Source organism: Talpa europaea (genome assembly GCF_964194135.1).
Source record: "Talpa europaea genome assembly, chromosome: 2".
Classification (NCBI taxonomy): Eukaryota; Metazoa; Chordata; class Mammalia; order Eulipotyphla; family Talpidae; genus Talpa; species Talpa europaea.
Window position 1 is genome coordinate 8,340,989 of NC_140068.1, and position 72,089 is coordinate 8,413,077.

General features: G+C 40.4%; 1 protein-coding gene across 1 annotated transcript; it reads right to left on the bottom strand.

Moving 5' to 3' along the window:
* Positions 1–1,725: 1,725 nt before the first annotated feature.
* NOX3 (NADPH oxidase 3) lies at positions 1,726–55,219 on the bottom strand (the record flags this gene model as incomplete). Its single annotated transcript, XM_084227779.1, has 13 exons — positions 1,726–1,852; positions 11,221–11,345; positions 15,701–15,847; positions 24,732–24,891; positions 29,868–30,121; positions 32,979–33,071; positions 38,512–38,641; positions 41,965–42,146; positions 44,876–45,021; positions 52,920–53,004; positions 54,218–54,328; positions 54,445–54,540; positions 55,172–55,219. The coding sequence occupies 13 exons, from the start codon at positions 55,217–55,219 to the stop codon at positions 1,726–1,728; spliced, it is 1,704 nt and encodes a 567-aa protein (XP_084083905.1).
* Positions 55,220–72,089: the final 16,870 nt, after the last annotated feature.

A 72,089-nucleotide genomic window follows, 5' to 3' on the forward strand; every position in this document is an offset into this window, starting at 1 on the left:
GCTCTATAGGAGTGTATAAATATATAAATTTATATATAATTTATATATTTAAAAATATATCTTTATATAATTTATAAATATAATTCATATTTATAATTTATATAATATATATATACAAATTCCCAATGTGTTTGTGGAATAAAGTTGAGGTGGTGTATGAGTGTTGAGATGATCATAGATTAATATGTGAAAGCAATAACCAGTGTTAAAAGAGCGGGAAAAGGGCCTCCCCTGGTGGGGCAGCGGTTGAGCGCTGGGTTGCGAAGCTGCCCGCAGCCTCTGCAGCGCTGGTTCGTTCCCTGGCCGCCTGCGAGGGGCCCACAAAAAAAAAAAAAATTAAATAAAATAAAAGAGCGGGAAAAGAACTATGGAAAGAAGGACAGAGGAGGTATAAAGGAGGGAAGGAAAGAAGGATGGGAAGAAAAAAGAAAAAAAAAAGACACAAAGAAAGAAAGAAAGATGGCAAACAGAATTTAGTTATATTGAAAAACATGGCATACAAGGACCAAAACTTGACTCTTCTACAGAGTAGTAGATTTTCTCCTACTGGAATATTATGTCTCATTTTAGTCAGCACATTTTGAAAGGATGTGAGGAAATGGAAATGGATTTGAAGAAGAGCAATAAAAATGATTGAAGGGCTAGAATAAATATCCTAGGCTGAAGGGTTAAGAATCCAGTATTGTTTGGACTAGAAAAGGGACAGGTAAGGGATGATTTTTAGATCATTTCCAAGTATATAAAGGATTTTTGTGAAAGATAACTCCTATTGCTGATTTCTTAGGTATATAGAGGATGAATAAAAAAGCACAAAAGAGCTTTAGGTTAAGCAGAAAAGATCAGGTTTGGATACAGGCAAATATCTTTGTTATCAAGGTGACAGAAATTTGAAATGACTTCTAAAGGAGATTGGAGCCAGCAGCCACACCAGTCTCCATGTTGAGCGGAAAGTTAAGCAAGAAAACAAGTTTGGTGCCCCCTAGAAATCTGACTGCAGAATTGAGGTTGCAAGAAGGAGAGGAAAAGGATAGAATATATAAATGGAGCTCTGGTGGTGGCTGTAGTGTGATAGCATTTTATACACCTGAAGAAGTGGGACCCTATGCCTCTGAATCAGGCCCAGTGTTGTAAACCAATGTTGTCTCAATTAAAAAAAAAACACAACAAAATAATAACAGACGATGACCTTTATCCTGGTTCCACAAGCTACCTGTTGGCCCAATGTTTTGGATAACCTATGAACTAAGATTCACTTTTTAAAAATTAATTTTATTTGAAATTATGTTTATTGAGATGTTGACCTACCACAATGTATATGTTACAAATGTATGTTATCATACCACACCCACTATCAATGCTCCATTAATCCTTTACTACAGTCCATTGGGCTCTTCCCCCACCCCTTAAATTAAGAAGGATTTGCAATTTTAAATCACTGAAAAAAAAAGAAAAAGAATATGTTATTACATGAGAAAATTATATGAAATTGTATTTCAGTATCCTTAATAAAGTTTTATGGGAACATTTATTGGAACCCATTCATTTGGTGTATTTTTGGTGGTGACTTTAGTGCACTGCAATGACAGAATTGATCAGTTGTGACTGAGACCATAAGGCTCACAGAGTCTAAAATAATTACTATTTGACCCTTACGGGAAAAGTTTCCCAACTTCTGACCTCTACAATGGTAGACACTTACACAATTGGTGAATTTTATCCCTAAGTCTAGAAGCTTTCTCTGTTGTAGTAAAAATGGACGCCCCTGGGGTCAGCAGATGAATATAGGCGGCACATACTTTGAAGCGTCTTTGAGAGAGTTTTGGGCCCACAGAAGAACACACCAATGTTGCTGCTGCAGGAGAGGGAGAAGGGAAGATACGTGTTAGACGAAGCAAAGCCGGCCAGGACAGATGACACAATCAGCGACATGTTTGTGGTTTGGACTTGTTTTGTTTATCTTTCCCTACCCACTTCCATTTTCCTTAGAGTCTCTTTTCCTGCTTTGAGCTCCACACCCTCTCACAGGTTCCCAGGACCTTACACACCTGAGTCACACAGGTAGGGAGACCCGAGAAAGCGGAGGCTGGAGGGGGCCTTGCTAACTGGAGAGGGGGTTTTGATGTTGAGGTGATCTTGCTCGGATTTTTTGTCAGGTCACCTTGATTAGTGTCCTCTTGGGTTGGTGATCCGATGTAGAGTCCCTGTGAGCAGGAACTTGGACGGGGTACCCCCCTTTTCCTTATCATAAAATGGGAGGATTGTCATTGTAATACTGATGCCCTGGATAGTACCCACCGCCCACAGACAGTACATGTTTGTTGAATGAACAAATGATTGCTGATTACTACCTGTGAGTCTTGGTCAAGACGTTGGCTCTCAGTCTCCACACGTGAAAAACAAAGATCAGGACTATATAATCTTTGAAAGGAAAATTCTTATTTGAAAGTGAAATGAGATATTTCATTCAAAAAGTTTTTCAGAGTGTCAGTGGTTACTAGTATTCTATTCAACTCTGTCTCTGTGCTGACAATGAAATTCATACTAAATAATAACAGCTTAGTTTATCTCTCTTGTTGGGATTTTCAAAGATGGTCAAGGAAAAGAGTTGGAAAGGAAAAAGCTATTGCTGAGAATGAAGTCACCCAAAAGTTTCATCTACAATGTGTGACATTTCAGGAGACTGTGTTGGGGGAGTTTTGTACATAGTGACTGTCCCAGGGCCACTCAGATCCCTTGTACATGTGGCTGCTGGCTCTACTGACTCAGAAACAATGTCTGGGGGTAAAGATTCAGGTCGTCTCTGGAAGTTAGGAGGAGCCAGTCTCTAGAGGGTGTACAGAGACCATGTTTCCCCTCACTTTGTATGGAATTGGTTCCTGTAGCATTTTTCCAACCTCCAGCACAAGCTGAATCAGTTACTCTAGATCAAAATTTCTCATAGTTTCTGCACATAAAGTCATCTAGGCAGATTGTTAAAACATAGGTTTCCAGACTTAAAATCCAGGTAAGCATTTTTAGCGAGACCCCAGGTAACACAGCAGAGTGTGGTTATGTCAACCGTTGTCTTAGAGAAATTCCTGGACTCGAGGGCGAGCCCACTAAACCACTGGACTTTACACCTGGTTTCTGTTGGGAAGTGCTTGTATCGCCTCGCTCTTATTAACTGATATATTAACACGGTTCTCTGTCGTGTACCCACATTTAATGATTGTACCCACATTTTAATGATGTGTTCCAGGCCCATAATATCATGGTAGAAATTGATGGTTCAATTACATTTCAAACTCTAGCTTCAAAGCAACTTACTGAGTGGAATCATTTGTAAATGACAATATGTTTAAAATGTATAAGTAGTATTTTTAACGATATCATTCCCATGGCTAAATTCAAGAAAGTGCTTTTTTAGAAAATAGTTCCCACTGAAAAATGAGTTTATGACTGAATGAAGCAATTTTTAGGCACTTATGAAAAAGATGGTGAAGAGAGTGGTTGGTTCCACTACTTCGTTGCTGGGTAACTTTGGGCATGTTAATTACCTCCTCAAAAGCCCTATTTCTTTACCTGTAAAATGGGGAGACTTATAGCAAGCACCTCGCTCCCAGAACCTTTGCGTGAGCTGGGGGAGATACCGCAGCCCACCGTCCCCTCCATGTGGGTACAAGACTCGCTCTGTCAGGACCCTCAGGATGCCAACCTGCCCCATGAAGCCAAGGAGAAAATTCCAGGTGGCAGTTAACCCAGCAATGATGGCAGATTTCCTGGATCAGCACTCTAGCTCTTGTTTTTTTGAGTCCTGGACTGAAACATTTTGAATGGGGCAGACAAAACCCTCCCCAGAGAGGCATCACAGCGTGGCGTGGCGTCTGATGCCCAGAGGTACCTTGCATCTAGGTTCAAAGGCGCTGTTGTGGGCGGTCATATTTCTCTATTAGTGTAGGCGTCACAAAGAGACGGCCCACTGGCCCCTTCCCAACAGGCTGAGATGCCCTTTCGCCTGCAGCCACCGTGACTGCTTGCAGACCCAAGGAGGCTCTTCGATGCTGACCTTGAAGACTCCATTTCAAAGGATTCTGATTGCTAGCTGCCAGGTGCACCTCTGGCGTCCCCAGCAGGTCGCACTACCCGGCATCTTTTGAAGCCAAAGCTATTGCACCGTGCAGCTCAGTACATGCTTTTCTGTATTCATGTCACTGTCCTGCTAATGCAGTCACCAAAAGGTCTCACAAAGATCATCCATTCTCTACTTTCTGCTAAGGCAGAGGGGCCGGATCGCTCCAGCTCCCAGTGCTGTCCCTTGTCCCCAGGCACGGCTTTCTTCACTTGCCTTGCTCAGCCCTCTCGGCATTTGATTTCAAGCCTGGAGATTGCTTGTTCTAAAAGCAGATTGTGAGTCACGGAGCAGAGACTGCACAAGGCAATGGAGGCGCAGATGCAGCAGCATTTTTTTTCCCTTTTATGAGGCCATGGATAAGGGTAACAGAACCCTAATGGGGTTGGTAAAGAAAAAAAATTCTTCTATAAAGTTTAATTACCCACAATTGCTTAGAATTAAAAAAAAAAAAAAGATTCCCTGTAAAAGACGTATAAAAACACGAGGCATCATTCTCCAGTTTATAGCCTGCAGGCTGCTGAGCTGCACCCGCGTGAGGACTTGGCTCAGGGACAACATCAGCGGCATTGATCGTCTGAGCTGCTGACTTTGATGAGAAAAGGACGAATTTTACACAGACCACAAAGATGGCTAACCTTCACAGCATTACTCTCCTCTCCGCTAAGTGATAAAGAAAATTCTCCTTTCCTCCCTCTTCTTTGCTAAATAACTTCTGGTTCTTCTCTGTGGGGTTGATGCATTTTGCAAAACAGGTCAGTGAAGCCTTGAATGAAAGGCATCCAAATGTCGCTCCCCGGGAGGTCTCTGTGCATAGCGAGAGGAGAGCTTGCTTGGGCCTGGAGTACTCCCACCCTCTTGCTGGACTCCCAGCTTCTCCTGCCTCGTGCCCTCTTCTCTTTAAATTGTATGTTTGTTTTTATGTGTTGACTTTTATGCTTGGTAAGTTATAACCCTGTAGGGGCAGACCCTAAACCCCATTAAAAAAAATCAAATTACTTTATACCCTGAGTGCATTCAGCAAATAAAATCGATAAACAGAAGCTTCCTGTGGATTTATGGGGGCTTAGAAGGAAGAGAATGAGAATCTACTAACTGGGTATCAGACAATGGACACCACTTTTGGTTAATCTCTCCTAGAGAATGTTTTTCATTAGAAATGCCTCCCAATGATTCATGGCATAATTATATTCTGCACAACACCTTCTTTTTCATAACCACAGATAGTTGCGTTGGCCATTTTTAACCCCATCTCCCAATGGATTTGTGGCAGCCTGCCCCGGTACTTCTCTCTGCGTCTTAATAACTCAGCTATTCATTAAGGACTACAATGCCCCGTCCCTTGCTCGTTGCTGTGACACTCACCCTGCTCCTTTCCCACCAACTCCATCTTCTTTGACAAGAGTTCAGGCCCTTGTCCCAGCTTCCATGTCCATGTCACTATTCCTACACTTGCTGATGCTGGCCACCTGCTCGGCTGAGAAGCATAGACTAGCTGCTGCCCATGAGGACTTTAGGGTCAAATAAGGGAAGGAAATAAAAGTAGTAGACTGTAGAGTGGGTTCCCAGAAAAGGGAGAGCCATTTTTCTGCCAATTCTCTCCTTCCTCCTTGCTGATAAAGCACTAAAATATATGTATGTTCATATGGAAAAATCCCAGTATTTTTTGCCATATCTTGGAGGATGTCCCATCATCTAAGAAACTGCAGAGTAATGATGATCCACCTTGTGCTCACCCACATTCCTAGTCCCCTCATGCAAGTAATTTCCATGGAATCTTCTTTTGATTAAAACTGGAGAGCTGACTGTCCTCAGGTAGGAAAGCTCTAAGTAACTACGCTGACAATATCCCAGTGATAAGTTTATGGTGGCTTTATTTTTCTCTTGCAGCTATAATTTATCATATGTGGGACTTCCATTTAAGTCTATTTGAGAATTCTAAACATGTTAGTCATAAAATGAACATTGAGGATATCCTGTTAGGTAGGAGGCCCGGATGCTATAAGCAGAGTGTTAATTTTGAAAGATATCATTTGAAAACACTCTGCCCATATGCACGCACAAACGGGAACTGGGGGGTGTGCACACAAGCAAATGTGGCTCCAGATGGACACATTGGCTCAATTTAACACACAGGTATTTTTGCATTTCTGAAAACAATAGGCTGTGTCAAATACAGCCCTGTGAAATGGACTAGACACTCCGAGTCACGTGGTAAGTTGACATCTGCCTTTATGATCAGGTTGGGTTGCACTGACCCAACGAAAGGTAGTACTCTGCTCATCTTCATTTCCCCCTGCAAGACCAAAGAAACACTTCTACTGAAGTTATGAAAAAATGGCTACATCTTCAAAGCTTTTTATGGTAATTAATTACATAGTTTTATGCCTACCAGGCACAGAGAAGTTGTTAGTAGATAAGTCAGAAGTAGCAAACTCTAAATGTTAGTGAAGTGCAAGATCAAAGATGGAAGTTCTATGGAAAGTCATTTTATTCAATTAATTCAAAACAACGGATCCATAAATCCAGAAGGTTGAGGATATGCACAATGTGTGTTTATCAAAAAAGTAGCTAAGATGTGACAAAGACAAATTTATTTTCATTCTGTCTACCTTTTGGGAAACGATGCACGGAGGTTCTGAACATTTGTCTGATGCTTGGGAACATATTGAGAACATTCACGAAAACACGCAATGCCGCTTCCATTTTTGTATACGTGAACAATTCTATAGATTAGCAAGACAGATCGCAAGGCATGCATTTAATTAACCTACTGTACTTTAATTAGGAGAACAGTTTCCATTGTTTTTATGTTTAGAGCACTTTCTGTGCTTGTCTAAGTTAAGCAATATACAACAGTTGCCATGCACGTGGGTTAGCAATAAAAGACTTACTTTTTATATATCCACTTGGTATTTGTTGATCTTCTTTTAAAACTATCCTTGTGTTTTTGCAATACAGCTGATATACTTATGAAAATTAATTGCAAATAAAAACAATAGGACACACTTTCCCACTTTCTACTTTCAGCCTTTGATTGCTTTTTAATTTTTTTCTCCCCCTTTCCTTATTTGTATTCATTTCGATGCCCATCAATTTGTTTCTCTATTACTGTTATTTCTGCAATTTTCTGGTTCCTTCAGAGCTTGCACTATTCTCTTTGATCTGCTTCCCTTCGAGCTTTATTTTTGGTGCTGTTTTTCATGTTCTATAAAAAATGTTTTTGCCCTTCTTTCCCTTTATTCTTTTGATTTAACTCCTTCTTAGAACAAGAGCAAACTCCAGCTTTGAGTGAACAGGTAAATGTTTTTAAAAGAGTAAGCCCTAAGAATCCTTGGCTTCGCGCTGATGAATAGAAATGGTTGAGAGCCTACTTCAAAGGCCCTCAAGAACAAAGAAGCTTTTCTGAGGCCATGGACAAATCCACCAATTCTTTCTGACTCATCTTTGCCAAAAGATATGAGCTAATGACGAGCCAGACCTGTCTTAGAAGAGTAGCCAAGTGAGCCTGGGAACAAACATATCCTTGACATAATAAGGGGAAAACATACTGTTTATCTCCTTAATAACCATCTTGAGGAAAATTAATGTTACTTTGTCCTTTGTGCAAAGCAATAATTGGATTGTGTGTTTCATTTATATCTGGACAAAGGCCAGGATATTGAAATACTTCTCAATATTAGATTTTCTTGTTTAAAAATTAGATTTTATTGGCATTCTCTTTCCGAGATTTCTTCATTAAAAGCTTCATTAAACATAAATCTTCCTTCTTTTTTTTTTTTACACAGCAGAAAATAAGATTATTTTAAGGAGGTCATTTAAAAATCTTTTGGAAGGGTGGTGCTAAGTTCTTTATGGGTGACTTGTTTTTTCTCAGGGATCTGGCATACCAAGGATGAAATAATAATCGATCTTTGCCTACATGTGTCTGATATTAATTACACTGATCATTGGAGCTAAGTTACAAGTCACAGAGTTCTAGAGTATAAGGCTATTACAAATATGGGATTTATGAAATTTTAGGCTAGAAAGTAAGTAGAGAGGATTGGGTCAGTGACATCCAAATCTTGGGGTCTTTTCTATTCTGCAAGAGATGAAATCATCCTTCAGAAGAGATTGTTACACAGCTACTCTGCTGAAAAATTCAACCAGATGATGGCTTCTGAAGAGGAATTACCCCCTTCTCACAGGGCAAGGAGAAAAGTGACAGGTTTTCAAGTTCCCTCCTTCAAACTATTCTCTGATCTTCATTCCCTGCAAAACCAGACAGACTACCATGCCAGTGCTACACAACACAATTTTGGGGATTGAGTTTGTCCAAACTCGGTTCCACTCTCAAGTTCTTCATGCTGTGTTTCTAGTTCACACCTTTCTGAGGGAAAGGAGCTAATGCAATGGTCTGTATTGAAAGGGTTGCCCCACTAGGCTGCTAAACCTGCATGTTAACAAAAACACACACATGTGATGTGAGATGTCATTATAGAGTTTTCTGTCCCAAGATGCACGCTTGTGTCAGAGCCTGCTGAGTGGCAACATTCACTCCATGATGATTGGAAATGTAGTGTTCAACATTTATCAGAAGAATAGATTTTTTTTTCCCGAAAAGAGAAAATTGTGATTAAAAAACCCGGTTGCAGCTGTAATATAGGAGTTTGTAACATTCACTCTGTTTTCTACTGATAATCTTTATTATGAGACCACAGGGAAAATGAACCACTCATTCTCTGCCTCTGCACAAGCACCTGAAGGGTGGGATGTGAAAACAGTGATTTCATGAATTTAGAGAAGTCTGGGGTTCCAGAAGCAGGACAAGATGTTGAAGAGGGAATCACAGGACAACCAGATTCTGAGATTCCCAGAAGCTGGGATGGTTTTGAAGAAGCCACATTTGAAGAGAATAGACAAAATTTAAGAACGGGTTCTAGCTCACGTCAGTGAGAAATACAAGAAGATAGTAGAATAAGTACCAAAACTGTTAAGAAGAATATTCACCAGAAAAATATTCCATAAGGCAGAAAAAATATTAAATAACTACAAAAAGTTTAATGAAGCAAAAGCCTCCATGAAGGAAGACAAACTGACAATACCTGAACTAAGAGAGATGACAAGAACACAGGGAATTCACAGAAATTAGGGAATTAATCAAAAATACCCTCATAGTTTTAATTTGCTCTTAGTGGTTCAATACTGAAAAAATGGACAGAAAACAAAGGGTCAGGGGATAGAAAACCTAAACGACAAGGTTAATACAATAGCTAAAAGTGGGATGTGTTAAACTCTATAACCTGAAAGAAGAGACTATTTCCCTACCCTCCGAATATCATGGTTTCCAAAACTCCTGTTGATTTACATTTGATTCTTTGTCCACATCACCCATTGTTGTGGCTCCAAACACAGTTTATATGCTGTCACCTGCCAAGTGTGTAACTTCAACTTCTCCCCCGAGTCCCTAAGGCATTCACCTGCCTACTCAACTTTTCCACTTGGACGTAATGGGCATCTTACACTGAAAATGTAAAAGAAAATCACAACTCTTATTACCCCACTTCTTACCCTGTTCCTCTTAAGGTATCCCAATGTTAGTAAGTGGTAGCTCCTTTCAAGCTTGGTATAGGCTTCCCATCCAATCCATCAGTAAGACCTTCACATCAGCTCTCTTTCCACAGGAGGTCCCAAGTGAAACTGCTTGTCACCATATTCACTTTCTGCCCCTGCTAATTCCACCACTGTGTACTTCCTTACCAGCCTCTGGACTTCTGCCTCTTACGAGCTACACTCTCATAGCCGCAAGATGATCCCATTAAACACAGGATGGGTCACATCACTCCTCTACTCAACCATTAAGTAGTTTCCCCTCAGAATGAAATTCAGGAACCTGTAATATCCACTACAGGTCCCTCTACTAAGTGCCTCCTCCTGACACTCTCTCTATTTCAATGACTCTGGCCTTCTAGTTCAAGCCACGAACAGTATCTGCTGCCTCAGGACCTTGCCATGTGCTGCCCTTCTGCTCTTTCCCAGCTGTTTACATGGCAAAATCCCACAATCCTCCAGGTCTTTCTCAAACATGGAAGCTATTATGTTAGTGAAGACAGTATTAGGGCATGATGATTTTCAAGAGTTGTAGATGATGGGGTTCAAAACAAAGACCGATTCAGAGGTCATGTAATAACAATGATGATTTTGCATTAGGGCTTTGTATTTGACCAAGTCTGGTAAACTACTATGTATTTTTTTATATCAATAAAAACTATGCTGTGAATGTATAATATCATCCATATTTTATAATGGGCCAAAATGCATAAATAAGCTACTCTGTTCAAGGTCACATAGCCAGCAACTTCTAGAACTGAAAATATAGGCTTCACTCTTGCCTTAAGGTCCCAGAACAAATGCTCTTCTCTTCTGCAGAGAAGTTTATCATGACAAAATCATAGCAGTAGTAAGCAACTACTACAGCTAATGTTGATGATGATAATAGCTAACGTTTACTGTATTTGAAATACTGGTTTGGGCACTTTATATGTATTTACTCATTTGATACTCACAGAAGTCAAGAAGGTTAGCATTATTATTTGCAGCTTACAGAAGAAAATCAGTCAGTGCCAACAATAAATCTGTACCAGGTAAATTCACGGTAATGGCAGAGCCAGGATCTACACACAGACCTTTGGACTACAGATACTGGCTCTTTAATCGCCACCCATCATCCTTGCCTGGGCCTCAAACATTTCCTGTCTGCTTTGCTAGACATGCCACAGTTTACAGTGGACAGAAATGAGCTTTCCATGTGGGTAATTAGAAGTCATCTCTGTTCACCAAAGACATCTTGAAAAGATGGGAAACTCAGCTTATTTCATTGCATTTCAGTGTGAAATTTTTCAACTTAACTGATAATTGTCTGTTATTCTGAGCCAGTTACAGGATATTTGTATCCTGAAATATCCTATGACTGCCTTAGCTAAGGTCCATGTTTTCTCTCTCAATGAACGAGATGCCCATGACTATAGGTGAACTAGCTCATGGTCCAGAACTTCCCATTTCATCAGCAACTGGCATTTCCCCAGGAGGCTCCCAGTAGGCAGAGGAAAAAGACCATGTCTGTTCCTTACCCAGGGTGATTGCAGGCGATCTGCTGAAACTCCTTATTCCAGTTGGGTCTTCCGAAGAAGGTTTTCTGCTTTAACCCCGTAATCACGTCAGTATTTTCATCCCAGTGTAAAGCTATGTAAATAGCCTAAGGCAAAAATTGTGGTATCAGATGACAGGAAGAAAAAAAAAAAAAGAGCTGTCTACTAAATAAAAGATGAAGTAATTATGCTCATTTATAGATTTAATACACAAGACAATTTTTTATGGGGCTGGAACTGCTCCTCATTACCATCAGCCCTCACTGATTGCACACTTTAGGACAGGCATCTGATCTCATTTCTCTTTGTATTCTGCCTTGGGCGTTGTCGAAACAAAATGCTTTACACGTGGTAGATGTACAAGAACATGAGGCTGGAATGAATATTTTTCTTTTAAAGAATGAGTGTAATATAGTAAATAAGGTTATGGGAAAACAAGCACTAAGCTATTTCTCTTTTCTGCCAAACTTCTCAAAAATAATCTTGACTTTTGTCCCCTTTCACTGAATATTAATCCTGGGGATGTGAGAGGGGCACTGCCAGATTAGGCTGATAGGCTACATACACTCAGGAAGAAGCTGGTCCTACCATCAGGTCACAGAGTAGAGATCATTTGAATGTACTGTCTGGGTGGGGCTACTGTAGAGCCTGGCAGACAGGACAGGCAGCCAAAGCATAGCAAGGGTGTGGCTGGAGCTCATGCCCTACCATTTGCTTTCAAATTATGTGACTATATCCAGGAGTCAGGTAACTGGAGAATAAACAAATACTAGGTTCATAAACCAGAGCCTGGGCCTACAAATGCCATTTAATGACGATTTTTTACATTGCTATAAGTTGTATCAGCTCCTGCTGAATTCTGGCTGCCCCCTTCTTACCTGGGATGTAGTGTCCCCTGAGCTCATCTCTTAGACCCCTCTACTATTCTTTGAGCTCACATGTTGTACTCTTGGTGCTCCATTTACTTACATCTTCTGCTGCTTCTTGCTCTTGACCAGTTAGGTAAGACCCTTGCTAGACATAACTCTTACTCCAGGATTTTGCTACTGTCCTGACTTCCCTGACTGTACTTATCAGTCTAGCAAAGCATCCAGAAATGGGGAGGTGGAGCAGAAAATAATGGAAGCACCTTGAAGATGATGGAATATCAGAACTCCAGGCCACAGGAAATCCCTGTGGTAAGTCTAATTTCATGAAGCAAGGCCACTGAAGTAACCAAGTTTGGGAATCAGACTCTAGACAAGGAAAGAGGTAGGCAGGATCTTCTTATGAGGCCGGTTTATCAAGGCAGAAGTATGAGACAAGAGTTTAGGAGTAAGATCTGAGGTGGTATTTGAGGAATGAGCTTTGGAAACTGGCAGACTCTGTTATTAGAGCTGAAATTCCGGGTCAGAGTTGCATTAGCTTCCAGATCAGAGATGTGGCATTGCACTCCCCACAATGCCTTTGCTAAATCATAGAATTGACTGTAGAGTAAACTGTTGGCAGCTGAGGGCCGAAGAATACAGACAGGCAAGGTAATTTTGACCAAGTGCCAAATCTAACAACCAACTGAGACCTAGTTCTCCTTGGTTTCTCCACCAGTGGCTAGACATTGCTCCTTCTTGATTCTAGTTGCACTAAAATCCTAGTTCTTTGACTTCTCTGATTTTTCTTTTGATTAAAGGAAAAAAAAACATTAGATTTTGTTTTCTTATCATATATTCCTGTCTTAAAAATGTCACTACATTTCCATCCTCTATTCTCAGCAATCTTTCCTCTTTTGGACCATGAGTCTCCAAAGAGCTTCCATATTTCATGACCAAATTAGCGTAATCTACAAAGACGAATCCAAATTCTCTCCTAGGCTCTGTCGTCCTTTGTGAGAGGAGTCCTACATCTCGAACTCCCCAAACATATTATGTAGAATTATTTCAAATTGATCATCATAGTTAAAATCATCACTCCAATTCTCAAATAATTTGTGCATCAAGATACTTCTACATGCAGCTCTTGAGTGAGGCCTACAGGCAGGCGGTGAGAGAAGAGAGAGAGAAACAAAATGGTAGAGAGAAGAGAGAAGACCTCTGCTTTGTGAGGAGCTGCTCCTGAAGTAGGGGCAGCCCATGAGGGAAGCTATTATGCTTTGAATCACAGCAAGATTCTTCTTCACTAGAGGCAGAAACAAAGAGCTCTGGAGAAGGAAACCAATTACTTTGGTGATGTCTAAGAAATTTCCGCTAAGAAAACTGGGTAGACTCACAGAGAACTGGACTCTAAGGCAGGTTCCATGCTTTAGGCAGGGGGGAGGGCAAGAGGGAATTAGTGATGGGGAAGCATCCAAGTGTGGGCCTGAGAGGAGAATGAGCTGGGTTTGGTGGCTCCAGTTCCAGTGGAATATGGTGGGAGTGGGCTAGAACAAGTGGGTTGTGTGTCAGGTTGAATACGGTCTTTGCCTCCTTTTTAAAAAAAAAATGATTTATTTTTGCATACAAGAACTGGGGTACAGGCCAGAGGTGTAGGGGGTGAGAGGAAAGAGCTCTCTGTCTCACCAGAGACAGAGTGGGGAGCAGAACAGGCAGATTGACTGAAATACACTGCTGAGGGGAGCAGCGGGTGAGTCCTTAATAAAAATATTGTATGTCATTTAATAGAATAAAAGGGCCTTTCCTAATTTTGTTAGAGGTATTGCTGAGTTGCCGATCACTGATGTTCAAACATTTGGAATATATTTGTTATGTATTTCTCAGCCTGGTGTTCAATTAGTTTCCAAACGCTGTCAATTTGCCCTTTAAAATACCTTTCCCATCTGTCCCTTCTGTTCTTGTCATTCTGCCACTTTGAGGTTGAATTCAGTCTAACAATTGGCTATTTCTAAAACAGTCTCTTGATTCCTTACTGACAGAATGTACCAATTATTTTTTTTCCTGAAATTTGAGTGTCTAAAGAATTTTCAACATGTCATGGCAAAAATTAAAGAACATGTCTATTTTAATTTACTTGTATTTGAGAAAGTATATTGTATTTGCTTATGGAAGTGGCAGAGATGGGAGGCGACAGAGCTGTGTTTCACAAAGTCAGACTGAGCCTTCGCTTCACAGCTACCCAATGAAGACACGCCTGTGTGACGCCAGGGCACTCTCGTTTAGAGCATGAAAGCCAAAGACAAGGTTGGGTTTGTACTTCACCAAATGGATCATTAGTCAAAGATCCCACTTGAGTAAGGAAAATGTTTGTTTGGAAAACATAATTAACACTATTTAATTCATTAAGGTGTTTCAAGTATAGTTCCCAAGAAATCTATATTTCAAATTATCCCAGAGGAATAAATGTTTAAGGATAACTGCAAATAAGAAGCTAAAAATTCATTTAGCTACTGAATTTTAAGCCCAATCTTCCTATTCATTTGCAGAAGCAGAGACCAAATACAGTGATGCTCTATTGGGCCAATGTGGGGTGTGTGTGTGTGTGTCTTTGTGTGTGTGTGTCTTTGTGTGTGTGTGTCTTTGTGTGTGCATGTGTATGTTGACAGAGAAAAAGTGATGGAGAAGAGAGAGAGAGGGGGAGAGAGAGACAACACATAAACACAGGAAAGAGCTCACAGACATGCAGGAGCATTCGTTTGTAAATTTAGTGATTAATACAAATCTCCTTAGCTCAAACATGCTTTCCTTAAAGTAAATATTAATAGTAGCTGCTACAGAAGTGCTGATTACAACATACATTTCATAATCTAGCAATCATTTCATTGTTGTCTTCCATATTTGACGAGTTAAAAAAGATTTAAAATTTAATAGTTATCATTCAGTTTTATCAACACTGAAATACTGTCATGCAGTATTTTGATATACATTATTTCTGATCAACTCTTAATATTTCATTAATATAATACTCTGCAGAACACCTGCCACACCAGAAGATCATTTTGATCTTAGGCAAATAAGTCCACATGCATACAATTTTAAGAAAAGGATCTAGATAAATCATGTATTTGACATAATTATTTTCTGTAGAAGCGCACATACTTTACAATACAAAACATTGAATGTTAACACCTGGGAATCTTTCTGCCTAATGCTGAACAACATAAAGCATAGAATTGGAACCTATTAGGAACTCAACCAGACATAACAGCTAGTCAATAATATTTGCTTGATGTCACTAAAAGGCAAATACAACTTTTAGTGACATCACATTCATTTCTTGGATTCCCAAACTTGGGATTGTCTTCCATTAGCCAGCCTCTTTTCCTATCTTTTCTGTTTCCCAGTAAGTTATCTGTAGGTGCTTGATTGTTACAATTTGAATAGCTCTTTCTCATCTGGTTTTATTCTCTCCTACTTACGAACAGAAAAAATATAATAATTCTTTCATGCTACCAGATAACTATATAGCTCACTATTGAAGTGCTTTCTTTCTTTCTCTTGGCTCTATGATTAGGCAAGTTAGATAATATTGCTCATTCTCAGAGTCATGTCAATACCTGGTTTTCATCCCATCCAGTGAGAAATATATGATAACTCAGACAGTGAGCTTTCCCTTGCTCACTCAAACGTGTTTCCAGAGACAGTAAGAGATCAGCAAACCACTCGAAAGCACTGGGCTCCCGGCAAATCCAGTAGAAATACACCTGCAAAGAGAGAAGGCTAGACCAACGATCTGTCCCTCTTTCATAATGTGCTGATAATCACAGACCACTTTATCTCTATTAAATTATTTGAGCTCAAATGGGCACTTCTGCAAAATTACACGCTTCCCTCTGCCAGTGAACAAACAGTCACACTGTGATTTCTTTTGGAAAAAAAAATTCACATTGTGTTTGAAAAAGCCCAGAGTGAATTCAGAGAGTCAGGAGCCTGTGGGCTGTTGCCAGTTTCTCTGGATGAGGATCAATTCAACACATTCCTGGCTGTGCTTCTCCTGAGCAAGGTTAATAATCATAACTAGCTGTGCCTTTCACTGCCCCCAAAGGGGGATAAACTCTCAGACCAAGCCCCTTCATCTGTACTTATGACCTAAGCTTGGATTTAAACATTCTTCTCCAGGGACCCCAAAGACTGGTGCCCTGATCCATTTCACTGGGCAGGACCCCCAGAGGATGGGGTTATGGTAACAGTAGCCTCAAGTCACACAGCCCAAGATGGTTCCCCTCAGTTGGACAATATCAGTGTTCAAGGAAGTCGGTGCTGGGTGGCCGTGGTGTGTGACAACTGCTCTAATGAAATTAGGTCTAGAAATAGTTTTTTTGCAATTCTCTGGGTTTAGAAAATGGCATGTGACCAAGAGTAGTTTGGGTTTGCTACAATCAAGGCTTAGCTGTTCTGCTTTGAGTTTCTGATAATTGTATCTAGAAAAAACCATGGGAAATCGATCTATTAATTCTCCAGATTTTTCTCACCTTTTTACCCCCTGCTGCCTATCCCCTCCCCAGAGACATCGCTACTGAGCAGGATGGACCCAGGGCTGGTCTTGATCTCCATGGGAGAATAATGTCCTCCAAAAATCAGTTCTCCCTCTACCTTCACCAGTTAGTCTGCAAGCTCAAAATCATACAAAGAAACTTATAGATGAGATTTAATTAACCGATCAAATTCATGAGAACAAAAATCACAGAATGTATTTTCAAGGCTAAACATCTTGCCTATTCTCTGCAGGTTTATGCAGGAATTTATAATATTAACAGCCAGGGAGAACAAGAGCTAGTGAGGATAAGACCTTCTCTCAAGAACTAGTCTACATATTTGTTGGACAGCTGCTGCTTGGAAGGGTATTTTGAATATTAATCTCGGGACAAATGTTCTGCCCCTCCCCACAAGGAGTGCCTGTCTCTTCTTGGTTGTAAAACTGAACCAGTATTTCCCTCTGGTGCCCCCCACCCCCCGCCATCCCCCACAAGTGTGAAGACTGTTCATTCACTCATTTGCTGATGCAACAAATGGGCAGTGAATGCGCAACATTCCAAGACTGTTCCTGGCTCTGGAGCTGTAAGTGCAAATGAGAGAGAGAACAATTCCTGGTCCCTGCAGAGTTTTGCAATTGGGAGGAAGAAAGACGTTAATTACTAAGTAAAATATAGGTTATGCCAGAGGGTGATAAATACTGTAGAGAAACACCAGACAGATCGGAAAGGGTTGCAATATTAAGTCAAATGGTCAAAGGAAAGAGACAGCTGAGCAGAGAGGTGTTGGAGGAAGAGGTGAGATGGTTAGGGGAAGAGCTAAGAGGGAAGACACCCCAAGGGACCTCTCAGGGAGGAGCTTCAGGGAGGGAAGGAAGAGTAGCAAAGATGGGGGAGGTCAGGGAGGTATAGATTTGCTTTGGGGCCATGTTGACTGTCACCCATTGTTGACGGCTGTGATTGAGACGTGGGGCACTGGAGGATGTCATGCAGGGGGTGGCCTGATCTGAGGAAGCACCGGGGCAAGGCGACCTGCCTGTTTTGCTGAGAATAGACTGCAGGGCATAAGGGGAACAAGGGCACATGTCTGGAGACCAGGAAACGGATTTCACGTCCTCTGTGGGTGTCGAACATGGCTATCTTCTTTCTCAATTTGTGTTGTTGTGCCTCATCTAAATAACCCTTTGGAAATCCTTAGCCCTCACTGGAGTTTGCTTTGCCCCTGGTTAAAAAAGAAAACTTACTGAGGAATTTATTGCTTTTCTCTTCTATAGACCCTCTCCATCTTACTCTCAGTAGGCTGTTTTATCTAACATGGTGGCATGTGGTAGAGGACAAACTTTGTTATATAGATAACTCCAAATCATCTGTCGAAAGCTTAGCACCCAATGGCATTTTGGTATTTGGAAGTGGTTAGATTTAGAGGAGGTCATGAAAATTGGGCCTCCTTCTATGTAAGTAGTGCCCTCGAGACAAGAGGGGAGACCAGAGCTTTCTCTGCCATGTGAGGACACAGTGAGGAGGTGGCCGCCTGCAAGCTGGGAAGAGAGCTCTCACCAGAACCCACCCACACTGGCACCTGATTTTGGACTTAAGGCCTCCAGAACTGTGAGGAAATGTTTGTGATTGAAGATATCCAGTCCATAGAACTTTTGTGATAGCGTCCCAAGCTGATGGAGACTTCACACTGTGTAAATAATAACAGGACTGACAGAAGCTCCACACAAGTAGGGGGATGGAGAATTTGACTATATTTGAAAGAGAGAACTTTTTTAGAGAAGGTAAAAACTGCATCTGATATGTAGAAAAATATAGAATCTTCTCAATAATGGTAGCTACCATTCTTATCCTGGTTTTATTTTGTTGTTGTTGCCAAAATCATTCTTATGAAGGCAACAGCAAACAAATTATGAAGCAAACATATCTTTTTCCTGAGAAGCTTCCCTAATGGGAGTTTCATACTCGATTTTAAAGAGAGATAATTATAAAATTGTTTCTTCAGCTAACCATTGAAAGACTGAGCTCCATCTTTTTCAGGGATTTTTAGTCCTTTAAGTCATTATCCTTAATGTTAATTATTTCATGGCAATTATTTCATTGCTACTTTCTCCTATGACCAAGAACTGATATTTTTCTATCTTTGTTGATTTTAATTACAGTCACAATACTTAATGAAATGTTCGTTAACAATAGAATTACAACTGAGATAGCCATATGACAGCACAAAATGAAATGAAAGAACAAAATGAAATGACACTGGAGTTGCTAATCCATGCTACATGCAGCAACGAAAATCAAAACGAAATAAAATAACACCCTGCATATGTGTATAGGTGAGTATACGTGCACAAAAACATGGAAAAGGGATGGAATAAGATGCACTAATCTGTTTAATGGGTCCTTCCTGGAAAGCAAGGTGGTGGTGGTGGTGATGGTTAGTTTGGTGGGGAAGGCAAATGAAGGGAGATTTTTGACTATTTTATTTGAATCCTTTTCAGGGGACACGATTGACTTGTATGGCTTGTGTGGTTAATAAACCAAGATATTAAAAAATGAGAATGCTGGTCAGATGCCCACAGGACCATGGTGAAGCCTAAAGGCAGATTGAAGTTCTTGAGATGGTCTAGTGAAAGATGGGGTGCTCAGGAATCTTCTGGCAAAGCCCACGTGGCTCCCGCTCCCCACTTCTCAGGCATTAGTGCAGAGGATCATTTAGTTCCAGGAGAGGCCAGAGCTCCAGTGTGAGGGAAAGTGAAGGTAAATAATTTCTCCAACGCAACCGATTAAATTAAATGCATTTTTCATTCATTAGAAAAGAGAACAGGCCCTCCTTTGTTTTATTAATATATTTAAGCAGAGTATGGATTTTTGCCTTTCTTGGCCTATTTGCCTGGTTCCCACTGGCCCCTGCTGTCTTTTTATTTGAATTATCTGTTTATTATATTAGGTTAGGAAACCCAAAGGCCATTTTGCATGGGACACGCTATAAATACCCATTATCACAGTTATATATTATTGAACTGATGAAGGAAGACAATTTATGAAGAAATTAGATTATCTCAGTTTTCCGATAATCTATTTTATTATAGTCTGAAGATTACATATGCAGTTAAGAAAATGAACCAAATTTCGCAGTTGGCAGTTCTCATGGCTCTGTCTACACAGCGGTGATATTAGGGGGAACTAAACGTGGAAAGCTAATATATTTATGTCAGCCATCTCCCCCCCTCCCTCCCCATTTGTACACAACTATTTCATTCATCATTTTGACAGTTTGCACAAGCAAACTGTCCTAATTTTTTCAAGAGCTCTTTTCACAAATTGAGTGTGATGTAGAATTAATCATACCTGTTAGACTGGGGTGGAGGACTTTCCTCGCCAGGGAGCACTCACACCCTTCAGCACTCAGTTTTATCCATAGCACAAAGATGCACAGCCCCTCACACCCCTGCCCTTATTCCAAGGACCTCTGTGTCCTCATCTGCCTTCACCTAAGGAAGTTTGACTGATTCCTGTGTTGAAAATATCCCTTTAATATCTTAAACATTTCCCCCAATTTCTTCCCAGCAAGTTGTCATTGTGGTTAGTGTTGTTTTGCCTTCTTGGGGAGTCTCCTCTCAACCACATCTACCCCTTCCTTTCCCCCTCCTCCCACCATCTTTAAAAATAAAAGATTGGGCCTCCCTGGTGGCGCAGGTGGTTGAGCGCAGCGCTGTGAAGCTGTCTGCAGCCTCTGCAGTGTGGGTTTGATCCTGGCTGTCTGGGGAGATACCCACATGGCACGGCAGACCTCTCCAAAATCACCCACTGCTCCCTCAGCAGCGTACTTCGGTCAGTCTGCCTGTTCTGCTCCCCACTTTGACTCTGGTGAATCCTTTCACCCTCTCACACATCTGGCTGGTACCCCGGTTCTTGTATAAATAAGAAAAAACCTTAAAAAAATAAAAGATTGCTGGAGAGGGATTTTAAAATCAGTTTCAAATGGCAAGCGCTATACATTATCCCAGAGAAGGAGCACAGTCTATTGCTTTTTCTCCCTGCATTTTACTTACATGGGTTCTAGAACAATGTGGCAGAAAAAAGGGTAAAGAGATCAAATTTGCAGTGGTAACAACTGAGGAAACTTCTGGTGTGAATTTTTTACTATAGACTTGACAACATGAGGCTTGTAGGTAGAAATGTATACCTTCATGCCCACTGATGTTTAGCCCAGGGAGGAGAAAATCCTGCCTAATTGTAGTTAACTGTTTAGGCTTAAAATCCTAGCTTCGACCCCTGTGTTGTTTTTTATCCCCTTCCTTGTTACAGAAGAGAACAATGTGAAAACTGTAGCTCAGATCTGTAATTGCGAAGACGCTGTTGGATAAATATTAGTGCTTTGCTCTGCTGCACTTTAAAAATTATATAGATGCTGACAGTTTGGTGGAAGGAGTGGTATTTATATCTCAAAAGCATGTGGGAGGGCCTGACAAATATTAGTTACATAAGCCTAATGATAGCTGTATTCACACAAACACAAAGTTGCTTTAAAACAGAGAAACTTTCTAAACATTTTCTCCTGTGTGCAGACTCCAAGGAATTGGAGCTTAAGTGTAATTTCAGCCTCAACTTTCAATAGCATGAAGCCTCACTTCCTTCACAGAGAGTGCTGAAATCAGAAACACATGCTACCTCCTGACTCAGTGGCTGAGTGACTCTGGACAAATCAGTTCCCCATCTACAAGCCGACACCAACTTGCATGGTCATAGGCAAAGCAAGAAGGTCAAGGCCCCTGGAATTCTTGGGTGAGTCTACCCAGTTAGCTTCCTGTCCCTTAAGCCATTACTCCTGCTTTTGTTATCAATTGAGTATTGTCCCAATATTATCCCTGATTGTATCAGTTATGAAACATAGTTTCTTTATTTCCAATTTTATGGCTTTTGGACTGGAGATCAACGTCGCTATTTTCCTTCTCACTGGAGAAAGCACTGAGAAATCCCTAAACACGAACCAAGAATAACAAGGGAAAGTGAGAAAGGAGGATGGATTAAGATTTCATGAGTTTCTATATGGACTTTAGATTGCGTGGGTGCTTATAAGAACTTTTCTTATTTGTAATAAAATAATAGGAATGCATTATTTTAATTGTTAAATTATTGAATAGTCTTTCTGGTTATATCAAGGAATGAATTAATCTTAGTAACCTAGAATTTTACAGAAAATTTTGTAGAAGCCATTTATTCATTCTTTGGGGGTACCCAAATATTCATGGATTGATTTATTCAAAATTGATAGAGCATATGTGATACATATGTAGACAGTATCTACAGACATGCATGTATTACATACATGGATATGGATATGTGTGTGTGTGTATATATACACACACATATGTACAACTGAAAATGCTCAACTGAAAATAAGTACTCAGATAAAAAAATATACATATTTATGTTAGGGAAAATAAGATATTTTGTGTGTCTCAATATAGAAAAGAAAGATAGATGATATAAAAGAAGGACAGTGTATGGGCATGGAGGTTGAGAGAAAGTAAGGTAACCTTAAGTATCCTGTGAAGAGCTTTTCATGTCGGTTTGAGAGGACTTGGCACTTAGTAGGTGCCGAATAAATATTCATTGAGTGAATAAGTGGATGCAAGTGAGACAATCAATACTTCACCATATGCAGGTGAAACAGAACAGGATCCTTAGTGTAATCAAAATCACAAAGTTATTTATAAGTGTCTTTACTTGGTAGAGAGTAAGCGGAAGGAAAAAGCTTAAGAGGACTGAGCAAGCAGCATAAGCCATAACAATGCACTGAAAACACATGGAAACCAGTAGCTGTTTTGCTTGCTTGTGCCTTAGATTGAGTGTTTGTGTCCCCTCAGCATTTACATGTAGAAACCAAAAGCTCCATGTGGGAGGAGAGGTTTTCAGGAGGTGAGTAGGTCATATGGGTGGAGCCCTCATGAATGAGTAAGTGACCTTAAAAAAAGACTTCAAGGAAATCCCTCTGCCCCATCTGCCAGACAGGTTCCAGCTAGGTGGCTGCTGTGAATCAGCAGCCAGGCTCTCATCAAGTAAAGTCTGATGAAGCCTTGATCTTGGACTTGCCAGCCTCCAGATCTGCGAGAAGTAAATCTCTGTTGCTTGTAAGCCGCCTGCTCTATGGGATTTTGTGAAAGCACCCAAAGGAACTAAGATGCTTTTTTAAAGTTATTGTGGCATAGAGCAAAGAAGATGGTTTTAGCATGAGAAGGGCATGAATTCACTCTCTCCTTCTACCAGTTACTAGCTCTCTGCACATTAGGATCCTCATTGTCAAATGACAATAGTACTTAGTTGAAAGAGGTCTCATGGAAATTCAACAATATGAACCTACCACTCCTATTGGCGGTGTGATCTAGCTTTAGTTACCTCATCTGTAAAAGGGGAATAAAAACAGTAAGAACCTTAAAAATATGATGTGAGATAGTATGTATAAGATGCCCAACTACTTTCCTGCAAGTGGTCAATGCTTGATAAATCTATGCTAGTCCTGGTAGTAGCAGTAGTTGTCTATGTATTTTTGGCAGATGTAATAAACTTGCTACCATTTTATACACAGGTACACAGAAATATTTCCATATTTTTAATTTAACTTATTTGGTGTTAAACTGCTTGTTGGGAGTTAGTCTTATTTCTCCAGTGTGTCAGGAAATGCTATTCAGAAAGGTGAACTGAGGTTCTCAAATTAAAGCTTCTGGTGAGGGCAGAATCAAGCTGAGGAGGTTTCTCTGACCAGGAATCCCAAGTGTTTCCTCAATACAATGATGGGGGGCATGTCTGCCACTATTGGTTATATCACAGCAAAAGCCAGAAGAGCCTGGGTTTGAATCCTCGTTCTGCCTTTTATTACCCATGTATTTTCAGGAAAGTCACCTTAGTCTTGCTAAGTTTCAGGCTGCTTATGTAGAAAATAGGCACTGCTTTTTAAGGTTATTGGACATATTAAGATCAAATGAGAAAATGTATCTCCAATGCCTGTCCTTTGGAAACTCATGAGATGATGGCTAATTTACTCTTATGTCTTAGTTGTGAAAACCCTAGCAGTAGAGATAGTAGAGGTCTCCTAGCTGGCACTCACCCCTAGGGCTTCTCAGAATGCTATTTCTTAAGAAATGTTTGAAGAAGAAAGTGTCTATGGCTAAAAAGGCTTGGGAAGGGTGGGTGAAACACAAACCAAATGAACTTCTGTAAACTTATTTAATAGGCTAATAGATAATGTGACCCTTTAATGTTAGATTTGTGGTAATGTTTCTGAAATTCATTTAGCCACCTGATGCTCCAGGGGAGCGTTCCATGATCAACATTTCATAGACCATCTACTGGAACATGCTGATCTAGTCAAGCATCCTCCTTTGGTAGACGAGGGAACTGCAGCCAAGGTTTTGACCAGAAAAGAAATGATAGAGCCAGAACCAGGCTGGCCTGATATCCTGGATTCCCCTGAGCTCACTCTATTTGGTGTTAATGTGGCTCCCTTTCTCTCACCGCTCTAGGGTCGGCTGCTTGTCTTAAGAGGATTAAAGTATGAGACAGTCTCTGGATAGGACAAATGTATTAAGGGAACCATGGTGGCATCTGGACAAAGAATATATAAGAAATGGCCACGGGGAGATTCAGAGCTGGAAAGCACCAAGGAAGCAGGCCAACAAATGCCAGTTATGTCATTTTGACCTTTTGTTAAGACCCTGGTCCACGAGAAGAAGATATTGTATTGCACACTTGCAACCACAGTATCAAACTAAAGAGATGAAGGCAGAGGCTGCCTGTTAATATTACTAACTGCAGCCCAGTCACATAGCCATTTGCAGCCTGTCCATATTTTACTGACATGAGCAATTACATGTCCTGTAATGGCAATGAAGCAATAAAATTTATGTCTTGTCATCTTTAACAAGATTAGACATAACCCTTCTCATAAATATAATACTGAATGGAGATTTTTAAGAACATAAGTATAGTTAAGGATCTTTGAGTTTATCCCTCCTAGTTAATTAAAATCCTCCCCAAGAATCGGCAGATGATAGATATAAGGATGTTGAACCTTTTAATCCATGGAAGGATGAACTAATGACTTCTTTTTGCATACCTTGCTCAGCTTCAGCTGGGTTTCTGACTCACTCTTGTACCAGACAGATTTCAGGAGTGCAGCGAAGGGAGTGACCCCTATTCCTGCAGCAATGCACACGCTCACTGGGTAGTGAAACACGTCCATCAGCGAGGCTCCAAAGGGTCCATCCACTGCTAGCCTGCAGGAGCAAAGAGCGGCCTGGTTGTCAATCACAGCACTCTGCTCTTGAAAACACAACTATCCTACGTCAGGGCATTTTGTAGAACGTTGGTAAACGTGCACAGGCAAGTTAGCTGTGTGCTCTAGAACAACTTATTTGGAGAGCTTGGGCTGGACATGAGGATTTGGGAGCCTGCCAAATGGGGAGATGGTCAGTCTAACCCAGGTGCCATTCATGAAAGGACAAAGCGTGACTTCTCTGGCCTGAGCTCATGCCTCTTCCATGTAGCACAATTTTCAAGCAGTTCTTACTTGCTTTGGTTTTAAGCATCACAAAAGCCTGGTAGAAGAAGGCTTTCCCCCCACCCCACCCCCCTCCCTCCCTCTATTTCCCTTCCTTCCTTTTCAAGCTGCCATCAGAAGAAAAAAGCAGAGCCATCAAGGTGATTTAGAAGGCTCAGCTGTTGTTCTACTGTGTAATTCTCCCTGTTTTTATTGGTTCAGCCCCACATCTTTGTAAGTTTATATAATTTTAGTCTAAGAGAAACCATCCATTTGGAATCAGTATGATTTTGAAATAATTTGTCAGTTAAGTGGAATTTCTAAAACATGTTATTTTCGATTACGTGAACTCAAAATCTGTGATGATTAGGCCAGGGGTGGCATTGTTGTTTCATTTTTGCTTAGCAAATCTTTCTTTGTAAGAATCAAGCCTATTCCTTGAGTATATATGATTGTCTTTAACATGGTCCTGGACAGACTGGTCTCTGGATTCCTCTCCAGCTCTTCCCACTGGCTTTTCTTCCATTTCTTAAAACACATAACAGGAACCGTGGTGATGGTGTACAGGTGCATTGTTGAAGGAAACGCTATGGGAACTACACATGAAGGGTTGGGGAGCAGCAAATATTTTTTAAAAATGAACAATGATGTAAAAAAATAAAAAATTTAAAAGAATTTAAAAAACCCACATAACACCTCCATTTGCCATAGAGGATTTGCATGTGATAATCCAAGTAATAAGTTGAAATACTCTCCCCCAATTTCCCTCCCCCCCTGATTTGGTTAATGGTAGGTCTTCCTGTAGGTCTTATTCCAATCAATTTCTCTGGGAGAACTTCTTGGACCCCTAAGTTGACTTATAGACCCCTTGCACTGTGCCCCTCGCAGTGTCTAGGACAGCTTCAGATTTACAGGTTTTTTTGGGGGGCGGTGTGTGTGATGGGGACATGAGAGTGCATGATTTGGCTTTTGTTTGTCTGAGTTCTATGGGGGTAGGAGCTGTGTCTGTCCGTTCACCACTGCATCCTGGAGCCTCCAGTGCTCTCTGGCCTGGAGCTGTTCCTAACAATTGCTGAATAAATTGTAAAGGAAATGTTTAAAATATTTCAGTCAGCAGAATGTATTAAATAAACGCAACTATTCCAAAAAGCATGCATTTACATATGAACAAAGATATGCTAATTAAAAGAGTTCTAAGTTATTCATAACCATTCCCTAAGGGGTGTCTGTGAAGGCAGCCGAGGTTGGCCCATTTGGGCTTACTATGTGTTCATGAAAGTTCAATTGTGTTTATTTAAAAATATTCCATATGCCAGACCTTCTAACAATTCAAATGAACTCTCCTCAAGTTAATCTTAATTAATAAGGCTTTATTACATATTGATATATGGAAATGGAAGAGCAAAAATAAAAGGTCATTAACCAGAAAGGGTTAGTGTCTCAGCCCACTGTAGATTACTTATAAATAATTAGACAAGGAGGATTGTGAGAGAAAAGATGGTGACTGTCTATGGATTAAAATGTCTTATTGTTAATTGTTTTTATAATTGGTCATATCTAGGATTTATTTGACACTGATTTTAGAAGATAACAATTAAACCCAAAATGAATTGTGTCATATAATCCACAGAAGTACATAACAAACACATTTCTGCATCATTAGAATTGAGAATCTAAGCTGGAAGTGGCAGGAATAAATATTTATTCCAGTTCCCTGCTAGTGCAGGAAGCCTTCCACTTCCCCGGCAGCTGGGCATGCTCTGATGGCAAATCGCAGGGCACCTAGTTCCATGTAGACCCCACCAGTGCCAGCTGGTGTTTTCTTGGGTCTCACTGAAATTTCCTTCTAATAACTCCAGTCTTTTGCTTCTGTAAGAAACACAAACCAACCCTCTTCTCTTTCCTACATCTCAGCCCTTTACATAGTCAGTCGTTGCTCTTGTGACATCTGATTGTTTTCTTTCGGACTACAATTAATTGTTCCCTTTCTCAATACTTGTCACAATTCTGAATGGGCTTCCTTTGCACTCATTCTGGCTTATTAAGCTCACTTAGCTTCTTCCTTCTTGTTTGGACACAGAAATTTCAATAAAGCAGCTTAGAAAAAGACTCACCCTACCAATACCCACTTCATGCTGTTCCCTGTTGCTCAAATTCAGCAGCAGCATCTCCACCCTCCTCATCAAACTTCACTTTTCTCTGACTCCACGACCTCTGTTCATTCACCATGTTCTTCCTGGCTAAGCCTCCCTGTCATTCTCACCTCTATTTAGACAGCCTTTCTTATTTGCAATAATAATAGCAGCACCATTTCTGCCTCCCCCCACACTATTGATTATGTAAGGACATTTAATCTTAAACCCTATGTACTACTATTACCTCATGTGGTCCTGCTATCCAAGGGTGCATACACCCATCACCATGCGAACAGCTTTTGAGAAAAGAACTAGTCAATGAAAGGTCGCCTAGTGGAGACTGAGGCCAGGCTCTCCAATCACTCTCCATGAGGATGGAATCTTGGGCAATTTCCATGGGGTTGAGGAACAAAGAAAATATAAAAAAAAATTAACTTGGTTGAGTCTAATAGGTTGCTTCCCGCTGAATCATGGTGCCACTCAAATTTGGGTCAAGAACTGCTACAAACCGAGCACCCATGGCCTCTGAGTATTGTCTATTTACCCCTAAGTCAGGCATCCTCGTCTGTCTTCTGTGGCCATTTTTCTGTCCAGGCAATGAGAAGTCACCAGAAGGACAGTGAACCCTCCTCTGGGCCTATGCTCTGAAACACAACTTTTCCACTTATAAAATACTCTCTTTTCCTCATTTAAACTGGGTAGGGATATTCTTATTCTATTGTTTCATCCTCAAAAACCTGCCCTGCTGTTCTTGCATCATAAGCAGAAACAGAAAAAGACCACCATGACCACGCTGGTTTCATGATTTTCTTCATTGACAGAGGAGGAAACTGAGGCAAGGTGTTACATACATTCTCCATAAGCACACGCAAAGTTGGGCTCCAGACCAGCTGTCTGATTCTGGAGCCACTGGCTCTGGGCAGTGGGTTCAGTCTCTGAAAACTCTACTGTCATGGCTGGGAAATTCCTCCATCAGAGGCAAAGGCTTTCAGAAGAGCTCACTCAACACAACAGTGATGAGTATGAGGCTGCCTTTCTCTCTGCATCCTCACCAGCATTTGTTGCTTCTGGCCTTTTTTGATAAGGGTATGAGGTGGTATCTCTTTGTAGCTTTGATTTGCATTTCCTTGATGATAAGCACCACTACATTCCTTATGGCATTAACCACCACTTGGTATTTCTTTATACCCTCCAGAGATGGTAGAGAAAGAATCTCTTGATGCTCTTTTGAAATATACTCTTTCAAAATGTTCTCCCCATCATTTTTCATTTTGGTACATCTTTGATTTTCTAATTATTGGGAAATTCTTCAGTAGCATGGGAGTCAACTTTAAGCCATTGTTTATTAAAAGAAGTCAAGGAGTGATCACTTCACTCAACATGCCAACAGCCTATGCCAACCTTTTTTGAATAGGATGCTGTTGTGGATTGAAGTGTCTTCCCAGTGCATATGTTAAAGTTCTAACCCTCAGTACCTTAGAATATGTCTTATTTGAAAATGAGGCTATGGCAGGTGTAATAAGTCAAGGATGATGAGATCACAAGGAGTTGGATGGACCTTTCGTCTAACATGACTGGTGTTTTTATAAGAAGGGATCACAGAAACACAGAGACACACAGTGCAGAGAGCAGCCTGGGGTGACAGATGCAGAGTTTAACTGCTGCAGCTGCAAGCCAAGGACACCAAGGAGCGCTGGCCAAACCCTGGAGGCTGGGAGGACACAAAGAGGGATGCTTCCCTGCAGGTTTCACAGGGAATACAGCCCTGCTGATGCACAAATTGCAGATCCACTGCCTTCAAAACTGTGAGAGAACAAACTTTTATTGTTGTAAGTCACCCACTTTGCGTGTGCTTTGCTAGGACAGTCCAGGAGGTGCACGCACATGCTTTCCCGCATCTCAGCTCCATCCTTCAAACATTTACCTTTTAGCAAAGTCAAATCATGTGCTTGCATGCTGTTTTCCCTAGCCCTCTTCAAGTCTGAGAGGATGGAGGTAACATTCTGCCGTCTCGGGGCTGCTGGAACACAGTGGTGGCTAATTAATATTGGTAGCAATCACATGTGTGCAGGGCCGCCTGCCTGACATCACTGATCTTCCTGACTCTCAGATCACTTTGTCATGTGTAACCTTTAATCTGGAATTGCTTAGCTCCTTCTCTGGTGTAGGCAATCTGCCAGAAGAATGCCTACAGGTGATGTATCCTTTTTATGAAGACCAGACATCATGAACTTTACCAATATAATTTCAGACTGTGACAGTAAAAGTACACAGGGCTGCCTTTTACTCATCACAGTCTGTGCAGAATTAGTCAAGTGACATTCTGGAGCTGGCAGAGCAAAATCTTCCTCCCCTAGATCATTGCCTGCCGTGGTTAACATTTGCTGTTTAAAAAATGTACTTGCTTCTGCTAGAAATCTACTCACTTGTACTTTCTAGATTATCGAATTTAAAAAATGGATTCGAATTTACCACTTAGAATAAAGAGATTGCTGAATTTGGTGGCATGTGGACGTACCAAAATACCTACTTCTCATACTACTCTAACATATCTGTGAAAGAAGAAACGGGTTTCTACCTTGGCAGGCTCCCGGGTTCCTTGGAGACCTGGCCCTCTGCTCCGAAGGCCTCACACAGAGCTGCCGTCCAGTCCCCCGCGGCCTGGATGTGCACACTGAAGAAGTCTTCCTGGGGAGCAGAGGTGAGGGTGAATGGGTGCCATTCCAGGCGGGAGATGGATGGGCACTGGATCAAGATGTATTGTCCCGGCGCCATCTTAAAGTGACGCTTTCTCATCTGAAGTTCTAGGACTCCAGATGGATGGCTCACCACCTGTGTCAGAGAAAGAGTTTTGTCTTTTTACTCACGTTAAATGATCAGAAAATTGTCCTCCTTCTGAGATCGTGGTCAGAAACTGTTTTGCAAAACAGTTTGCCAAGCCTGGCTCACAAGGAGTGGTCAAAGCACGCCATGGCTCTCTTGTCCTGCTTATCCCAACCCCTCCCACAAGCTCTTGTCCGCGGGTTTTTGTAAGGCCAGCAGATCCCGATCAGCTGAAACTGGTTGAAGCAGGTGATGGAGGAGTTCTGTCCTAGGACACACACGTGATGCCCAGAAGTGATCAGCATAACCCTCTGACGTGGAACCCTCCAAATCCCTCAAGCGCGTGCTAAGCCTCTTGAAAATGAATAAGAGACCCAGGAGGAGACATGAACAGCCACTACACCTGCAAGTTCAGATCCTCCTTCCTCCCTTGCCCTGCTCTACCCTGATCTCTGTGTCTCCTACTCACCCGTCACAGCCCCCACCCCTGTAAGGGGCAGGAGGCAGATTTGAGCTTGCTTCTGCCTTTGTATTTGACCAGTCATGCTGTTTCCCGGCTATACAAACTGTTGTCCCACGGTGTGGCAGAATGACTGTTTACCACAGGCAAAAGGCCCACACTAAGTTGCTTATGTGTCCTTCAAAGGTTTTATAAATGTTAAATTAGTTTTTCTTTTTGAGGACTATTTTACATGTACTATTTGCTATGAGCTTCCAGAACCTTTGCCATTATTTTCATATCTTGTCTGGCAACTCCAGCCAGAATCAAGTTTCTCTCCCTCAGAAAGCTATTCCTGAAATTTGGGTCGATGCCACCAGGGGCAAAATGGGGTCCAGCATGTGACTTTAAGTCTAAATAACCAGGCTTTGAGTAGACTGTGGACCACATGGAAGAGAATATAAACTAACATATTGTTCAGAGTACTTAATTATGCTTAAAGTCATCATTATATTATAATTATTATTACAGTTATTAAAGTTAATAACTAAAAATAGTTATAAAAATTATCTCCATGTTTTTAAAATGTTTGTCCAGGTAATCACCATTTTCAACATCTGCATCTTTTCTTTTTCCCTTGGGAACTCACCCTGGTATCTTCCTTCTAAGTGGAAAACAATCTTTGCACTTGCTCTGAAATGTCTTGTTTGCTTGATTTTCAGCCGAGTCTCCTGCACAGGCTCCTGAGTTTTAGTTGTAAGGAGCATACAAAGGGGCTTATCAGTCTATTTTTTTTTAATATTTGTTTTGTAGAAGAGCTGGGGTTCAGGCCAGAGGTGTGAGGGGTGAGAGGATTCACCAGAGATAGAATGAAGAGCAGAACAGGCAGATCTACTGAAATACACTGCTGAGGGGAGAAGCAGGCGAGTCAGAAGAGTCTCCTTGGCTTGGGATTGAACTCAAGTCTCAGCAGTGATAGCACTGAGACTTAACCCCTAGGTCACCAGGGAGGCCCAGGGGCTTACTACACAAGAACTTTATATGCAATAATAAATTTCCTTCCTTAGATTTCCATCTTGTTTTCTGAAACATCTCTTCAGGCTTGTCTTCTGTCATGGCCAAAAGTATATGGGAATAAAATCTAGGGTCTAGAGCCCGTGGCAATATCTTTCCATTTAGAAGAGGATTTCACAGCATTTTAATCATTAGTTCTGTCTCTCCTCTCCTGACATTTGCTCTGAAGCTACTGGAAAATTGTCTCCTTAGTAACAGCTCTAGTATTGAATAGATTTCCAGAAGTTTTACTGTCTGGTTTTAGGTACAACCTGATATCCTTTGGTGCTTAAAAACAGCAACACAGAAACAACTTAAATCAGAAATAGGGAGCAACACCTCTCATCTGCGCTCCTGATGACACTTACAGAGACCCAGTGTGTTCTGTTCGCATCGCGTTAGCAAAGAGGCAGGGGTTCGGTTAACAGAGAATTTCTTTCTAGCTATTTAAAAAGAACATTTCAGGGCCTCCCCTGGTGGCGCAGCGGTTGAGCGCTGGGCTGCAAAGCTGCCCGCAGCCTCTGCAGCGCCGGTTCGATCCCCGGCCGCCGGCGAGGGTCCCACATGGCGCGCAGACATCTCCTGCCGCGCCCGCTGCTCCCCTCAGCAGTGTTCATCCTCATCCTGCCTGTTCTGTTCCCCACTCTGGCTCTGGTGAATTCTCTCACCCTCCCATGCTTCTGACTGACCCAGTGCTTGTATAAATAAATAAATAAATCTTAAAAAAAAAACCCAAAACACATTTCCGTCTCTTAGACATGTACCCTTTGTTGATATGCTTACATCTTCCACCAGCATGAGGCAAAAATCGGGGGGCTTTGAGGTGGACGGTGAGATTGGACAACACCATCACAAAGCACTGGGTCTCTGGCTGGAGATTCTCCTCTTCCTGTCTCCATTTGGGAGCCACTGCACCCCTTCTCCCTCTGAACCTGAGGCTGACTGTTCCCCCATCCTCTGCTTACAAGTTCCAGATGTAAAAGTGTGTGCTTGAAAATCCACGTACATATTTGTGTGTTTGCAAAATCCCTGTCTTCATATGGTGAAGGAAGTCAATCTACTCTAGGTTATTAGGACCCCATAAAGCATACTCAGCCCACCCAAGAGGATCCAAAATAAAGAGAAATGCGTAAGATTTCATGGCTGTGTCATAACCTTCTCCACGTTATGTACTAGTCTAAAGCCCTGATCCCTCTGTCCAGTCAAATCAGTCACACTAAAAGATGCACAAGATATAAGCCATTACTGGAATAGATGATGAGTCTCTAAATTATGGACAGTTTTATAATAAAAGAGGCAAATTAAAAACTTGGGCTTATAAAAAATTTTCATCTACAGTCAGGCTTTTATTCAGACATAAAGCTACATGCCTACCTTGGTAATGACCACCTTTTGTTGAAATCTCCAGAATCTAATCATTCTCTCACACATGTACAGAACCACAGGGCCTAAGACCCACTTCCAAGCCTGCAGAGAGCAGCAGAAAGGAAAAGGAAATGAAAATAGAATCCAAATATTTTCCATTTGAACCCGATCATGCGTAACATGACCATGTTTAGACATGTGCCTTTAACTTTGGGCCAATGATCAACCACAAAGATGTCTCCTTGTATTAAATATTATAACATTCAGTGATCCCTTGAAGTTTACAAGTTTATTTAAGAGATTAAACTCTTCTGTGTTGGTTTTTATGCTTACCTGATCAATGATGCCTTTCCGTAATCAGAAATAATCAATCTTACAAAGAAATAAGAAATAAGAAAGCAGACTGAGGTTTCTGCAACATTTGATGGCATCAGACACTTCCAGCCTCAGGCAAAGTCAAGACTCACCACGCTGCACTTCTAAAGGCACTTCAAAGAGGAATTTTTTGGCCCAACAATGCCTCACTACGTGGGAGTCTGCCTGAAGAAACACCCACACCCTGTACACACTGACACATACACATGCAGACAACATCTGGGAAAAAACAAAGTCGGTTGTAGCATTTTAAATCTAAGTTTACAGAATCAAAACAAAAGCCTCCACAGTTGCCTGGAGGCCTGCGACACTGAACATCTATCTCTGTTCTTTTTTTTTTTTTTAATATTTATTTTATTTATTTATGTATACATGAGCTGGGGTGCAGACCAGAGTTGGGGGGCAGTGAAAGGATTCACCAGAGACAGAGTGGGGAGAAGAACAGGCAGATTGAGTGAAATACACTGCTGAGGGGGCGGCGGGAGAGTCAGGAGAGGTCTGCTGCGCCATGTGGGTCAGTTCCTTGGCTGGGGATCGAACTTGTGCTGCAGTGGCCGTCGATAGTGCTGAGCTTAACCCCTTGCACCACCAGGGAGGCCCCCTGTCTCTGTTCTTAACAAATCGTGTCAGTGTGAACCTTTGCTGGGCACAGGCCGCACTGTAGAAGACATCTTCCTAGGGGCTGTCCTTGTGCCAGGTGTTGGTACAACAAAAGGTGTTTTCTCCCTCTAAAAGGGAAGGATGGGAACTTAATTTTTGTTGTTCTTGGAACCTGAAATTTTCAAGGACTTTTAAACTAGGTCTGAAACCCAACGATCTTACAATGCATATGGTATTCTTTTTTCTTTTTTGCAAGAGAGGAAACTGAGGCTAAGCAAGGCCAAGCAAATCGTCCAAGGCCACAGAGGCAAGTTGGGAGCACAGGAAAGACAGGAGCCGGGGTGCCTGGCCTCGGGCCTGTACTGGCTCGGGGTCTCTGCCGCCCTGTGATTACTCTTCTTTCTCTCCAATGCTGACGTGCAATGACACTTGTTTACAAAACCTTAAGGCATTTATGCGGTGAATTTTAGGTGTTTAAGGGTTCTTGGGAATGAGTCTAATTCTTCAGTTAAACACCTGCTAAGGGGCTAGGGAGGCAAATAGAGCACAGGGGCTAGGACTTGACGGCCAGCCGTTTCCTACTGTCCCCACACTCCCCCTTGGTGCTCTAAACCCACCAGCACCTGGGTGCTTGGGGGGCAGGAGGGACGAGGCATTTGTTTAACTCAGACATTCTCAGCCTCTGGCTACCTGTCTTCCTCCCCAGTCCCCCGCTTACTTGTCATCCTGCTCGTCTTTGCGGAAAACAGGTCATAAGCCTTTTTCTGCATTATTTTTACTCCTGCTACCTTTCCTGTTTTTCTAGTTCTCTTTTGTTTATTTCTGGCTCTGCTTGCGTGGCACCTCTGCTCACCCACCGCAGCCTCTCTGCTTTCCACCCCGGGAGCTTCTTGTTTGCCTGGTAAAGGCTCCATTTATGCAGACAACACAAAGCAATTTGACCCACTTATTCTTTTCTGCCTCAGTGGGGTTCAGCGACGTGTATAGAATAGCAGAGAGAATGAAACCTTTTGTCCACCTCTGCCGAGGGTGAGGCCGCGGCGATGAGCAGAGCGAGAGGACAGTGGTGAGGGCAGGTGGGACCAGGGAATGACTCCTCAGGTCTCTTACGAATGGGCGAATGGAGCAGGAAGTGTTTTAAAAACGGATTGGACATTGACAGACATGATGGCAAGAATGCAATTCTTTCTGTCTAAGCTTAGAGAGAGATTTGCAAGGACACTCACCTGGTCTCTATGTATTTTTACAAATAATCTTTCCTGCCCGTTTTAGAACGTTGAAAACATCACACACTTCATTTGGGTGGCGTCAAATCGTTAGTCACGGTCTCTGATTTTTCCATGTTGATAAAATGGAGTAAATAATTGTTCTTTGATTAGCCAGGAAGGAGAATGCAAACTATTAATCCCTAGCGCTGTCTCTACTCTAGTATATAAATTGATCCCTCCCTAGGAGGAGGGAGGAAGGGGGGTGAGGTAAGGCCACAGGTGAGCTGTTATCCTGGCAGCAATGACCAGGTTAGAAGGAACCAGCAACATGGAGAAGAGGGCATGGCCAGAGCAGGAGGGGCACCTGGTGATAGAATCTGGACTGGTCTTGAAGCCTTGGGTTCTGATCTTGGGGTTACTATCTTTAACATTGAGGCAAATCTTGGGTCTTGATATGTTCCTATTTTCTGTTTTGTAAAATGGGAGAGTTGGAGGACAATTTTATTTCAAGTCTCTTCAAGGTATTAAATGGCTTAGCTTTATTTAATATAAATATACATATTATATAAATATAATATTGGGGTTATGTCATTGCAGAGGGCAGCAGAAAGCTGGCAAAGAGAGGGGTGGAAGAGGCCACAGGTGCAGAGTGGCTCTTGAAGAGGTGAAGGCACCCTGGTTTCCTGATGTGCTTGGCTGGGAATGCCCATTGGGACCACAGACGGGACATCAAAACTCCCTGGGTATCAGTTTCTCGATCTATTAAAGGAAGGGGCAGAACTCTTTAGTTCCTAAGTTTCTTTAATACTAAAATACTCTGTGGATTCTTAGCTTTATTTTTTTCTGCTCTAAAAATACTCAAGAAGTCATGGTACAGTGAGTATTTTATGATAGAAATAAAACGATGTTGATTTAAAAGCAGTAGTAATGCAACTTGTTTCCTCCACTTTCGCTCCTGGTTTTTCATTTCTACAAGAAAATAAAAACATGCTGGCTTTGATTTCATTTTATGTGTGTGTTTATGAGTGGCCTCTTTTTCTAGACAATGAGATTTCTAGGGACAGGAGCCATGTCTCTGAATCCTGCTTCTGGTACAATGCCAAGCATGGAACAGCCATTTAGAAAAAGGTGGCTGAATTGATTTGATCACAGCGAAAGCATTTCTTTATACTATCAATATTAACACCATTCCCCTGTAATTAAAAAAGTGTCATTGCTATTACTATTATAACTGTCACTATTATTAGCCTATGTCATAGTTAAATGAAAGCAGGTGCTTCTTTTACTATGGAAGACCAGGCATTTTTTGGGAAAGGATTGCATGAGCAATTCTGGAGTCTGAAGTCTTGTGTGTCTGTGAGTGTGCGGTAGACAGGGGAGTGAAAAGACATTGCCAGGTATACAGGCACACCTCACTTTATTGCGCCTCACTTTACCGCATCCTGCAGATACTAAGATTTTTACAACCTCAGCGTTATGGCAGCACCATGCCCAAGTCCACCGCCATTTCTCCAATGCCACATGATCACTTCGTTTTTCATATTTTAGCAGCAAATTCTTTTTCAAATAAAGGTGCATGCATTGTTTTTTGTTTTCTTTTGTCTTTTTAAAGACATAATGTTACTTAGACTTTAGACTGCAGCCTAGTATACTCATAATATGCACTGGAAAACCAAAAAAATATATATGATTTGCTTTATGGTGATATTTGCCTTATTGCCATGGTCTGGAGTCAAACCTGTAGATCCCTGAGGTGTCTGCAATTCTTGATCAGCGGGTTTATAGGAGATGATGTGCAAAGTGTCCCATCCTCACTGGGAGTAGAGCCCCACACAGGTGGGTGGATAAATATTCTGATTGATAAAAGCATCACGAAGATGCACCGGTTAAGTGAGGAAAAGAGGCAGATCTGGAGTCCTGCAAAGATTGGGGAGTGGGTGCAGTGGAGCGCAGGAACCCTTCTTTGTCCTTGGGATGCCTTTTGGATGCTGCACAGCATCTCCGAGATTATCAGAGAGAATATTGTACAGTTCAGCCAAGCAGTAATTGCACAGCCCACACACGCTTTGAATCAGGATCCATTAAAAATAATGGGAAAGAGTGACAACATGAGTTTGGGTGTGCAAGGAGGTGTAGCCAGGGAGAGTTAACAGAGAGATGGGTAAGTTCCCCCCTTTAATGATAATTAATGTCAGCAGAGGCGCAGGAGCAGGTTCTGGTCTGTATGCATGAGGTGTGGGAGGATATTGATTTTTTTATGGAGATGCTGTAGTTGAAAATTTTAGAGAGGCATTTCATGTTCCTCATTAATATGCAGGCTGGGTAGTGGCTCCTGATAGTTGAGTTTAAGACAGAGACAATCTATACTGGCCATTAAAAGAAACACAGTCTAATGGCACATCTATTCCAGTTCTCTCCACTTTAAACATTCCTCCTAGCAGTTTTCACCCTTAAAATCCAGTGTTTAATTTAATATACTTGAGGATTTTAGAAAAAATCAGTCATTATATTTTTCGTACGTAGATGACTTAATTTCCTAAATCCCTACCATTTATAGACTATAATCCTGTGTCTTATGATGTGTATTTTTGGTGCATATTTCCCCCTTGTTTCAATCTACTGGTTTCATTTACTTTCTTTCATGCATCACCCAGCTATTCCAAGGTTTGCATTATTCTAAGACACCTGAGGAGACCAAACGGGATTATTATTGCTTTTTACCTATGCCACCGGCTGTAATGATTGCAGCTTACCCAGGAAATCTGCTTTTGAGATCTCGTGGATATTATCATCTACTCTAATTAATTAAGACTCTTTGGGGCTAACATGTCATTATTTCAGTTATGGGAACTTAATTAGAACAGGAAATAAATGCATTCTAACACCCCAATTTTTTTTGATCCCAAAAGTTGTAGAAAGAAAGAAGGTAAGCTTATAAAGAGGGCATGATTCTCATTTGGTAGTGCTTAACATTCGTCTGAGCAGCAATACTATTAATTCTCAGAATGGAGCGGGCAGTTAAGCAGGGGACCAGGAGTGAGGCATGCCGGGAGCAGGGGTGGGGGCCTGAGGAATTTCTACCCACCCAGGGACAGGATTGTGTTGTGAATCCCCACAATATCTGACAGTCATCTTTAAATGTAAGTAGAAGAACACAGTTCAAAATAGACAGAGTGCTTTTGGCAGTAAACCGCTTTTAAAATTATCCATAACTCGATTTCTCCATTAGCACACTTAATAAAGAGTTGGCTTTGTTTGGTGGTGACATGGGCTGTTCTATTTTAAGCATATAAGTGCTCTAGTTATTTTAACTATCTATGGAGACAACTATTTGTGCAAGCTCCTGGGTTCATTCTTACCGAAGGTTCCTTGCCAGAAAACTGAGGTACAGGGCAGGGCGTGGCTGCCTGCCATTCAGCATAGTGGTCTCTGCAGAAGGTGATGTTGTGCAGCTGCAGACTCTCTGGGGTTTGGCCTCGAACCATCCGACTTGCCGTGAACAAAAATAAAAACAAAACACCCCCCCTCAACATGCACACATTAAAAATCAATTCTGTGCAGTATTGGGGGACGTAAGTGGACTCTGAAATCACACCATCCCTGTCTTGAAATTTGGGCTGTCATTCCATTCCCTTAGCTTAAAAACAAGCACTTAAGAAGCTTTGAGACACTTTGAAGATGCCAGCAAAGAGGTGCCCTCTGTGGTATCCTGTGTTCAATTGAAAGTGTCCATATTAGAGAATTCATAATGAAGGGAAATGGTTTGAACACATTCTTTTATAGACTGTTGAATTTAATTAGGTCACATCTCATCCCGATCACTGAATCGGGCTAATTGGCTAACTTTGTACTATTTGGGTCTTTTGCAGATTTATTTAACATCTACCCTTCTTGGTTTGTCTCTGAGCACCTAAAAGTTTTCAAGTGCAGAAATCAGAGGAAGTGCCCCAATAATGATATTGCCCCCTTGTGCCCAGGGACCACTAGCTGGCTTAGTGTTTGACAGGGTCAGAATAGATCAGTGTGTCTTCAAGGTTTTATGGATGAACTGGGGAGGGAAAAAGGATACTGGCTTTCATGAACAGAGCACTGGAACAAGAGTCCTGTAATGCAGCTATATTATATGTCTCGCAAGTGCAGTGCTGACTGGATAGGTTGCTTTGATACAGGTTCCTTGGTTTCCCCATTGGGACACGGGTGCTGACAAGTCAGAGATGTGCATCTGGGACAGGCTCAATTCCTAGGTGCTTGTGAGTCAGAAGCACTGATTAATTTTTGAGGAACCTGGTACTCCCAGACGAGACACTTGAGTACCACACAGCTCATGTCCTGGGTGACCTGAGGAGCAACACCCCCTTCTGCAACGGGAACAGGAAAGGGGAACAAAGCCCTTGGAAGCAGCGAGGAGAGCTGACATCTTGGCCTCTGTCCCAGGCTGCTTCATGGAAGGCATCCAAATTGATAACAACCTCTTGACTTAGGTGAGTAAAACTATCTATGAATCTCCCATGAGCAGAGAGGTCCCGATAGAGGAACAGTGAGTAAGAAACAGGAGCCACAGGAAAAGAATCTGCACATTTTAACACCTTCATTTTCAGACTCTGGGTGGCCATCCCTGTATTATCTAAAGACGTCTCAGAACCTTCTAAAAAGGCAGTATCTTTTTAAAAATTTAAAATTTGTTATGTCTTCATCTTTGCCATCCCATAATAGGAAGATTAGTGGGTTTTAACACATTCCAATAATCCTACTTTACTTGGCATTTTGTATAGAATTTGCAAATTACTTTTTGCTGTAAACAGTAGCTGTAGAATACTTCAAGCTGAGAAGATTAAATGAGGCCCTTATCCCAAAATAAGCCTTTCAACTAAGTTAGAATGACTAACAAATTTCATCTTAAGAAATGTTATTTGGATATTAAAAAATATCTCCAGTGAAACACTGCCCATTGAAATCCTCGAGCTTCCATAGCGCACCAGGGTGTGAATGTGGGGGTGGGGGGAGCAGGATCAGGTGTGTGTGTGTGTGACATCTGTGAAGAGTACTTTTCAGACACACGTGGATCATGAAGAGGCCCTCAAATGTCTTATGGGGTGAGCACCTAGCATTGGGAGAAGAAGCTGCAGAGAAAGGAAGGACTGACAGTTTCTGAGGTGGAATATTTTGGAACTGCAACCTGCCCCCCCCCAAAAAAAATACAGAAAGTCAGGGTGAAGGGTCACACAGCAGAGCCAATGGCAGAGATTTTAAAACTAAAAGAGACTTGAAAACCTTCAGCCAGGCAGCAGCACTGGTGTGCTCATTGGAGGTTTCTAAGGATGAGCAAAGCTGCAGGTAACTTTTTAGGGTAAAATACACTTCTAGAGGTGATTCTTCCTTCCACCAAGTCCAATTATCAGGCAAGTTGAGGGATGAGGGGGAGCTCTGCATCAGGCAAGACAATGGCAGAAATGTGCACCCACCCCTTTGAGAAGTGGGGGGCTGAGAAGGAAGGCACATCTAGTGTGGGAGGGAGGCTGAGGATGCAGCTGACTTGCCAGCATGCAAGTCCCCTAAAGTTGCCTTGGGGCCCCAGCAGGTGACTACGGCCATGGCGGCATATGACCTGGAGGCCAAGCAGCCTTTGAGGCCTGGGGCTCTGCCAGGTCGGGACAGAAATGGAGCCGCCTCTGGTTTCAAGGCCTCAGCACCCAGCAGTGAAGAAGGAGGGGCAGGGAGGCGTTTTCTGCTGTTGGGGCAAGCAGGAAGAGTTTCATGCAAGCCAAGAAGGGAGTTCAAAGCACCCCACATTCTTGGGGGTGGAGGGATGTGTAATTCACAAAGTGAAGACAGGATCTCCAGCACTGATGGAGAGAAAGGGTTTGGGGGCCTGAAGTCTGGCTTCTGGGTCTGCCTCTGACTTATGTTCCTCCTGGCACCTCAAGTGAATCATCCAACCCTCTGAACATATGCTTCCTTCTTATGAAATGGGGTGCCAGAACTTTTCTTTTGGAATAGCTGCTCTTGAGGGTCAAACCAATCATGTATCTGTACACTGAAAATGGTAAAATGGAAAAAAAAAAAGGCATCACTTTATGAATGAACTAATATGGCATGAACTACTTAATAGACATTAATTGGTGAATTGTTCCAGAACATTTTGATAATATTTGAAGAGTTGAACACAGTATATTTGAGTATGTGATGCAGGCATTGCTCTAACTTCCTGGGAGGTGCTTGACAGCACCAAGCAGGAGCTGAATACAGAACATTTTATGGGCTGTTTTAACAGAAAGGAATTCTTTAGTTGAGATGGGCAAACTGAGGTCCAGAGAATTTCAAGGGCTTGCAGATGGTCATGCTGCCACATATCAGAGCTTCCTCTAGGCCCGCCCTGGTCAGACTGAACCCCCCCCACACTGTCCCCTCCTCCACACCAGCTGTCCTGGTGGGTAGTTTTGATCAAGGAAGACTGGAATTGGGGTGTTCAAAACGTATATATCCCCACTAATCCCAAGTCCATTGGATGGTGGGAATAGGTTCTGAATGAAAGGCAGATGTCTCATTTCCCAGTATTCGTTAACATTCCTGAATCTCATACGCATGTCAAGACACCCCAACAGAATTATGCAGGGAAAGTAAACATAAAACCACCTATGTCGCTCCTTTTCAGTGTTACTGAAAGATATTTACCACAGTGAAGGTGCATCTTCATAGCTTCCAGGTGTCTGCTAGTCCCTGCCTGTCATGTTCCTCCATCCAAAGGACTCTCTAAGATTATCTTGAGGTTCACAGAGGTGAAATCTCCCACACTGAGCACAGCCTGTACTTACCCTACCCCGTGGACAGCCAGACTGATAAAGAAGAGGATGCAAACATGGTGTGTGTACCAGAACAGCTCATAGGAGGCCTGTCTGATGGACTCGGTGGACGAGGTCATGGTCAGGATGAGGGCCAGTGTGGTCACCAGGCCGGTGATGCCTGCGATGGTGGTCAGCAGTGCAGCAGGGGTGTTCTACGAGGCAAACACACCAACGTTCCATCTTCCTGCTAGTTTTCCATTTAGGATCAACCCTTGGGCATCTAATCAGAGAGCCATCCCTAGTCTTAAAAATGGCCCTGGTACTCCCCGGTGGTGTAGCAGTTGAGCGCTGGGTTGTGAAGCTGCCCGCAGCCTGTGCAGCACTGGTTCAATCCCTGGCTGCTCCCCGGCCACTGGAGGAGGGTCCCACATGGCGCGCAGACCTCTCCTGCCGCCCGCTGCTCCCCTCAGCAGTGTGCTTCGGTCCTTCTGCCTGCTCTGGCTCTGGTGAATTCTCTCACCCTCCCGTGCTTCTGACTGTACCCAGTGCTTGTATAAATCAATCAATCAATCAATCAATCTTTAATAAATAAAATCTTGAAAAAAAAATGGCCCTGGTACAATCCACAAAGGGAGGTCTCTGACTTTTTCTGCTCCCCATTCAGATGGAAAACCTTAGCTTTGGGCAGATGTCATCCAATGCCATGTCATTTGTTACACTTTTATTTCATCTGCCTGTATCAATTTTGATGACGAAGTTATAATGTTGAATTGAAATTAGGACAATATATAAAAATGCATCTAAAGATGAAATAACTCACAGTAAATCAAGTTTCAAGTTGTTAGTTTTAAAATAAAAAGATGGCTTGACAGGCTTAATTGCATTTTAACATTAAAACACACTTTTTGGGAGAGCTCCCTTCAGGGTCTGGCTAATAAGATAGCTGCCTCCTCCGTTCCCTGGTGGTTCTTCTTGCTCTTGCTTTTTAATTGGAAGGACCATGACTTGCATTTCTTTCATGCCCTCTCTGGAGGCTTGGACTAAGGCTTTTTGTAAATCCTAAGTGATCAATAAAGATACAGCTATTCTCAACTGGCAGACTGTGCCAAAAGCCAGAATACTGACCTGCGAGCGCAGGGGACAGTTAAAGAGCATTTTAGAATATGAATCACAAAGCATCTTGCTCTGATTGTGAATTTCCCATATTCTTGCCAAGTCATTAGGATTCACACACAGTGTCACTATCATGGAGACGACCACGCGCAATAAACTCAACTCTATCTCCTGTCAGAAAATCTCATTAATTTGGGGTGCTCTGAGATCTCCAGGTAATTTGGACAGGACTTCTTTGTATTTATTTTTTCTTCCTAGAGCAAACAGTGGCTATAAAATAGAAAGGGATAAGTCTAAAACACTTAAAAGATTTCTTTTTTCAAGTGTACTCAGGCACTTTAGAAAGTCATTTACATCATCCGATGTACTCATTTTGAATCATTCTTCTTTGCTTATTAGAGCAAGCCTCCACTTTGCTTTTTCTGCAGCATTTCTGAGAGATTGGGTTGAGTTACAACGTAACCTCTAAAATAATCTCCTTGCATCTCTTCACAAATACTCTGTAATGAACACTTTGTGTTACTGATACTCATCTTTCTCCAAACACTCAGAATTAAAGGGTTTCCTGAACTTAATTAGTACTTCATAGTATATTGCTTCTAAAATTTTAAAATAACTGTTGGAAATAGCTGAATCATCTTGCTAAATTGCCTCGAAAGTATTTACAATAAAGACTTTCCACTACACTGGCTTTACAAAAAGTTTGAGATGCATTTTTGGGTGTATGGGCATTTGTAGAGCATTTGTGGGGATAAAGCATGAACCCCAGCGGACACCTAGACAAATGCTGTGGCTCTGCTGAGTGACCCCAAAGGCACCTCCCAGGCTTACGGCATCTGTAGTTTTGACTTGTAACTGTGCAACTTGTTTTTCTTTGTATCAGCTAAGAAAATGTAGCTTTTCATCAATGGCCTGATATTGGAAATCACATTAGGACACTAGGGGACATGACATGGATGAATTTCCCTGAAAGAGACTTTGAATTTCCTTCTTCAAAAACACCTTCACGGGCCAAATAATCCCTTAAAGAGATGGGCCGGAAAGTAACTAAGAGGTTGCCATTTCTGGTGAAGATTGCCTTACGGTTCTTCTTGTGCGTTCTAGCTATTTTAAACTGGTGAACAGTCTGCGTGTGCATGCCAATGTGGCATACCATGGCCAAAGGTTTAGATTAAGTAGGAAGAAGGAGGTAGGGGTTGGATTTAGGGGGGACTGTTTTATCTCCAGAGGTGGGTTTCTTGGTTACATTTTTTGGCTTTTTTTTTTTAACCGTTCACAGAGGTAATTAGCATTAATGATGTCACTAGCCATACAGGCTTCATTATGAAATTAGTCACTTTGCCCGGTATCTGATTTGGCAGAGCAGTTATTCACACGCGTGCCAAAATAGGAGATGGGAGAAGAGATGCGGAAAGCAATTTGCAAATTGAAAATGAAGACATCCAATTTATAATCTCTGGTTTTAATGACACTTCACATTTTTTTATAATTGTAACATCCGCTAAAAAATTCTAATCATTAGCTGCTTTGAAAATTTAAAATATTAGGGATTTTAACAGGTTACTGCATTTCCTGTTGGGGTGTATTTATTATTTGTTGTTATAGACTAATTAAGTGGTATCAGTTTTTCTTGCGCATAACCTCTTAGCAACATTCATGTCATTAAAATATACCATTTTAGAAAAAGGTGAAATTGATGTTAACATTTGACAAAACCCCCTCTGGAGCTTTCTTAAAAGCCTTTGAAATACAGTGTTCCCAATAAAAGGATAGGAAGAGAAAGGAATTTTTCAGGTGAGAAACTAGGTGGCAGGCAAACAGTACTCACTGCGCCTGCACTCCGGATGGGGTTCAGGTAGGTCTCATGCGGGGCATCTCCAAGTTTGGAAAGTGCAGCTGAAAGTCCACCTGCTTCCCCCGCCTGGCTGGCGTGGTAGCGCTCCAGGTTGCATAAATGTGCCACGATGTGAATAGCTGCATACAACGAGACATGGGATATGAGCCGCATGGATTTCTTCCTCTGAGATTACTCACGACTGCAGTGTCTCTATGGTCCAGTTTCCCTGCCCTGGTTCTTCTAATCTCCAAGGAACAGTGATTAATTTGTGCATCTCTCCTGGTGTCTTGGATGGAGTGGATTGAATACTTCCCAGGCTATTGCATGATTTACTATATCCATACATTTACATTCTATTAAGACATAAGGTAAAATCTAAATTCACCATTGTTTCATTACAAACATGATTATTCTGGAAGTGAACTAGGCATCATGATATTGCAACATAATTAGATAGGCTATATACTTTCTTTCTTGAACAATCAGAAAACATTATTCTCCAATATGTTTGTACATCGTGTACAGCCATGTGGGATAATGCCAGGGAAGGTATCATTTTTGTTCTCTTTCAGAAATTATGTATTCTGTTTTTCCTTTATACATGCTAGTATATATGATATATACCTTCACATACACATACACATACACACACACACACACACACACACACATTTCCAGGTGTTATTCCTAGTGGATTGAAATATGCCAGCATTTATGGAAGTAAATCTTTCTGTATATTCTTAAGAAGAAAACCCATTTTTTCTAATTCTGGGAATCAGTGATGTCTAAATTCTAAGTGCAGAGAACTTGTCCAGGACACAGCACTATGTCACCTTCGGAGTCTGTGCTGCCGCCACTGTCCCCTGACTTGTGACTCTGAGGGGAAGAGCAGTCCAAACACCCAGACATCTGATGCTCTCCTACAAATGGAAGCCCTGTTGGGTGCTCCATGGATCCCCACCATTGAGATCAGGTTCCAGTGAGAAACCGGAATGCATTGCCCAGAGGACGGATCATTTCCCAGTTGATATCCTTTTTTTTTCTGCACCCACAGTGAAAGTAGCCCAGGCCACTGCTACTTGAGAGACTACAAGTTGTGTCCACGTCTAGTGAGGGGAAAAGGGGCAGCAGAAACTTTTAACAGCATTGGTGTCATCCTGAGTTCTGCGCTCCTGGTAGCTGATTGACTTAGAAATGCCACCTTCTATAATGTTGAGCCTCTTCTCTCTGGCACATGAGTTCCTTCTATCAGTCATCCCCTTTTCTGCTTGTAGAGTTCTACTCATGCTTTAAGCCCCAAGGCAAAATGCTTTCTATCAACTACTCTTCAATTCCACAGACGCAAATGATACGGTCATCCTAACATTTCCCAGGCACTATTGCTGTGAGTATTTACTTATACCTGCATTTCTCAATGCACTTTGACTCCTCAAGAACCTTGACACCTGGCACATTGCTTACAGTATATACCTCAATGCTGAGTGACAACAAGATTACAGAAAGGGATAAAGGGCTAGGAATTCCATCTGTAGATGCAACATTACTGGAAGTGCTTTTTCTACGGATGCATATATTTTTTTGCACATTTTTCTATGGTCTTTAAGTTAGAAATCAAATCCAATAGGTTTTGATTGAGGCTCACCTGAGTAGGCAATGCTCTAGTGTTTTGAGTCTATGATGTTAAACATCTATTTGCAGATTCATTGAGGGCAGCATCTAAGAGGTAGTTTGTTTCCTCTTTATGTTCATTTGTCAGTGTATGTGGCCACATCTCAGAAGGGGCAGCCCTGTTCAGTCTCAGCATCCAGAAAGCTACAAAAGCTTATATGATTTCCATCACGATCCATAAAATGTGAATTACTTGCTGGATTGAACATAAACATTGGTCTTCCCAATTGCAGTTTTCTGATAATTATCTTAAAGTTTTGTTTTTGGCTTTTAAAAAAAATTTATTTATTTTTTAAAGATTTATTTATTTATTTATACAAGCACTGGGTACAGTCAGAAGCGCGGGAGGGTGAGAGAATTCACCAGAGCCAGAGTGGGGAACAGAACAGGCAGACTGACGAAATACACTGCTGAGGGGAGCAGCAGGCGGCAGGAGAGGTCTGTGCGCCATGTGGGACCCTTGCCCGGTGGCCGGGGATCCAACTGGCGCTGCAGAGGCTGCGGGCAGCTTCGCAACCCAGCGCTCAACTGCTGTGCCACCGGGGAGGCCCCTGTCTTTTTTTTTTAAAGGACAGTTCATTAGGAAAAAGGAGAAAGAGAACATAAAGAGTATCTGTATTGACACAGGTGGACAGCCTTGGGACCAGAGAAGACCATTATATTAAAGTTTTGAATGAACAGGTAATTCTTGTCATAGCTAACGTATGCTGAATGTTTCCTATACTGCAAACACTGTTATGAATGCTTTAAACATATTATCCCGATCCTCAGGGGTGAATTTTATTTCCATAATTAGAGAAAAGTACTCAAAAGGTTAAGGGACTGTAGTCAGTAAGTGTCAAAGGTGGGATGAACCCGTTTGTCTGACTCCAAGACCTCATCTTTTATCCTAAGTTATATTGTTTCTTTTCATTAATCACTAACGTTTATATACCAAACTTTTTCCTGGAAACTCATTTCTCCCATGGGCTTAGCTAAAGCTTTTTGAATGGTTCACCTGGTGTCTTTAATCTGGAGACCAACGCCTCTTAAGACTATGACTCAGCAGAATCGCGGTGGTCTCTCTCACTGCAGGTGGTATCAAGGGTCCTTTCACATTCTACCTTTTTCCATTTACTCATTTGCTTCCAGATTTCTCAGATTCTTCCTCCCTTGACCAAAGCACACCAGGCAGGGAGTGGAGCTGGTCCCACTTTACAGAAATAGACAGTGAGCTTCAAACCAAATGAAGCAATTTATTCTCCATCACATCATCCACACGTGACAGTCAGAAAGGGAACACAGGATAAATTCTGTGTCTTTTATATTCCATATTCTAGAACATTCTTCTCTCCTGTAATGAGTTGCTGATCACAATCTGTTTTCTACCAGACTGATTTTCACATGAGAATTTGACATTGTTTAAACTAAATTTAAATACATTTATTGAATGAGCAGATATTGAACTATTTATATGTTCTCATCGCCAGATGTCTCATAACAGAGCAGAAGAACTAATAACGCAGCAGCAGCAGAAGAAAACCAAGATACTTTTCAAGTAGTAGCTCCTGAGGGAATATGTTGAAAATGATTTTTTTTCCATTTTTTTAATAGTACTTTATAAATTTCATGTATTACACATTCCTTTGCTTAGCTGCATCCATTTTGTTTTCTTTTCACAAGGTGGAAGATAAAAAAGGTAGCATCTAATCTCAGGAATTCAGAGAAAAACTACTTGCATTCATTTTGTTTGTCAAAATGTTTTATTTCTTCTTATTTAATTTTACTATTATCTTGGCTTGGAACTAAAGGTACCTCAGTTACCAAATGTTGGTACTTGATAGATAACCAAGGGGGATCTCGATTTTGTTACCTTTTAGATATCATATTTTCTATCCTCTCCTTCAGACACGGTTTATGACTGCTTCAGGGACGTATTAAATAGTGATGCATTTTCATCTTTCTCTCTTAGTCATCAGGATCATATCTCGTGATTAGATTTCATTTTAGCAGAAAGAATACTGGAGAGGTTACCTCTCTGTTACTAAATTTCTTTCAGCCCCATTTTCTCATCTGTAATGTGGGTGGATTTGACTCAACTGTGTGACACCCCAGCTCCCTTCCAGCTGTCTGGTTCCCATGCTCAGTCTGAATTTAACCAGGAACATTCACCATCTAAAAGGGGATTGCAGACCATTGTGAAAGTATTTCCAACATGAAACTCACATTTGAGTATCTTTTAAGAATCAGCTCTGACTTAAGGGGACTTTTGATACCTTGTGGCAAATCTAAGCCATCAACTCTGCAGGTGGGGTTCTCCCTGCTGCCTCTGTGCAGCTTCTGCTGAGCCCAGGGGAGTCCAGGATCCCCTTTTTTGAGAACCCACCCAAACTTAGTGCCAGAACAAAAGATACTATGACAGGATCGTCCCACAATGTCATTTTCTCAGCTAAGTGAAAAGAGAGCAGCAATCTTGGACATACTACAAATGTGCATTTAATTGGTATATGAGCTTCTGAGTTCAAATAAGGGGCTTTTATTGAAGAGGGAACAAAAAAAAATCATAAAGGCTACAATTAGAGCCAGTTGCTCTGAGAAAGTCTCTTTTCCTTCTTTCTTTCCTTTTTCTATCGTAGGAGATGAAAGGAAGCATAATGGAGGGAGAATCTTGGGAGTGTGGTCAGTTCTTGCTGTCTTTCAGCCTCCCTGTCAGCAATGTCGTTTTGAGTTAGACACCTGCTAATTAAGCAGCCTGTCGAATAGGAGCAAATCTTGGCTGCAACTAGAACCAGGCCTGAACCTTCAGACTTGTGGTCCGATTTCTGCAGAGAGGTAAAAAATAAGAATAAGGTATTTTTTTAACCTTATTCTGAGCTTGCTCCTCTCCACTTGTCCCTGGGATGTTTATTGAGGTTCATGTACTAATTTTAGCAGCCTGTCAGGAGTGGCACATGGGTAATTGTGTGCCCCTGGGCCCCAGCAGATGCAGTGGGGACTTTGCTGGAGAGGGCTGTTTGGATCACTATTTACCCGCCCCTAGGAAGGAAGCTCAGGATCAGTGAGTGGGTGGGGCTTCAAGGTCTAGTGTGAATCAGAGTCCAGAAAGATCCACGTTAATAAGAATGGAGAGACTGTGAAACTATGATTTTTATACCAGTGTGGTTATAGGTCCCTGGGGATGATTTATGAGTGGTGGAGGAATGTTCCAACGCTCTTATCGTGGGCAGGCAAGCAGGAAGGCAGGAAGCCAGAAGAGTTCCTGTCACTGCATTTTCAGTGATGCCCTTGATTATAGATACCATTGTTTGCCTCTTCCCACCTCCTCCCCAGCCTCCTTCCACCAGGCTCTAATTACAGCCCTTAATGATTCGACCAATTAAAGCCTGCGGTTCAACTTATAGGGGAACGGATGAGAAATTAGAGGCTGGCATGCACACTTCGATGTGGATGCACTTCTTCCAAGGTTACACACCTCTATTAAGCCAGTCGGCTATTTGAAAAGCAACATAATGGGCGATGCTAATAAAATCAGCATGGGGACATTTTCAGCTGCTCCCAAGTGAATATACCCGAAGGACAAAATGTGAAAAGCAAAGGTACAGCTATGAAACCAGGGCTTAGCATTTTTTCTTAAAGCCGCAGTTGCCAGCCACATTTCTTAGTTAATGTGAAATGTAATAATTGCTTTGTCAGGGTTTGGGAGAAAGGAGCGCTTTCTCTCCACCCTCCTGCCTTTGCCTGGAATGAGAACAACGGCATGGAGGCTGGTGGCTGGCAGCCATGCAGTGGGAGATGAGCATTTTGCTTTCAAAAGCAGCCTGACCCTGCTGGGGGAGCCTGGGTAGATGGGAAGGAGGCTGGCAAAGCAGGGGGGTTTCAAGAGGAATAGACCAGAGAGAATACTTGATTCTCACCAGGGATGTGTGAGGGGCGAGGGAGGAAGGGCATCCTGCTTTCCTTGGTTGAAGCAGCACAGGGAGTGATTGTCTTAGATGACTGGCATCATTTTGATTCTCTTCCCTGCATGCTCTCTGTTACCTGCACCCCAGACTGCTCCTGTTCCCCCAAACACCGCTGCACTGTAGTGTCTTGTAACTTTCCTAGGATTTCCTTCATTTGCTTTTGCCTGCTGGTCAGCTCCTAGTCCCCTTCAAGCTTGATCACCTATAATGCATGCCAGGCGCCAAAGGAACCTGGATGCAGAAGGCACAGTCAGCCCTGGAGGCCATCGGAGTCTGAGGAATTTTATTTGTGGTAAGAGGCTGTGACCTGCAGGTGAGCTGGGCACCAGCCTGGACCTGGCAGCTCAAGGGGAAGCTGACCACGTAGATTCTGGATACGGTGCCATCTTATCCAATGAAGGAGAGAAGAATATTGCAGGCAAAGAGAGTAAGGGCAAAGGCACAGACTATACAGAGGAGAAAAGCCCAGGGGTTGGCCAGAGATGAGACTGGAGTAGTGGGAGGGGCTCCATGCGCAGAGCCGCCAATCATGCTAAACTTGGACTTGATCTGCTTTTTGATCACAGAAGTGAATGATCTTGCAGGCTGCAGATTTCTAAGCAGTTCACCACTCACAGCTCATGTGCATGTGTCATAGAGTTGGACAGAGCACGACTTTTCTCTTAATTCTGCAGAGACGGGCATAGGGAGCTAGCTGAGATCTCATAACCCATCACTAGCAGGGGTTTAAGGAACCTCGTCATCTGAACTAGTCAACTGTTGCCCCTACTAAATTATACTCCATTCCTCAACGGGACTGACCACATTCCATCAGGGCACACGCAGGAGACAGTCACTCTGCATCACTGATGCGTTTATGCTATTGCTATGTGAAAACATAGAGAAATACACACACCCTGAGCTTGAAGGGGAAAGCTGGCTCTTGGCACACACTCTCCTTTAGTCTCTGCTTCCTCTTCTGATGTGTTCTGGCTCTGTGTTTTTCTGTGTTGTTGCTGCTATTGTCCCTTTTCTCTGATTCGCTGATAACCTTCTTTTAGAGTCCGCCTCTGCATTAAAGCTTTTGCACAATGATAATATTCTTCCTGCTCGTTTACTGTGTTTTTATTCCTCCCTTAATGAAGGAAATGAGGCTCTTAAGGAAGCCTAAAGAGTCCCTGAATTCTTTCTTTGAAGAGCTTTCCAAGGAGCAGTCTGCGCTCCACCAGGGTGCCACCCAACACGGGCATCTCCGTACTCTCAGGGGACCCTTGTTCGGATTTTGAGAAAATTTTCAGGGTCTGGAAAAGACCTCCATTTCTGAGCTACAATCTCCTTCCCTGGGCCCTCATTCCTTCGCATCTTCACTCATTCATCAAAAGTTATTGGCACTGGTGTGTACCTGGCGCTGCTCAAGGCCTTGGAAGACAAAGATGAATTACCTTTGTCTTCTGCTCCCCATCCCTTAGCTGGTTTTCTCTAGGATGTGGCGTCTTTTTACCCTTGATTCTTAACAAACTACAAAGACCTCTTGCAAACATCTTCCAGGTTCGTTTAATCTGGCATTGAAGACAACGGAGGAGGAAGTCTCCCCACACGTATCCGCACACCCAAAGTTGTGTTAATTGGCACTCGAGCACCGTCTGTCATGTCTTGTTGCTTAATTAAATCCACATTTGTTTTGAGTGTTCCTTTCACTCTGCTATTTTTTATGCATGAGAGGCTTAAAAACAAATGAGGAAAACATTTTAGAGTTAAATTAGCTAGAGAGAAATAGGCCTGAATTATAACTCCTTATTGTTCAGATAGCTTTTTACTCCGATGTATTTGTTGCCCACTGGACATTGGTTACTGGTTACTGGCCTTGTCTCTCTCTTCCAAGGTTTACGCTTGGCCTTGGATGAGTCTTTCTAGTACCTTCCCTTAGAATTTTCTTGTTTTCTACTTCAAGAAATGACAGTAACACTTTATATGCCTTTAAAACTTCACATCTTCTCAAGATCCTTTTATGCCCCCAGCTCAATGCTGTTCAGAGTCTGGCTCAAAGATTGTGCTTTTTTTTGGTCCTTTTACTGCCCAAGTTACTGCTTGGTAGTCATTTTCCTATGACTTGAATGAGATGAGCCTCGGTCAATTTTAGTTCCCATGTGAATTATATTGTGTAATACTGTTCATTTTCAAGTAGATATTTATCATTGTATTATCAACAAGTTTAACTATGGACAGGTGAAAATGAAATTTCATCAACTACTCCTTAACAAATTGAGGGTTTGGTCACCATAAGTATAAATTAGAAAATTTTAAATTCATTTACATAGAATTTTCATGTGGCCTGATGAAAGACAACTATTTCTTGAATCCAAAGGTGAGCGGGGGTGTGGGGTGGATTAAAGAAAAATATTAAGTTAAATATTATAAAATCTATCAGGTAGTTAATAAGCACTCACCTGTATTGATGGCTATCCCATAGGCAACAAGTTTGTGGAATTTGAGGGTTTTGTCTAATTGTCTCCTCCAGGACCCTCTGCAACACTAGAGAAACAAAAAGAAGTCATTTAGGGAAAATTCATAGTGATGACAATGTGAGAATTAAGGAAGTGAGATCCAGGCTCTGCCTCTGAATTGCTGGGGGCATGTCTATATGACACAAAAAATCAGAGGTCATTAGTTAGCTAAACAGGTCAAACCAGTAGTTACCAGTGGCTTGCTGAGATTTCAACTCAATACAAGTGACTGAATTAGTAGGTCCCTGACTGTAAGTTAAAACTAAAGAACAGAAAACCTGCTGATAACCATGCATTATCTATAAATTATTCCTTATTGCACAAAGAAAGATACTATATTCATCTATACCTAAATATTCATATAGTTATGATCACATAATACACTCTTTTCTTCTAGAGTTAAATACTTATATAAACTTACTGTGTTTCTTGTAAAAGTTATTTCTTTATTTTTAATAACTTTATTTTTATATATTTTTTATATTGTTCTTCATTTTTTTTTACAATGTATGCTTTCTCATCTCAGTTATAGTCCCTGTGAAAAATTCTTACCACCAGTTCTCCCGTGTACCATCACCATAGTCCTTGTGACCTTCCCACCTGTTTTAATCCTACTCCCTCTCCCCACCCCCTCCAGAATGTCTTTGCTTTATAGTTGCTTGTTGATTTTGATTTTCACTTTATTATAATAAAAGTTATTTCTTATAAGAGTTTGGTGAAATAGTCTATTCAGTAAGAAAGAGCTAAATACCAATAGAGTGGAATCAATATAACAAGTCCCATTATGTTCCAGAGGGACAAACATCTATATAGTAAAAGCTATGTATGGTGACTGTTTTCTGGGGCTGAGAACTAGAGAGATGTTTCTTAATTGGCATTTGGTTTAGCTGCTTGTCTCCTTTCAATCAGAAGCGTTAATAGTTCAAGCTGTTATATATCTATCTTCATGAGACAGGTCAATTTTATTAGCCCTACTTTTCAGATGGAGCAACTATATCAGGGAAAGGTTGAACAATGAGTCCAGGGTCATGTAGGGAGTCAATAGCAAAAGGAAAAAAAATCAAATCAGAAGCACTGATTTCTAATTTTTGTTTTAGCCATTGTGTTCTCTCTCATCAAGAAACAAATCTCAATTTGAACAGAAATATTGGTAATCACAGTTAAAGTAGATCTCTGTTTTCAATGGCACTTATATTCATAGATCATAACAACTGGATTATTTTAAGTAATTTATTACTTACAATACTTGTCCCTCTAATGAATGAAATGAGGTTTCTGCTGACTGGTAGTAGGATCAGCATGCAGTTGAAGTTCAGGCACACAGCAGATGCTCGAGCCCAAGCCAGTGTGGACTGTCCATAGAAAGACACAAGAAAGAGCTACAGTAACAATAAGGAAATGGGGGGAAATAGAATGTATCTTTGCTTTTTGAAATGATAATGGGTGCATGGTTGCCAACTCAACTTACACCCAGAAGAACTCGTGTGTAAAGGAACGACTCTTCCTCTTCATACCAATAGAATGTGTCAATAAACAGATATAAATTCACTCCCAGCCATGAGAGCTAGAGCAGAATGAAAAGACAAACAATCAGTACTGTCTTCCACCTTTTCCTCTATTCAAAATCACTTGGGGTTCTTCTTTTAAAGTGAAATGAACAGCTTCCTATTAATCAGAATTACTCCATATCCTTATTTCTCATAGATTGGTTTTTAGCATTGATTATAGTAGTAAGAAATTATTAACTTTAAAAAGTTAATATAAAAAGTTAAGGAATTTAATGAAAAGTTCAAAACCTTCCTCATCAACATTGCTCTCTATAATGTTTGAAGTCAATGATGTCAAGAAGGAGGAAATCTTTTAAAAAACAACCCAGAAAGTACCCTAGGAAAAAAAAATTCAATTTCATAGTCTAATTCAAAGACTTCATTTGATTTGGAGAAACATTCATACATTATGCAAAAACAAACTACTTGACTTTAAAAATAATTAAAAATGAACTCAATCGGAAAACAACTTTACATGATTCTGTAAGGGTAAATTAAATATATCTACTGAATGTTTTCTAACAAGTTTTAGTCTTTTAACCAGAGTCATGCTTTCAGCTATTTAGCATTCCTATCCAAGTTAGCCTCAAAATCAAAGACTATTCAATATATATGTATTGAAAGTTGAATAACAAATGTGATACTTACTGCCAATATGACGGAGAGGCTTTCATTCAAAATCCAGCACCTCATCATGACAGCTCTGCACTTTTGCAGAACTGTGCCTGGATATTCTAGCCTTAGTAAGGGTTTCCCTGCTGAATTATTTTGTCTTTCTGTCTTTGGAAGCACCTACTGGGAGCAGCTCTCGAGGAATTTCTAATTAAGGACTTGCCAAAGGAACATCACCAAGCTGACATGCCTCGTGACCTGGTGAATACAAGGCAAGTCTCTGTCTATGATTCCTTTCTTCAAAGATTTCATAAGAAAAGAAAACTAATTTTATTAAATTATCCTCATGTACTCTATACTCCATTCATTTTCTACATGATTGCAGTCAAGATGATAATAAGTCTTCATGCAAATTTGAGAAATTAGCTAACTGTTGAAGGTTGAATGCAGCAAAAACACTCCACTTGAGCTTTCTCGACTTTATTTTCTCTTTGTTTACCTCTTCTTCTTGCAAAAGAGCTTTTTCTAGAAGATATACTGTGCTGGATAAATAACAAATAATCTCTTGGAAGTTGGTGAAGATAAAATAAAAAAAAATTTAAAAATCATTTATTTATTTATGCATAGAAGAACTGGGGTGTAGGTCAGAGGTGGGGGGGTGGTGAGATGATTCACCAGAGACATATGTGGGTCAGCTCCCTGGTGGGGGATTGTACTCAAACCACGGTGGTGATAATGCTGAGACATAACCCCAAGGCCACCAGGGAGGCCCAAAAGAAAAAGATCTTAAAAAAAATCACATACAGGAGAACTTTCAAAAATCTAAAAGTGTGATGATAAAGAACCAAGTAGACTATTTTTATGAGATGAGAGGAATAAATCCTACTTTTCCCCAAACCCACTTGGTGCACTGTAAGGTGAGTGGGGTTGTCCTTTATAATTGGTGATCCCAGGATTGGCTGTGCATGAACGTGAGTTTCCTCAGATTTTCCACAGGTCATACATGATAGATAGTATAATTAATCGATAGTGCAATTCTCCGGTAGGAAAAATTGCCCCAACTGTCTAGACCTGACTCAAATATTTCATTTAAACATTTCAGATGATTAAGATGAAAATAAGAGGGGATTGGAATCATCTAAATAACTACCCAAGTTTTCTGTGTTTTCATATAGGCAGTCTGGTTAGGGGTGCAAAAAGAATTTAAAAATCCTGGTAAGAATAATTGTGAGTTTTCATTGAGCTAAACAATCATCATCATCATCAAGAATTCAGACATTAGGTTAGGATCTTCCACATATTGTCTGGTTGAATCACATGTGAACTTTGCGGTAGCTATTGTCAACACCAATGTAAAAATGTGGAAACAGGTCCAAATGAAGTAATTTAGCTACAGGAGCAGCTGTGACTCGAATCCAGTTCTCCCTGACTTCATCTTCATTACTCACCACTACCTTATACTGCATCTTTTCTGAAGGACTAATATATGGATTTGTGTATCAATCATATTTAACACATACATTTAAGTTGATTCTTTATAAACAAATGTGTTATTACATGTGATTGAGTGTATTATCTATTTCCTCATAATGCCAATGAATATAGAAAAATGAATGTTATCCTATTGTATGAATCATATTTTTAATTTTAAATATAAAGATATGTTTTGAACAACCTAAAACCTTGCAGACACCAGGGAGGAATTGCTTTTCCCAGGATGAACTAATTCCTAGTGAGAGCAAAAACCTATTAAAGAACATATCTTTCATATGCAAATCAACCAATCCAGAGCCCATACCCTTAACCACCTCCTTTATAAACCTCTCATACACCAATTCAATATTCTCTCTTTCCAAATCTCTCCAGGGTCAGGTACTAGACTAGGGCCCAGCCCTCCAGCCATTGACTATTAAAATTATCCATATTATCTGATCTTAAACTTGTTCAACTTGTCTACCCTGTCTTGTCCAGTCTTTCCCACAAAAAGTGAAGACTCTGGCCCTTGCTGTTGCTCTTACTTCTCCTGTCTCCTGACCAACCTTGGTACTTCACAAGTGGCCCCACATGGAGAGATGTGCCCCTCTTTTTGGGAATTGTCAGGAATAAAGAAATCTTTCAAGGCAGATGAATCCATGTATGTCGTTTGATTATATTTGAATAAAACAAACCCTAAGTATATTTTTAAAGACCAGTATTTCTAAACATCTTGAATGTTGAGATCATAGGTCAAATGTTTTGATGAATGGGTGAGCTTTCTACCTGTCAATCAACCCTCTTGTCACCTCTTTTGAGTCTCAGTTTCCAAATTTGTCTAATGACAATGATTATATTATGATACTGCATCAACTACGGCACCAAGCCAATGTTGTTCTTCATTCACCTGCATTTCTCCTAATACACACACACACACATACGCACACACGAGACACACACACACTTACGTGAGATTATGCTGCCTTGGGAGAAGTTTTAGATTTATCAGTTCAAATTTAGCAAATTTGCTCCTCTATAGAAAAAGAAATCATTTTCCAGGAATTTTCCTGCTAGAAATATATAAAAGTACAGGTATTTTGGCAGCATTAACCTGAGGTTGGGTGCAGTGAGTGAAATACCTTCAGTAGCTTCGTTAACAGTGAATAATATAAAGATGTAAAATCTTCATATTTATTTCCTTAAGCCAATAATCTTCCATGATGAAATGATTTGTTATTTCTGAAGTACTTAGGATTTACATATCTTAAAGGCCTTATTCAGTTGGGTTATAGAAATTAATTCAGAGAGAATACCTCTGGAATTTTATACCATCTTGTCTATTTTAGATTCAATGAGTGTGAGGAAGAGTTGGAATTTTCTAGCTTTCTACACGCTACACACAGTGTTACAAGTGAGAGACACATATTGTGAATAATAATGTGTGGTCACATTTTTATTTTGTTAATTGCTTAGAATATTTCTAGTTGTACAGTAAAAAATTATAATTGAAAGTTTAAGCCTTAAAATCACATCTTTGCAGGCTTCATTCTTATTTCTAAAATGTGATGTGTTTCTCATTTTGAATATATAAATATACTTTGTGTTAGTGTAGCTATTAATCATTTATAGTATACAAATGTTTTATATTAGTATTATGAAATACGGTGTTAGATATTATACAGAACTATGAAATAGTATTATAAATTCTGATTAACCTCAGAATTTTTCTTATAGATTTGATTTTTTTAGGACCTTGCCATGGTTTTTAGTCTATGCATATGAAAAAATATCATATTTGAACTTCAAATATATTTGAATTCATTCAGAGTTCAACACTTTGGCACAATTGATGCACATTTATTTTCTCCTCAATTTTTCTATTTTCACATTTAAGAATAGTCTGATGACAATTTATTTTTTTTTTTTTTTACAGTATTCAACTCAGACTTCATAAGACTCAAGATATCATTTCTAGCATCACACACCCAAGGCCAGGTCAGCTCCCTTTCTGGGTTCTTTTTCAGAAGCTCCCATTTTTGATAAATAATTGTGGTTTCTCTCATTGTTTTTTAATTTATTTGGTGTAAGTTCGGAGATGTAGCTCATGCCCAAAATGTCTACTCAGATTTTACTGCAGGGAAGGAGATTGTACAGGTCGCTATTTAAATCAAGACTACTGGAGTCATTTTCCCAGAATTGGGGTCAAGTTAACGGGGCTGCATCTAAGAAAAGAAGAAATTGCACAAAATCTGCAAAAATGATATAAGTGCTCAGAATGTTATCTATTCTCACCTACCTGTTTTCATTGCCAACAGGAAATGCTCACTTCATTTCTCAAAATTTTCTCAGAACAAAATAAGTGAAATTTGCATTGCCAATTTTCCTAGATGGATACAGTCTTTCTTACTGAATGGGCATAGTCGTTGGCTCCTCCAGCCCACTGAAAAGAGGGTGTGGAGGTTTTTCCTTGTAAAGACCACCAATAATAAACTTTTTATAATAGGAAACATAGGAGAGAAGCAGAACAAATATATTTACCAGGGTAGGTTAATTGCTGGCATAAATGAAGACAAACTCGACACTGTCCGTACTACACTCTTGGACTGAATTTGTTCTATTAGATTTTTAGTCCTCTTTCACTTCTAAGTTGAACAGTTGACCCAACAAAGGAACACTTTGATCCTCAAGGGCAAGATTGATCATCTAGGAGCTTTTGGTGCTGCATACTAAAATCTAAGTTCCCTGTAGCTGGAACGAGAGGAGAGTACAAAAATAGCATTGCCAAATTTTCCTTTTCTAAGCATTAAACATGCTTTTAAATTTTCCTAAAAGCATTTATAAATATCTAGGTGTTAAAGTGAAAAGAGATAAGAAAAATAAAGAAAAAATGCAAACACATATAATTTGTTAGCTGGTTATTTTGAGTAAGATTTGTTGTGATAATGATGTAATTTTATTAGATACATCATACAAAAATAGATAAATTCTATCTGCAAAACGAAAGCAGAATGAAAGAAAAAGGTTAAGATAGCCCATACATTAGCATAAATCTGATTTTAAAATAAAATTGAATTAAGTGCCACCAATATCTTACCTTTTGCTGGATTACATGTATTATATTTATACTTCAGGAAACATGCTTTCATAGTATCATTTTAAAGTGAATTTATATCACAAACTTACCTGAATTATAGAGCTCAAACTTCCTTCATTTGGCCAAATCTCATAATATCAAATGAATATTTCCTGTGACTATTGTATGAATTATACTTGCTAGGCACTGTGGGTACTGGAGGTCTGGATTCTAGTATTCGGAAGACTTTAATGTAGTAGAGGAAACAGGTACATACACAATAACTAAGAATCCTTCCAAGGTGAGACTCCCTCAAGTGGTGATTGTACACCTGGAGGCCACAGAAGCTCAAAGAGATCCAGATATGGGATTTACTCTGGGGAAATTTTTCAGACAAGGTGAAATGAATTGTGTTGTTTTCAAAAATAATACAGTGTGAAGAAGGGAAGGGAAAATCTGCTTGAATTTCTGTGTTTCTCAAAGGGTCACTTTAATAAACTTCAAAAGCATCAAACAGCAAGCAAGGAAAACTCTGCCTCTAGCCCTTTACCTGTGTCACTTCTGGCCTGCTCTGCCAAGCCCAGAAGACTTTCATGCTGGGGTCCATTCCTGTTACCTGGCCTCCATCTTCCTCATTGCTCACATGAATTTTCTTTTCTTTTTTGGGAGGGACCAATTTCAATTAGGTGATACATAAGGTGAGACTGGTCAACTCTACCTCCACTGAAAACCATTCTGTAATTCCAGATTCACATCAGTGAGCTCATGGCTGATTCCATCCATTTCATCAAATATTCATCGGCCAAGATCTTCTACCTTCAGGCATTCCACTAGGGCTGTGTTGGACGAATGCACAGAAGATAAATCTTACTCAGCTTGTAAATGACCACGAGTTGGATGACTTAAGATAATAGACATTTATGCTCTCAGAGTTCTGGAGCCTCAAAGTTTGAAATCTGGTTATTGTCATGATTGGTTCTTTGGGGAGATATCAGGGAGAGGCTGTTCTTGGTCTTTCTCCTGGCCTCTTTGCCTTTCTTTGTTTTATGGACATATCACTCCAATTTCTCCCTCCATCTTCACATGCTATTTTCTGCAAGTCTTTAGACTGATCAAGTTCCCTAAGATCCTTTGGCATTTAGAGTGCTGCTCCTTTCAGGACCTGGATGCTGGGTTCTCAGAGGACCAGAGTTCGGATGTCAGTCGAGTGGCTAAATCATCATTTCTTACCCCAAATTAAGTCGCACGGTTCAGTCTCCTGTGATACCAGTTCTAACTTTTTGGCTCAGGAATCTGGCAAAAGCCACAACCATCAAGATTTTTAGATGTTTTAATATTGTGTGTGTATACAGTGGCATTTAGTAAATGTTAAGTAACACATACAGAGCCACACCCAGTTCTCTGCTGCTTTTTCTTCTTTTTCTTTTTCTTTTATACATTTTTTACATTATTTTTCATTTTTGCACAACATATGCCTTTTCATCTTGGTTATAGTCCCCATGCAATTCCCACCCTCCTTGTTTTGATCCTGCTCCCTCCTCCTCCCACTGTAGTGTGTCTCTGGTTTATAGTTGCTTGTTGCTTTTGATTTTTACTTTATTAGAAATAGGTTTTTTCCTGGTCCCTTATTTAGGTTTTCTAAATTCCTGCTATGAGTGAGACCATCCGGTATAAGAGCTTCTATACAGCAAAAGAGACAGTAACCAAAACAAAGAGACACCTCACCGATTGGGAGACAATTTTTGCACACAACACTAATGATGAAAGGCTTATCACAAAAATCTACAAAGAGCTGATAAGACTCAACAAAAACAAAATAAATAATCCAGTCAAAAAATGGGCAGAAGAGCTAAAAAGTTCTCTGCTCCTTAACACCTAAGGCAATTCAATCCTAAGCCCTGCAGTGTCAGGACTGCCAAGCAGTCACGTATTTCCCGCAGAGTTGAAAAGTGAGAGGGAAGTTTTCTGGTCTAGGTAGAGATTATTTAACTTCTGAGTTGAGGAAGATTTAAAGTTTAAGAAGGCTAGTCTAGAAATCCCTTCTTTGCATATCCAAGCTGTTCATCTCTCAAAAGTCAAAGTGGATGCCAGAATTCCATAGATCTCATTTTTCAAGATGAACATTCATATTTGAACATATTTCAAGCCAGATGGTTTACAGTTCATGTATTTGTTGCCGTTTTCCTGCCACAACAGCTAAATATTGAAGGCACATATTTGTGATGAGGAGAGCACTTCCGAGCCAGCTTTCCCTGCTGCTCCCTCATGCCGCGGGTGCACGGACCCTGGGGTTGCGAGCAAAGGCACAGAGGACTCAGACAAGGATCACATCCATTTGATTTAATAGGCAGGGGAGGGGTGAAATCACATAAAACAAGCTTCCCATAAATAAACATCTCTTGTAACCACCATGAATTTTCTGGAAGCAATGAAGAAAGCAAATGAACGTGTGTTAAAATATTCTGTTTTCAAGATCCACCTAGACAAGCTGGAATGTTGACTTTTAAGCCTTCTGGCACCTGAGAAAGTAGCTTGCCAAACAAACTATGGGGCTGTTTGATCAGAGTTCAGGAAAGAAGAAGAAGATCAAAGAAGATTTAGTTTAGGTTTTTTTTTTTTTTAATAAAACAGTCATGTATGAAAATATCAGCTGGAGCAAGCACTGCCCATTTGTACTCAAGCTGCCAGCTTCTGTCAATGGTTTCATGGCATCTCTCTTCTAAGATGAAATGACTTGCTCTTCACTCATTGTCTTATGTGCCATTGGTTATCTGTTAACTCTCATTATTTACTCTCCTACACTTTGGACAATTCATGTTAGCTGACTAAGGGCCCGAGGGAAGCTGAATCCAAATCACACAAAATTAGAAAAATAAGAAAAATAGAAGAGAAAATTGTAAGCAGAGAAAAGAGGTATATTTGCTTGGTATCACAGCACAATTTCTATAAATATTCAGTGAGCACTAAATAAGAAACTTATAAAATGGATGCACTGAGCAGCCATCATCGTCAGCAAGGACACAGAATACTCACACAGAGAATGTGCAACCCAGTCGGTAGGAGCTCTCTGAAGGCCCCTGACTTTGTCTCCATGTCATGCAGAGTCATAATAATTAGAACTGAAGGAGCCTTCGGGATCATGCGGAGCAGTGCTTGGATTTCACACTCTGGAGGAGAAAGCAGAGGCAGAGAGGTTAGGATCCAGGCGAAAGTCACTTAGTGGTGAGTGGGATGAGGGTGTGAGAGCACCAAGTTCAAGCCCATAGGAGGGCTCTTTATTCCATTGCATCACTCACTAACCTGTGTTTTTATATCTTCGAAGTCTATAGTGGAGACAGAAGAAAGAATCAACAAAAGCTTCTCCTAAGAGCTCCCCTCAGGAACCTGGGTCCAAAACCATGGGGCCTGGAAGTGCTAACAGGCAGTGGATCATCACTCCCAAGGCTGCTGAATATTTCCCAAGGGCCTCCCACATACCAAACATTTCATAGATTATGAGACTTAATCCTACCAGAGCTATGATGAAAGGTGTGGCGAGGGAGGTGTGAGGTGAGGGAGACGAGGCAAAGGTTAGTAACTACCCTCACATCTCCTCCTCAGTCAGCTGAGCGGCAAGCCCATTGCCCCTGAACCCCCACAGGGTGGTCTGCCTGTCTGACCATGTGGCTTTTAAGATAATGCACAGATGCATTTCCCCAACCACCAATGGCGTTTCTCCCATGTGCACAAATGCTTCTGTTTGGATTGGCATTGAGAGCTAGAGACTTGTTTATGATGACCTGGCTGAGTAACTTGAACCAATAAAGAAACATTGTGATTCAGAATGACAGGAGCCATTACATTGCGTTTCTGTCACATGTAAACATGGGGTCATTCATCAACACTGGTCTCCCCACCTCACTGAAAACTTGGTTCTTGAAAAGCCTGGAAGCCAGAAGGCAGAAGAGGCAAGAGACACAGGATGGGCTTCTGAGGGTCAACTCGAGAGGTGGCACCCAGATCACATCCTGAACCCCATGGACACTTACTGAATGAATTCTGGAATGAAGAGGCCTCAACATATCTAGGACATTTCAAATAAAACCCAAGGAGGCAACATTTTCCCCATGGAATTAAACACTTTTTCTCATTTTAAGAACTAAATCTATCAACTACCATTCTGCCTTCATTTTCAAATTAAAAATATATCTGTATATGTGACTAATTAATATAGTTTATTATGACAAAAATAATCTCTTTTAACTGTGGCCAGCACTACATTTTCTAGTAAGCTGCTAATACTTATAACCACATGATTTCAAAATCAGTGAAGCTTGAAAAATTATTGTCTCTGACACTCCACATGATCAAAGCAACCCCAATTAGAATATTATATTAACCAAGCTAAAAAATAGTATTACAATTTCTAACCTTCCTGAACTGTAATTAGTCATCTAACTATGTATCCACATTTATTTGATATATTTGCATAGTTAATTAATTATGATTTATTTAAAAGTATTCCATTTGTAACTCTTTGCTCTCCTTAGCTAACAAATCAATTGGCAAGGAATAAGCTTAATTTTTAAATATCTTTAAAATTATATTAAGACATATTTCAAACACAGAAGAAGGAGGTGCTGAAATTAAAAAATTCTTTCTCAAAAATTAAACTTTTAAGAAGGGCCTCCCTGGTGGAACAAGGGGTTAAGTCTCAGCATTGTGAAGCAATCTTCAGCCACTGCATCATGAGTTCAATCCCCAGCTAGGGCGCAACCCACATGGTGCAGCAGACCTCTCCTGTTTCACCCGCTGCTCCCCTCAGCAGTGTACTTTAGTAGATCCACCTGTTCTGCTCCCCACTCTGTCTCTGGTGAACCCTCTCACCCCCCACACTTCTGGCCTATGCCCCAGCTCTTGTATGCATAAACAAAATCTTAAAAAAATAAACTTTTAAGAAAAGATGGGGGTGTTGGCTTGGTGAAGTCATATGCATCTGAAGAGGTGGGATCCTATGATTCTGAATCATACACAGTGTTGTACACCAGTGGCAACTTACTTTAAAAAACTATTTCAAAATTGCAACAGACTAAAACAAACAAAAAAAAGTACCTAAGGGAAATGAGATGCTCAAGAAGTCCTGACGTCTTTCAGAGCAACAGTTGATTAAATAATGAAGTGGAAAAGTGGACCCCGAAACCATACTTGGTGCCACCCAGAGAACAAGCATTCAAATTGGTAGGATTTATTAGGCTTTAAAGTATTCACAGATCAGTTAAAGTCATATGATCTAGAAGAAATCATGCAAAAAGAATACTCATCGAGTCATGAGAATTTAAGATCAAAATATTACAAGGAATAGATCAAATGTTTCCACGCCTTTGAAACCAGTACCACAGTTAAACTGGATATAAATATACATAAGCTGGAGTGTTGGGGTGAAATATTCAGTCAATTCTTCAGATGTTTATGCATATAAAAGTATCTGGGTGAGGAAAATTTCCAAACTTCATTTGAAGTTTCTGCATGGTGTGAACATATTTGTACAAGCTTAATTTCCAAGACTTCATTCAGATCAAGTCTGTGGCTTTCACAGATGCAGGGAACTCTACTACTGTTTAAAATACCAGTTAAAATTTTGTTACCTATTAAGAAATATGTAACCATATTTTTGGACAAAAACAGAAAACTCTAAGTGACCAAATAAAGAGAATGTGCAGAGCAGTAGTGTGGGAAAGGATTCCAGGGTGCAAACTACCTGCAGGTTAGGGATCACACGCCAGGCGTCCCACCAATGGGGAGCTGTGAAGTCACTGCCTTATGGGTCAAGAGGAGCAGGAGCTTGTGGGCCAGGAAGACCCATATCACACTATGGGAGGAAACAGAATCACTTGAGATCTGGAACCCTTGAATTTGTACTGAAATGTGATGAGACATGGAGCCACAAATTAAAGTAAAAGTGATTCTTAATCAACAAAACTTTTGGGGTTTGCCCAAGGTAATGGAAAATATCCACAACACGGGGAACCGTAAGGCAGATCCCTATACGAATGGGACCTTAAGTATAGAAATGAGAATACATAAAAGGTTCAGTACAAGGCGAGACAGTTCACAGACAATAAATTGGATCAGTCCCCACAGAAATTCTTAAAAATACCAGAGTAACAACTACATGGAGGGAAATTATTCCAAATTATCTTTAAAAGGTCATTTGATTGTACCTTGAGGGATGTATTATAAGGCAAAAAGAACTAAAATATACTTTAGGTAGTAATGTTATTTTAAGACTGTTGGGAGCTTTGGAGGGTAAAGAAAATGGATATTTGTATTGGTGTCTTTGAACGTGGGGGGAGAAGGTGGTATAGATGTGAGATCAATGAGCCTAAGTAGAAAGTCTGTAATTATGGACTTGAATTGGAAGCATCAATATAAAATCATGATATATATTTATTTAAAAGATTATTTTCTAGTCATGTTTACTAAAAAGGCTTAGGACAAACAAAAATAACAACAAAGGGGTGACAAGCAATGGGCATCCCTTGGCTTCACTGTGTTTTCTAAATTCCATTTCCTGGTAAAATAAACCATAAATCCAGAGATAAAGTAGGGGATTTTATAGGGGAACATATTGTCCTACTAGTAAGCAAGGAAATTCTCGAAGGCTCCAAGTAATAAGTCAAGAAATGTTAAGAGTCCATGGAAAAAGTGTCCACTGGCTGGAGATAGAAATTTAACAACATATCAAGTATGTTTAAATGCATGAGTTCATAAAGACACTAAAAAGAAACACTTCAGTTGTCATCTTTGGAAGTTTTTGGGATACCAGTTCATTATTTGAAAACTGATAACTGTTGGGAAAACATCAAACATCTTTCATTTTATCTTATCTTTAGTTTGAGCTGTACCTATGGAATCAAAGAATTGATGAAGAGAAATTTCTCTTTATAGGAGTACTGACATAAACTTGTGATTGCCAAAGGTAATAAAATCTTAAAATGATCATTCTGTAATTTCTAACATTGAGTTTTACTGAGTGGATCTAGGCAAGTCTTTCACTAGTTGCTAACATCAAAAAAATAAATTTAGCCAGACATTACATGTGTCTTCATGGTACATAACATTCTGAAGCATTTTTCCAAACAAAATATAGAGTTGTTATTTGATCAGACTTCTTAACCTAACCACTAATTTTCAGGAAATAAAAGAATATTTAAAATAGTATCTTGGATGCATTTAACAAATTCTAGACTAAGATGATCTGCAGGATAACTTATTCTCTTACTTCTAACAGCTAGGCTGAGTTGGAGGAAATCTACATTTCAAAGGAAACATAAGAGACATTAATTGCTTGCTATGTGTGGACCTTAATAAAATCCTGACTAGAAAATAAACTAAAAAAATTATTAAAAAATTAAACAGAGGGCTTCCCTGGTGGTGCAAGGGGTTGAGACACAACCTATGAAGCTATCTGCAGCCACTGCAGCACAAGTTCAATGCCCGGTCAGGGAGATACCCACATGGAGCAGCAAACCTCTCCCGACTCGCCCGCTGCTCCCCTCAGCAGTGTACTTTGGTCAATCTGCCTGTTCTGTTCCCCACTCTGTCTCTGGTGAGTCCTCTTACCCCGCACACATCTGGCCTGTACCCCAGCACGTGTATGCATAAATAAATCTTTAAAAAAATGAAACAGAAAGGAAAATTGAACACTGAGTGGATCTAGTGATATCAAATGACTTTAAAAAATTTCACAGGTATGAGAATATTACTGTGCTTGTAATTTTAAGAGTACTTATTTGCAGGGCTATGTGCCAAAATACGTATGGCTGCAATGATGTCATGTCTGAGGTTTGTTTCAAATTAGTGAGAGGTAGGAGAAAATGGATGCTGTAACAAATGAATAAAGATTGGCTCAGAGTTTATTTGTTTGAATCTGGGACAGGTACATGGGAGCTTATGATATCATCCTCTCTAGTATTTAGCATAATAAAGAATTCTGGAAGGAATAGAGAGGCTTTAAAATAAATGTGTTTAAAATAGTTAAAGAGTTAAGAGAAGACAGTCATTAAATAAAGGCCTGAAAGAATGAAAGATAAGTAAAACAAAACAATAGATAGAGAACTGAAGCAACTAACTCAGATGTTTTTCAGTGTAAGAGTTTTCTATGAACATGATCGTGTTAAGTGATATGTGAGAAAGGGAAAGAAAATGACTGGTTTCACTCATTTGTGAAATATAAATAACCAAGGAAAACAAGCAAACACAACAAAAATAACTCTTGACTCTGTGAAAAGTATAGTTGTTACCAGGGGAGGAAAAAAAGGAAGGGGGAGAACATGGAGGTAAGATGGAAGAGAAAATGGCTCCCAACTTTGGCGGAGGGTGAGTGAGCCAGGTGCCCCATCAGGGCATGAGGTTGGACCCCCAGAATTACAGTTATGTAAAATCAATATCACGTTAGTATAATAGGATTTAAAAATGTGTACTTATAGCATCTGAAAAAACAGACAAAATAAAGACATATGATTTTCAAGAAAAATATGGATCAGTACAGTGTACTCAAGAAGAGATAGAAGACCTGAGTAGAATAGGTCTTCTATTCATGATTAAAGGAATAAATTGTCAAAATACTACACTATCCTTTCCCCAAAGTGCAATAAGACAATAGACCCAGACAATTTTATAAGAAAATTTCATGGAATCTTTAGGAGATATCCCTACCCTCTAGAAACAATTCCCTGCTAGTGTAATCTTGATAATCAGACCAGAAAAGCATAATAGAAGAGAAGGAAATTATATCAAATTTTTGTTTGAAAACTTGTAAAATTCCTAAGTAAAATATTAGCAAATTGAATATAAGGCTACACAGACAATTTCTTAGGACCAACTAATATTTAAGAAATACAAGGATTTTTTTTTCAAGATTGGAGACTCTTGAAATCTTATTCACTACATTAATAAACTCATATCTGTAACTCATAATATCATCTCAGTAACTGAAGAAAAGTCACTCTATAAAAGTCAATATTCACTTATGACAACAACTCTTATTAAGTAGGAATAGAAGGTTGAGTCTTTAAACTAAGAAGGACATTTATCAAAAAGTTATAATTAACCTCACACAATGATAAAATTTAGAAGCATTTCCATTAATGCACTGCACAAGGCAAGAATGTTCATTTTATCATCCAATCTTGTTTTCCTTGACCTAACCAACGGGGTAAGACAAGAATAGTTCTATAAGCATAGAATTGTAAGACAAAGAGGTAGACAGCAAGTGATCATCCACATACCTGACTGAGAGAATCAGCTGACAAAATGCTAAAGCTGCTAAAAAATTTTAGGAAAATTACTGCGCACAAGATTAACATACTCAAATTAATAGCTTTCCTACTAGACAATCCCCTTCACGGTGGTAATTTATGAGGTAATCAAAAACAAATTTAAAGAAAGGAGGATTAAATTCTCATGGTGAAAATTATAAACTTTGTTGAAGAAATTTTAAAAGTTTAAAGTAATCAAAACAATATCATTTCACAAGTGGGAAAGTTTACAATGATGAAGATGTCACTCCCCCACCTCCAAATAATATTGAAATTGCAACCAAAACCTACCAGTACATTCTAGAATTTGAGAAACAGATTCAAAAATTAATATGGAAAAGTGAAAAGGTCAAAAAAATCTAAGACAATTTTAAAAATAAAGTTAAATAAAAGAACTAGGCATAAAGGACAATTGTTCTATAAATACCAAGACAATATAAAGCATAATTAAAATATGATTAATTGAAGATAATACAATGATGTTTGAAATAAGAACAAACTGCTGAATGATATAGGATATCCAGAAGCAGATTTGTCTCATGAAAGGTGCTTTTGCATATTAGTGGCAGAAGATGGACTCTTTAGTATAGTTAGCACATGATAAGAGATAAATGACTTTCAACACGGGCACAATATAACTAGGCCCCTTTTTCACATCAAATGCAAATCAGTTCTGTGTGGATTAAATGTCTAAAGATGAAAAACAAAATATTGAAATTATTAGAAGAAAATATCAGCTTTGGAAAGTTATTTAGTGTGTGTACCCAACGGTGTGGGAACAACTGTGTACTCAACCACTGGTAATTCTAGATACCTGCCTTAAGGAAACTCTCACACATGAATACAACAAGATACGTATAAGATGCTTATTGTAACTTACAAAAAATATTTAAGCCATCCCATCTCTGTGAATATATGAAGGCACTTGATTCTGAGTCATGTTTGCTATTATAATTCTGAGTGTTAATCTTTTATCTATTTTAAAAAGATTTATTTATTTATGCATACAAGAACTGGGGTACAGGCCAGAGGTGCGGGGGTGAGAAGATTCAGCAGAGACAGAGCGGGGAACAGAACAGGCAGACTGACTGAAATACACTGCTGAGGGGAGCAGCAGGCAAGCCAGGAGGGGTCTGCTGTGCCATGTTTGTTGCTCCCTGGCCGGGATCGAACTTGTGCTGCGGTGCTGGGGATAACTTCATAGGTTGCGTCTTAACCCCTTGTGCCACCAGGGAGGCCCCTCATTTACCTCTATTGACCTGTGTTTTGCCTTTGATTTGGGGCACAAAATTATGTGTCCACCATCTTCCTCAGTGATTTTTCTATAATTGCATTTCTATGGGTTCTTATGAAATGTTAAAGAGGAAAAAGTTAATCAGAAGTTAAAAACAACCAAGACTTACTTGGTTTTGGATGACAATCCTAAATAGTAATCCATCATGCAAGAGAAAAGCAAAACTTCTGGCTGGACAGGAAGGCTGTGAGGAGAGCTGCACCTGGTGTGGAGGGAATGGGGAGTTTTGGGGAGCTGAATATGTGGGTGAGGATGCCTAATTTGAAAAGCACAGACTGTCTTTTTAATGCAAATATTTTATTTAAAAAACATTGTCTCTACTAACATAATATTTTAAAAAGCATATATAGTCTTTTTAAGTAGAGTCCTGTTGTTGATTTTGGGGCACAAATGCCAGCAGACTATTTTCTTTTTAATGATTACATGTTAATTAAATATTCTGATTACATTACATAGTGATTGCATATTTCCTTGCTTCAGTCTTTCCAAAGGCAGTGTGTCAGATGATCTTGAAGTAGTCTTTCATAAATTATCACTTAATAAAAGAAAAGAAGCGTAGCCAATTATAATTAAGTGTTCAAGAGCTAGCAGGTTTTTTTTTTTTCCTTTAAAAAATAAGTTCTGGGAGATTTGTGCTTCCTTGTATTCTTAGAAGTTGAAAAACCCTATAGCAACTGAAAAACGACATTGTTAAATAAATGAGGTGCAAAATTTGATTTACCTTAATATTGTTACAGTCTGGTGGGGAAAATCCACAATATTCTTCATCCTGTCACTTACAAATTAAAAAAGTATCCATTGTTTATTTAGCCTCTACAATGCCGGGTTGTCAGTGCTACTGCAGATGTTGTGATTGATTTAAGCTCTTCCATGTTAAGGAGCAAGTGGATATTGAAGACAGGCGTGTGTGTGCTTAATGAAACGAGTTTAGTTGCAGTGAGTTAAAATTTAGGATAACTGGTGATGCTCTTCTGCTCACCTGTCTCGAATAATTTACCAACATTCACTTACATGCAAATTTGGGACTCTTATTAGGCAGATAATTAGGAGGAAATTTTAAACTTTCAGTAATTGCTCTACTAAATCATTATTTAGGTTTATGTCATTGTATTCATTCAGTTTTGGGTCATTTAGGAAGGTAGAATAAAAGTGCCATTCAGGTTCAGGGTGAGTTTAAGCAAAATTAATTGTCTGTCTATGGTGTATCGGGATTGTACGGGATCTGCTAATGAAATTTGTGCAGTGTATAGCTAGACAAGCCAATGATAACTTTGTGAATTGACAACATGGAACTCCTGAATATTCTAGTAGAACCTATAATCGAGTTTTCTTTGTGTTATTTATTAGTGTTAAATTTTCACTTCTGGCTTTTTTCTTTTATTGTGCAGCCTAAGGAATTAATAATGTGGTTAGTCTACATTGCCAGGCTTGGTGCTTTTGTGTTGGCATGGAAGCTTTGAAAGTGAGAGGCAGCAGAGTGAGGAACATAGTAAACTGGAGTCAGTTATCAGGGTCCTTGTGAATCTTGGTCCTTTTTATTTAAAGATTTATTTTTATTTATTTATGCATATGAGAATGAGGGTGTAGGCCAGAGGTGCGGAGGTGGGTGAGAGGATTCACAGAGACAGAGTGGGGAACAGAACAGGCAGATCTACTGAAATACACTGCTGAGGGGAGAAGCAGGTGAGACAGGAGAGATCTGCTGCGCCATGTGGGTTGCTCCCTGGCTGGGGATAGAACTCAGGTGGGGCAGTGATAGCACTGAACTTAACCTTAACCCTGATCCACCAGGGAGGTCCCAATCTTGGTTCTCTT